This window comes from Capricornis sumatraensis, chromosome X (assembly GCF_032405125.1).
Source record: "Capricornis sumatraensis isolate serow.1 chromosome X, serow.2, whole genome shotgun sequence".
In the NCBI taxonomy this organism is placed as follows: domain Eukaryota; kingdom Metazoa; phylum Chordata; class Mammalia; order Artiodactyla; family Bovidae; genus Capricornis; species Capricornis sumatraensis.
The window spans coordinates 54,857,042-54,928,918 of NC_091092.1; the positions used below are offsets into that span (position 1 = coordinate 54,857,042).

The following is a 71,877-nucleotide window of genomic DNA, read 5'->3' on the forward strand; positions in this document are numbered from 1 at the left end:
TGCCACAATTCATCCTCAAAGTTGCTTCATGGCCAAAAGAGGGCTGATAGTTTCAACCATCGCATCCAATATTCCAGGCAGAAGGGGGAAAGGAAGGGGCAAAAAAGATCTTATAATTAAGTCATCCTTCCTTAAAGAGCTTTCCTAGAACCCCCATCCAATGATTCCTGTTTATAGGTTAGTGGCCAACCCTACTTCATGTATTTAGTTGCTATGTTGTTTCCTGCATATAGCTCTATGTTTACGTTTATTATAGCCTCGCCCCTTATAATTACATAATGTCCTTCTTTGTCCTCTTTGGTGCTCTTAATTTTAAATCTTTCCTATATTCTTTTTATTTGTGTTTGCCTAATATTTTTTGCTCATACACTTAATTTCAATCATTATCATTTTAAGTGTGTTTTCAATCTACTAGTCTCCATATTTTAAAGAGATAAAAAGTCCATTCAAATATAACATGAAGTCTGACGTGCCTAATTCTATGCTTTGCATAGAGCATCTAGCTTTATACTTATTATTTATTTTACATTGCTGTTTGCTATTTTTCTCTCTAACACACATATTTCTATACTATTTAAAATAAGATATCAAGTGTTGTTTCCATCAAAATGCTCCATTTCCTTCCCCATTTCACCCCATTCCAGGAAATTGAAACATTTAGAATACTTTCACTCTACCCTCTTCTGCCTATTCTCATAAAGGCGTTTATTTCTTCTCACCTCCCATCTTTCGATGTAGCCCTTACATTTTATGCTGGAACAATTGAATATCCATTTGAACAAAAAGTTGAAGTTCAACTCATATCTCCCACCTTACACAAAAGTTAAACTGAAGTAGATGATAAAGCTAAACCTAAAAGTTCAAAGTATAAAAATTCTAGAAGATAACACAGGAAAAAAAGTTTTGCCACCTTGGTGTAAGCAAAGATTGTTTTTTACGTAGGAAACACAAAGCACAATCTATAAAGAATAAATAAATTGGACTTGATCGCAATTAAAAATGACTGCTCTTCAAAAGACGTATTAAAAGACTGAAAAGACCAGCTACACATCTAGCAAAGGATATGTATCCAGGATAATATGAGAAATTAACAACATATTTTTAAAACAGGGAAAAGATTTCAGAGCAGTTTACACACAAAAAAGATATACAAGTGAATAATAAACATATGAACTTGATTACTTATTAGTTCAGTTCAGTTCAGTCGCTCAGTCATGTCCGACTCTTTGTGAACCCATGAATCGCAGCCCGCCAGGCCTCCCTGTCCATCACCAACTCCTGGAGTTCACTCAGACTCACATCCATCGAGTCCGTGATGCCATCCAGCCATCTCATCCTGGGTCGTCCCCTTCTCCTCCTGCCCCCAATCCCTCCCAGCATTAGAGTCTTTTCCAGTGAGTCAACTCTTTGCATGAGGTGGCCAAAGTACTGGAGTTTCAGCTTCAGCATCATTCCTTCCAAAGAAATCCCAGGGCTGATCTCCTTCAGAATGGACTGGTTGGATCTCCTTGCAGTCAAAGGGACCCTCAAGAGTCTTCTCCAACACTACAGTTCAAAAGCATCAATTCTTTGGCGCTCAGCCTTCTTCACAGTCCAACTCTCACATCCATACATGACCACAGGAAAAACCATAGCCTTGACTAGACAGACCTTAGTCGGCAAAGTAATGTCTCTTCTTTCGAATATGCTATCTAGGTTGGTCATAACTTTTCTTCCCAGGAGTAAGCGTCTTTTAATTTCATGGCTGCAATCACCATCTGCAGTGATTTTGGAGCTCAAAAAATAAAGTCTGGCACTGTTTCCACTGTTTCCCCATCTATTTCCCATGAAGTGATGGGACCGGCTGCCATGATCTTCATCTTCTGAATGCTGAGCTTTAAGCCAACTTTTTCACTCTCCTCTTTCACTTTCATCAAGAGGCTCTTTAGTTCCTCTTCACTTTCTGCCATAAGGGTGGTGTCATCTGCATATCTGAGGTTATTGATATTTCTCCCAGCAATCTTGATTCCAGCTTGTGCTTCTTCCAGCCTAGTGTTTCTCATGATGTAAAAATGGCAACCCACTCCAGTATTCTTGCCTGGAAAATCCCATGGATGGAGGAGCCTGGTGTGCTACAATTCATGGGGTTGCAAAGAGTCGGACATGACTGAGTGACTTCACTCACTCATTCACTCACTCTGCATATAAGTTAAATAAGCAGGGTGACAATATACAGCCTTGATGTACTCCTTTTCCTATTTGGAACCAGTCTGTTGTTCCATGTCCAGTTCTAACTGTTGGTTCCTGACCCATTTCTCAAGAGGCAGGTCAGGTGGTCTGGTATTCCCATCTCTTTCGAATTTTCCACAATTTATTGTGATCCAAACAGTCGAAGGCTTTGGCATAGTCAATAAAGTAGAAGTAGATGTTTTTCTGGAGCTGTCTTGCTTTTTCCATTATCCAGCGGATGTTGGCAATTTGATCTCTGGTTCCTCTGCCTTTTCTAAAACCAGCTTGAATATCAGGAAGTTCACGGTTCATGTATTGCTGAAGCCTGGCTTGAAGAATTAATACAAATTAAAACCCAAATGTGATATCACTTCACACCTATTAGAATGTCTATTTTTTTTAAGTAACAATACCAAATGCTGGCAAAAATGGCTGAGCAACATGCATTCCTGATAGAGATGCAAAATAGCACAGCCATTTTTCAAAACAGGTTGGCAATTTCTTATAGGGCACACACTTGCCTTATGATCTAGCAATCCCATTCCTTGGTATTTACTTCAGAGAAATAAAAAACTGTATGCATACAAATATCTCCATGCAAATGTTTATATCATGTTTACACACAATCTCCCAAAACAGGAAACAATTTAAATGGCCTCCAAAAAAGTGAATGGATAAACAAACTGGTACACATGCATATGGGACTTTCCTGGTGGCTTAGTGGTAGGGAATTTGCCTGCCAATGCAGGAGATGTGGGTTCAATCCCTGGGTCAGGCATGGAGAAAGAAATAACAACCCACTCCAGTATTCTTCCCTGGAAAATCCCATGGACAGAGGAGCCTGGTGGGCTATACTCCATAGGATTGCACAGAGTCAGACAACAACATGTGCATATGTGCATAATGTAATATTACTCATCAATACAAAGTTATGGACTAGTACTAATACATGCAATTTCAAATGTATTTTGCTAAGTGCAAAAATTCAGACTCAAAAGGCTACATACATATTGTATGATTCCATTAACATGACACTCTGGAAAGGGAAAAGCTTTAGGGAAAGAAAACATATCAGAGTGGTTGCCAGGGGCTGGGTGTAAGAGGCAGAGGTTACGGTTATACAACTGTAACCATTTGTCAAAATTCATAAAAAGAACCATACACTAAAAAGAGTAAGTTGTATTTTATGTAAAGTACATTCAAAACTAAAAACAATCCAAAGAAAAAAAAATAATCCAATTCTGCACTCTATGATGGCCTCATAATCAACACAGTGATAAAGCACAAAGTTTATTCTTTCCAAGTGATCTAATGAATACAACCCATAAACTCAAGTATGGGATGCGGTTTTGCCAAAACCATAGCAAGCCAACTAGGGATTGAAATTCTATTCAAACTTGGGTGGGACCAGGGCCAGTAATGTATTCTTCAGCAATTTAACTGCTTGAGATTAACTCTTTTCTAATGGAGATGGAAATGGCAACCCACTCCAGTGTTCTTGCCTGGAGAATCCCAGGGACAGGGGAGCCTGGTGAGTTGCCATCTATGGGGTCGCACAGAGTCAGACACGACTGAAGCGACTTAGCAGCAGCAGCAGCGGCAGCCTGTAATCCAGCAGTTCTCATTTTGCATGTCCAATCAGCACCTGCTGTCAGCAGCAAACTGACTTTGGGGGCAGAGCTCAGTCAAGCTTGGCTCCCCAGAGTTCAGTTTTCTGAACAGTGTTTTCCCCGAATTCTACATCTTCCCTGTGCCCAAGCTGAGTCTCTTCTCTGGGCTCTGAAACTGAGGAGCAGCTTCTCTTCCACCAGGTCTTATATGACTTCCTTGGCCTTTCTGATTCATGACATCTTTCACCATGGCTGTGCAAGTAGGAGGAGCCCATTGTGACCTGGCAGGGTGGGAAAGTGGGAGTTCTCAGATCTCCTGCGGGATTTCCTCCTCTTACTCTCCCCTCCCATGCGCCCATTGCTAGAACTCGTATGGCACCATGGACACAATAGATCTCCATCCTGTCCCATCCTGTCCATTTAACACCGCTCCCATCTTTTACAATGTGTGCTTCCCCACCTTCTATTAAAGGAATAGTCCAAATTCTCTACTCACCAGCTCAGATATCTCAGCCTCAAGTCAAGATGCTGAAACATTCGAAGAGGAAGAAAGCAAAAGAAAAGGAAACAAACTATTCTTTCCCCAAGACTGCAGCCTTAGAGAGGAACTGTTCAATAACAACTATGTGGGTTTATCTACAACAACCACCTCCTTCCTCCCAACGTCAGTTGCATGCCGCTCCAGCAGGACCATCTTCTCCCTTAAATAAAGTCATATCTGAAGTAAACTAAAGTGCTTTGTTTTAAAAGGTTATACTTATTTTAACCATTTAGATTAATTGTCTGAAAGCCAATTCAGTTCAGTATACTTAGCACAGATAATCATGTACATACTGGAACTTAGGGATCAATTGCTCAGGTCTATTAAAAGTCCAAACATTGTCTGGTCTACTTGCCCAAAATTCATGCATACACTCATTTGTCTTTGAAGAAAAATGTCAGAAACTTTTTGTTTGTACTATTAGCCAATGGAAGCTTTATGTCTTATTCAGATGTACATATTTGGGCAGGGGGTGGAGGGTCACATTCCATGAAGAAAATCATTTCTGAATTCTTGTCCTCTGACCATCGATTAAAAACAAAAGAATTCACTCACATAAATCACAGAGCTCAAAGATTCCAACTGCCTTTAAAGAATTCTTTCAAAGAAGGAATTCTAACAAACTTCTAACAAAATTTCTTTTTAACTTGAAGCTCATTTCCTCCTTAGCCACTTTTGCAGGGAAAGTCAATAAAAGCAAAAATTTTAAAGCTCTATTGATATTACTATTATTCCTTCCTATATTTAAACCTTCAGATATTGACTTAAATCCCCTTGTTTCATAATCTCTGTACTTTGCACCATTTTTACAAGAGTTAGCTCCATGAAAGTTAAAGCTTTATCATCTCTGCTGTCACCACTTTCTATTTCTAAAAGCCCTGGTCGCTATCAAACCCTGTCTGAAAAGTCAGTTTAACTGTTCATTTGTTAGGGTCTCAAGGTGGTCCTCAAGGCATCCTTCATTTCATATAGAAATTGGGGCATCCAACTGAGATACTTGTTCAGGCCTCTGCCTGAACATCAAGCTTTCCTCCCCTTCAGGGTTCCAACTCTCTTTTTGCTGTTAATAGAAATAAAATAAACCAAAACAAACAAACAAAAATAGAGGGCAGCAATGTAATTTACTATCCTGTTCCCAGAACAGGAGAGAATTCGAATTATTTGGTAAACAGCACTAACGGCTATCACAGCACAGGAGCTGATGCAGCCTAAATTGCCCTGGCTTTTCCCTGGCCTCTATGTTCCATGTGTGGGCACAGTCTACAGTGGCATTGTCCATGCAGGCAGGGTTCCCCGATCAGGAAAGTAGCTGGCTAGTTTCTCCACCACAGCCCTTCTAGTCTCAAACTCATGTCACCTTCTGGACAACTTGTATAATCTGCTTTCCTTTAAGGAAATATTGATAAACAATGAGCTCTTGTGGGTCTTGACTGGGGTTTGGGACCTGTCAGGAGCACAGTCAGTGCCCTGGTGTCCCAGGCCAATACTTCATCCTCCAGCTTTCTGGTGTCCTGGACAGCCTATCTCCCCTTGGTGACTCTTCCCATCACCCACTTGGGAGTTTGGTGACCTCTTTCAATCTATGGATTCTGGTCACCCTCTCATTTCTTTACTGTGGACTCTCATCCACCTGTTCCTTTATCTCCTCCTAGAACTTCGGTTAATTTGCACATAAAATCTCTTAAATCTCTCCTCCAACTCTGTCCTTCTTTTCTCTCATGATTTCCATCACTCTCTACTTTTGTGTGTTTCGAGTTGATGTTCTAGGCCACAAATTTGGACCTCAACAGGGACTGCTCTCTCCCATGATTCACTGGCTGTGTGATGTAGTTGGGAAATCAACTTGCAGAGCTTCAGACTTCTTTTTAATCTACTCTTGAGTCGCCTCAAATGCTCTAGTTATTTTCTATTCGAATTGTCCTGTGTCCTTCCAGCAGGTTGCTGACTGGGATGCATCCTTATGGATCTTCCTCTCTGGCTGCTAGGCCCCTGGGCTGGTAGTATTTTACTGTTGTTGTCCCCTCTTTGAGGCTGAGTTCTGGATTTTAGAGAGCATAAAGTTGAATCAGTCCTCTGGGTGAAGGCAGGTAAAAAAGACTCAGTCCCCAGGTCAAGAATTTGGAAGCAGACAGATTTCCAGTGCCCTGCAAGCAGCCACTGAAGTCTGCCTTTGGCTCAAATCACCAGCTTCTCCCAGCATGGAGAGTGTCCTCCCCCTCAGACCATAGCTTGTGCATGCTGGTCTCCAAGCATTTCTACAGCCCGTGGAGAAGAAAGTCCCATTCCAATTCTCTCCACTGGAGCTTCCAGAGTCCAAAGCTTCATTTGCACCCATTAGCTGGAGGTCTCAGCATCTGTTTGCCTCAAGAGAAGCAGAGAGACATATGATCCAGCAATCCCACTCCTGGGCATATATTGAGAGAAAAGCATAATTTGAAAAGATACATGCACCTCAATGTTCATTGCAGTGATGTTTATAATAGCCAAGACATGGAAGCAACCTAAATGTTCACAGACAGAGGAATGGATAAAGAAGGTATGGTACATATATACAATGGAATACTACTCAGCCATTAAAAAGAATGAAAAAGAAAAAAAATGAAATAATGTCATTTTCAACAATGTGGACGGACCTAGAGATTATTTTGCTAAGTAAAGTAAGTCAGACAGAGAAAGATAGATATCATATAATATCACTTATATGTGGAATATTAAAAATTATACAAATGAACTTATTTATAAAACAGAAACAGACTCACAGATTTAGAAAACAAACTGATGGTCACTGAAGGGGAAAAGGGGGTGGGGAAGGATAAATTAGGTATTTGGGATTAACATGCATACACTACTATGCATAAAAGAGATAATCAACAAGGACCAGTAATTGTACAGCACAGGTAACTCTAAAAACAGTCTGTAGTTATCTACATGAGAAAAGAAACTGGAAAAGAATGGATATATCAACATGCATATGTAAAACTGAATCACTTTGCTATGCACCTGAAACTAACACAATGTTATAAATCAGCTATGTGTGTGTTAGTCGTGTCCAACTCTTTGTAGCCCCATGGACTGTAGCCTGCCAGGCTCCTCTGTCCATGAAATTTTCCAGGCAAGAATACTGAAGTGGGTTGCCATTCCCTTCTCTGGGGGATCTCCCAACCCAGGGATCGAACTCAGGTCTCCCACATTGTAAGTGGACTCTTTACTGACTGAGCCACCAGGGAAGCCCATAAATCAACTATACTCCAATATAAAATAAAAATTAAATTTAAAAAAGAGAAGAAGAGAGATTGGAACTAGGATCTATATGTCCAAAGGCTCTCTCTCCACTCCCAGGACTTTGTAACTCCACTAGTATTAGGGAATGTATTATTTTAAGCTGCAAATTGAGTTTACATTAAAAAACTCTGCCCAATTTTCTGCTAGGTTTATTGCAAGCACTACAGAAATTCATGATAAAGAAGCCCCTGCTTTTACAAACTACAAGATTTGTAACATTTTTGGTTTTCTTCACAGTCTTATCACAAGACCTGTCAGTGATCAGATTTACACCAGCCCCAAACCCTGGTGCTGAAGAATTAATTTCTCCTGAATAATCAGTTGGTCATTTTCCATGAATAATAACAGTGTGTTTAACATGTAGCTTGTTATATTCTTTCTTACAAGGCAAGATTACCATTTATTGGGGAAAGTAACATTTTTCAAGGACACATCTTTCAAGCCAAAGTGATTTTCATTTCCTTTTTTATTATACTGTATTTGGTCAGCATCCCTAAGTCAGATTTCACACACTAAAAGAACCCAGCAAATAGCAATCAGTTCTACAGTGTTTTTATTCTATAGTGAGGCCTTACAAAATGCATTCCCACATAAACTGTGATTCTCAGGTCACATCAACCAAGGTGTCAAAAGAGAGTCCCAATGTCAGTAGTATATTAGTGTGACTCTGACCATGCTCCTGTACAATTCTGAGAAAATCTTGGCCTCTTCAGCTTCTCAAAAATACTTATGGTGAATCTCTGACTGTGCCTCATCTGATCTCTTAGAACTAGCCTTCTTGGCTCCTGCTGCTGCTACTGCTGCTAAGTCGCTTCAGTCGTGTCCGACTCTGTGCGACCCCAGAGACGGCAGCCCACCAGGCTCCCCTGTCCCTGGGATTCTTCAGGCAAGAACACTGGAGTGGGTTGCCATTTCCTTCTCCAATGCATGAAAGTGAAAAGTCAAAGTGAAGTCGCTCAGTCGTGTCTGACTCTTCGCGACCCCATGGACTGCAGCCTACCAGGCTCCTCCATCCATGGGATTTTCCAGGCAAGAAAACTGGAGTGGGGTGCCATTGCCTTCTTCTTGGCTCCTGAGGCATTTTATATTTCTTTCTCCTGTATTTAGATATCCTATCATTAAAACTATGCTACCACAGCTAACTGGAAACATGACTGCTAATACCTCTGGCCTCCCATTAGGTCACTGATGCTTGGGGCCATTTCTAAAGGTCCTGTGACCAGCAAACTGAAGATAGAAAGCCCATCACTGCTAACAGAGTCAGAGTTATGTCTATCACTTGAAAAAATCATGGGCTCAATGTAGCTGATACCTTCCATCCTCAGTAGTTCAGCTTTAAGAGCTCTTCTACTGCTTCACCTTTTTTTTTTGTAATGTATTTTTTTTTGCATTTATTATGTTTTTATTGGAATATTAGGGCTTCCATGGTGGCTCAGATGGTAAAGAATCTGCCTGTAAAGCAGGAGACCCACATTCAATCTCTGGGTAGGGAAGATCCCCTGGAGAACGAAATGGCAACCCACTCCAGTATTCCTGCCTGGAGAATCCCATGGACAGAGAAGCCTGGCAGGTTACAGTCCATGGCTTTACAAAGAGCTGGACATGACTGAGGGACTAATATTTTCACTTTTCACTTTCTTATTGGAGTATAATTGCTTTACAATGTTGCATTAGTTTCTGATGTACAACAATGTGAATCAGTTATAAGTGTGCATATATCTCTTGATCCTCCCTCCTACCATCAACCTACCCCTCTAGGTCATCACAGAGCACAAAGCTGAGCTCCCTGTGCTATATAGCAGCTTTCCACTAGCTAGCTATTTTACACACAGCAGTGTATATATGTCAATGCTACTCTCTCAATTTGTCCCATCCTCTCCTTCCCTCTCTGTGTCCACATGTCCATTCTCTGTGTCTGTGTCTCTATTCCTGACCTGCAAATAGTTGCATCAGTACCATTTTTCTTAATTCCATACTATATCTTATATCTAGAATTCTGGCATGATGCCAGGGGTTCTAGAACCAGGAAACAATCTGAATGACTAATACCACACTAACAACCAGTCCTGTCCCATGGTGGCCTCAGTTCTGGAACCACATCTGCTTGATCTCTCTACTCCAAATCTAAGTTTTTCCTAATAGGCTTTGCATCTCTCATGAAAAATAGACTAATGGCCTTCCTCCCATCCATTTTCTGGTCGTGCATCAATTCTAGCTGTGAAAAATACCTTAGGCTCATTCCAGTACATCTGAATCCCTCTCATTCTAACTACAGTGGCTACTAAGGATGTGTAAATACTTCATTTGTCATGTAACAACTTTTTCCTTCAGCATTCCCTTAATTTTTCAATGCATTTTTATTTTTTATTTTCTTAAATATAAATTTATTTATTTTAATTGGAGGTTAATTACTTTGCAATATTGTATTGGTTTTGCCATACATCACCATGAATCTGCCACAGGTATACACGTATTCCCCATCCTGAACTCCCTCCCTCCTCCCTCCCCGTACCATCCTTCTGGGTTGTCTCAGTGCTCAATGCATTTTTAATATTGAGATAATTTTCAACTCACAAAACAGTTACAAAGGTAATCTAGAGTTCCCATACATCCAGTTTCCCCTAAGGTTAACACATCACATCACCTTGAATTTGTCAACTAAGAAGCCAATTTCTGCATACCAACTTTATTCTGATTTCACTAGCTTTCCCACTACCTTCCTTTTTCTCTCCCAGGAGCCAATCCAGAATACCACATTGCGTTTTGTCAGCATATCTTTTTAATCTCCTTTTGTCTGTTAACATCCCTCAGTCTTTCCTTGTACCCTGAATTTTTAAATAGTTGAAATATTTTTATGTCAGTTCTACAAGAAGAGTCTGAGCCCTGCTCTGTCTATATACAAAAGGGTATGGAAAATATTTCTTCTTGTTAATTCTGAAAAGGCAGGTTAGTCATTAAAGAGAGGAGCGAGAAAGCTCTAGAGTGTTGCTTTATAATATAACAATCCCAGATTCTATTTCTGAAGTTGGACTTTCCTCTCAGTTCAGGTCAGTTCAGTCGCTCAGTCATGTCTGACTCTTCGTGACCCCATGAGTCGCAGCACGCCAGGCCGCCCTGTCCATCACCATCTCCTGGAGTTCACTCAGACTCACGTCCATCGAGTCCGTGATGCCATCCAGCCATCTCATCCTGGGTTGTCCCCTTCTCTTCCTGCCCCCAATCCCTCCCAGCACCAGAGTCTTTTCCAGTGAGTAAACTCTTCGCATGAGGTGGCCAAAGTACTGGAGCTTCAGCTTCAGCATCATTCCTTCCAAAGAAATCCCAGGGCTGATCTCCTTCAGAATGGACTGGTTGGATCTCCTTGCAATCCAAGGGACTCTCAAGAGTCTTCTCCAACACCACAGTTCAAACGCATCAATTTTTCGGCGCTCAGCCTTCTTCACAGTCCAACTCTCACATCCATACATGACTACTGGGAAAACCATAGCCTTGACTAGACGGACTTTAGTCGGCAAAGTAATGTCTCTGCTTTTGAATATACTATCTAGGTTGGTCATAACTTGTCTTCCAAGGAGTAAGTGTCTTTTAATTTCATGGCTGCAATCACCATCTGCAGTGATTTTGGAGCCCAAAAAAAACAAAGCCTGACACTGTTTCCACTGTTTCCCCATCTATTTGCCATGAAGTGATGGGACCAGATGCCATGATCTTTGTTTTCTGAATGTTGAGCTTTAAGCCAACTTTTTCACTCTCCTCTTTCACTTTCATCAAGAGGCTTTTGAGTTCCTCTTCACTTTCTGCCATAAGGGTGGTGTCATCTGCATATCTGAGGTTATTGATATTTCTCCCGGCAATCTTTGATTCCAGCTTGTGTTTCTTCCAGTCCAGCGTTTCTCATGATGTACTCTGCATATAAGTTAAATAAGCAGGGTGACAATATACAGCCTTGACATACTCCTTTTCCTATTTGGAACCAGTCTGTTGAATAGGCAACCTTTTCATGGAGGCCGAGAACAAAAATCTCTGCACTTTTTACCCACATCGTCTACTCTGTCAACTAGCTTGCAACTGTGAGCCACGGTTACCCCAGCTATTACTGTTCTACAGTCGACACTGCAGATGCAGAGTGTGGCACTCGCGGCTAGCTGCATACCCAATGCCACTCACAATTTTCTCTTCCAAAAGAAGGCCAGTTTTATTTAGCACAGCAATGTGTCTGGCTAAAAAATGTCAAGCTTCAGGCTTCCTTTCAGCTCTGCATGGCCAGGTAACATCATGCTGGCCAATGAGATGGAGGCAGAGGTCTACAAGGGCTTCTGAGAAAGTTATTATTTTTCTGATTTGAAAACTAGGGAGTGGGGAAACAAGCTGTTGGCATATGCCCTGTGCATTCTATTCTTCCCTCTTTTTCCTGCATAGAATGTAAGCTCAAGACCTGGAGGAGAAGCAGTCAACCCACAAGCATGGCAACATCATGGCAACATCAAGGACAGTGAGTGTGAAGCAGAAGAAGCTCCCATAGCTGCTCCACCCAACCTGTCTCCCCCCTTTTTATTACATGTGATAATGAAATAGAAATAAAATCTTTTATTTAGGTCAATATTTGTTAGGTTTAAGTGATAGATAATCAAATGTAATCATACTGATAAACAGAGTCACACTTGCAACATGCACTGACCCAGTACTGCAGTACAGTAATGGTCAGTAACTGCTGTAAATCTTCTCTGAGAAATGAAGAGGATGAGAAAAATGCCAAGAAACTGGAGACAGACAATATTCCCCATTTCAAAAAGGACACACAGACCTCCAAACTCAGTCAATTCCCAGCAGAACTCTAAATGTGATTGTAACTCAACAAACTCACACTTCTGAAGGACTTTGCTTACTGCCTTTCAGGTGAAAGTTCACTTAACTTTGGCAAGTTATCAAGTTCCAATGAATGATCAAACCAAGGTCCATCATAGCTTAGAAATACTTCTCTGCCCTGATATAAGAGCCATTCTTGGAGTACTCCGTTGATGTCAGGAGAACAAGCCATCAGATGCGCTGCTCTTCAGAGTGAGGCAGGGTTTGTAAGTCTGTGGCTGGTAATGGCAAAGCAAGCAGAGGATACACCCACAACCCAGTCCTAACACAGTTGATACAGCCCTTATTGTTTGTAGACACTGGTTAAGCTCTTCACATAGATTATCTCCTTTGATGCTCACAATGCCCCATATGAGCTGCATTCTATTTATTATCCCCATTTTACAGATAAGGGCTTCCCTAGTAGCTCAGCTGGTCAAGAATCCACCTGCAATGCAGGAGACTCCCGTTCGATTTGTGGGTTGGAAAGATCCCCTGGAGAAGGAATAGGCTACCCACTCCAGTATTCTGGCCTGGAGAATTCCATGGACTGTATAGTCCATGGGATCATAAAGAGTCAGCTATGACTGAGCAACTTTCACTTTCACTACAGATAAGGAAACTGAATACAGATCAAATAACTTGCCCAAGAAGACTGGCAAATTCAGAAAACTCTAGCAATCCATCCTTAGACTGGTTCCCTCTGTGCAGTACTGGGATACTGCTACAAGCCCCACCTCCATGAAAACTGCCTTTTTCTCATGCTTGGTCACTGGTACTCTGAACTTCACAGAATCAATATTCCCTCCATATTTCATGTAACATATGTAGATAACAAATGGCAGTCAAAGCTCTAGCCCTCATTATTTCAACATTAAGACTAATCTTTCCTTCCATTCTTTGAATGGGGTAGGTGTCAGCATCACTTCTTCATTGTAACCAAATTTACTGCTGCTTTTCCTCGTGTTTATCTATTAGATTGATTTCTTGGTTTTGCACCCCAGCTTCCAGCTAGGTTAGGTGCTCCATCAGTTAGAAGTGCATATGGCTGCAGGTTATAGAAAAGCTATCTTTGGAAAGCTTAATCAAGTAGGGGTTTATTTTTCTCACATAAAAAGTCTGGTGGTAGGTGGTTGCTGGTGACAGTCCAGTGATGCCACTGTGATTTTCTTGGCTCCCCTCTCATGGTTTTCCTAGCTTTCGGCACCTCATCCACTGCCAAGGCAGGCATTACAGAGGAAGAGGCAACATCAGCCAAATTTGTCCCCTTTTCTCAAAAAAAGCAAAAGCTTCCCCAGAAACTTCCCAGTAACTTATGTTTACATCTTCAGTTCAGTTGCTCAGTCATGTCCAATTCTTTGTGATCCCATGTAGCACTCCAGGCTTCCCTGTCCATCACCAACTCCCAGAACTTGCTCCAACTCCTGTCCATGTTTACATCTTATTTGCAAAGAAATATGTCACATGGCCATTCTAGCTGGGAAGTAGGGGGTGGAAATGTGCATATTTAGATTTTGCAGCCTCCAGGGTAGGAGAAGGAAATGGCAACCCACTCCAGTACTCTTGCCTAGAGAATCCTGTAGACAGAGGAGCCTGGCGGGCTGCTGTCCATGGGGTCGCACAGAGGTGGACACAATTGAAGCGACTTAGCATGCATCCATGCATTGGAGAAGGAAATGGCAACCCACTCTAATATTCTTGCCTGGAGAATCCCAGGGACAGAGGAGCCTGGTTGGCTGCCTTCTATGGGGTCGCACAGAGTCGGACACAACTGAAGCGACTTAGCAGCAGCAGCAGCAGGGTAGAGGCAAGCAGGAGAGAATGAGGCTGGGAATGGAAGAGGAGTTAGCCAACCCAGTGTCTGCCACAGATCAATGCTTATTTGTTCTTAAAGGATAAAGAGAAAATAATGTGATTATCTCTTTATGAAGTAGGTACTGAACTGACCTTGAGCATTAATACTTCCACCTGTGCAGGCTTATTGGTGATGTTTGGACTATGAACATGAATCCTGACACTCAAACCCCAAGTACAAAAGAAATTCCAACCAAATGTTTAATATCAAGCTCTGAAGTATAGAGCTTAGAAATTGAAGTGTAGAGTAAGAACTTAGAAATTGTCATTCCAAGCCTTAAAACAAGAAAGACATTGAGGCAACAGTAAAGCAATGACTTTTATTAGACCTAGAGAACTGACATCACCAGGCAAATGGCTTGTCCCAAATGTGGAGAGACAGGTGAATACAGATAATCACAACAGAGTTCAGGTTACCTGAGGCAGAAGCCACTGGAGCCAATTATTGGTAGGAATACTTAAATGCTGGTTTTGATGAATTGCTTGAGGCTGAGTGGGGCTAGCTTGAGAGTTGAAAACTCCTGCCGGAATCAATCTTGGGCTAAGTCCTATATTTTCATGGCTTTTGCCTCTGGAAACCAGCCTGCCCTTCCCCCCGCCCCACCCCCCCCAGTCCTCCCCACCGCCCCCGCCCCCGCCCCCGCCCCCGCTCCCGCCCCCGCTCCCGCCCCCGCCCCCGCCCCCGCTCCCGCCCCCATCCTGCCCCCACTCCAGGTTCTCAGAGTGAAGTTCAGAGAAAAATTCCCTCCATTTCCTGCAGGAGGTTGTAAAACACAATCATTTAAAAATACACACAGTGTTCTCTGTAACAAATGCCTGCTCTCTAAAGGAAATTACCTTACTCAAGCACTTCCTAACTTGGGAGAGGGGCTATTAGCCATTGCCAGTCCCCTCTAACCTTTCTGTACCACCTAAAGGGAGGAGGAAAAAAAAAAAAAAAGCTAAGACGGGCTTTTGAAGATCACAGCCCAGGGACTCAGGCCCACTAAAAATCTGGGAGTTAATCATAAGATGACAGAATGCATCCCCTCCCTAACACCTTGCCACCACATCAACAGGGCTCCAGTATAATAGTTGATTAGAACTAAAAGAGCTGAGAAACACACTATGTAAGGAGGAGTTCTTAGGGAAACTCAAAGATAACAAAGGAGACAAACAAGGTTACTAGAAGAAACTGAAACAGCTGCAGCAAACATTAAACACAGCTCAGCCCCTAGTCAGATTAACATAAGACCTCAGGTTCACATGGAACATTCACCAAGAATGGCCCATAACGAATCTGAAATAGTAGAAATCACACAGGGTCTTCTCTCAGACCACAATGAAGTTAATGAAGGTAGAAACGAAGTTTCTAACAAGTTTCTAACAATGTTTCTAACAAGTTTCTAACAATGTTTCTAACAAGTTTCTAACAATGTTTCTAACAAGTTTCTAACAATGAAGTTAGAAATCAATGACAGAAAGATAACTGGGAAATCCCCAAATATTTGGAGATTAAACAACACACTTCTAAACACATGGGTAAAAGAAGTTTCAAGAGAAACTTTTAAATATTTTGAACTAATGAAAAAAATGCAACTTATCAAAATTTATGGGATATAGCAAAAGCAGTGGTTAAAGGGAGATTCATATATTGGCAATGAACAATTGGAATTTGAAATTAAAAATAAAATATCACATCAGCACCAAAAAAAATGAGATACTAAGGTATAAATCTTACAAAATATGTATAGTATCTAAATGAGGAACACTACAAAACCTTGATGAAAGAAATCAAAGAAGATCTAAATGCAGAGACATTCCACATTCATGGATAGGAAGATTCACTACTGATAAATTGTCACTTCTTCCCAACTTGTTCTATAGATTCAAGTGTGATCTCAATCAAAATACAGCCAAGTTATTTTGTGGATATTGACTAACCGATTCTAAAGTTTATATGTAAAGGCAAAAGACTCAGAATAGCAAACTATATTGAAGAACAAAGTTGGAGGACTGACTTTAAAACGTACTTTAAATCAACAGTAAAAACTAACACAACATTGTAAAGCAACTATACGCCAATAAAAATTAATTTTAAAAAAGCAACAGTAATCAAGACAGTGGTATTAATGAAAGAATAAACACATCAGTGAAGTGAACAGAGACCAGAATTAGACCCATACAAATATAGTCAAATGATCTTTTACAAAGGAGCAAAGGTAATCAATGAAAAACTAGTCTTTTTTAAAAAAATGGTGCTAAAATCATTAGACATCCATATGCAAAAAATAAGTCTAGCCACAGACCTTATACCTTTTACAAAAAGTAACACAAATGGATCACAGACCTAAATGCAAAACACAAAACTATAGACTTCTAGAAGGTGACAAAGGCGAAGATCTAGGTGAACTTAGGTTTGTTGATGACTTTTTGGGTACAATACCAAAAGCATAATCCATGAAAGAAAGAATTGATTAAGTTGGAGTTTTCAATGAAAAACCTCTACTCTGTGAAAGACAGGTGAAAGAAAAGACAAGCCATAACTGGGAAAAATATTTGGAAAACACGATCTGATAAAAGAGCTGGTATCTAAAATATACAAAGGACTATTAATATTCACCAATAAGAAAACAACCCAATTTAAAAATGAGCGAAAGATCTGAGCTCTGGGACAACCCAGAGGGATAAGGTGGGGAGGCAGGTGGGAGGGGGCTTCAGGATGAGGGGGACACTTGTATACCTGTGGCCAATTCATGTTGATGTATGGCAAAAACCATCACAATATCGTAAAATAATTATCCTTCTATTAAAATTAATTAATTAAAAAATAAAAATGAGCAAAAGATCTGAATAGAGACCTTCTCAAAAAGATATACATATAACAACAAGAGTACAAAAAGATGCTCAACATTGTTAAGTCAAATACTGGAGTGGGTAGCCTTTCCCTTCTCCAGAGGAATTTCCCAACCCAGGGATTGAACCCAGGTCTCCCGCATTGCAGGGCGGATTCTTTACCAGCTGAGCCATAAGGGAAGCCCAAGAATACTGGAACGGGTAGCCTATCTCTTCTCCAGGGGTTCTTCCTGACCCAGGAATTGAACCAGGGTCTCAGGCATTGCAGGCGGATTCTTTACCAACTGAGCTATCAGGGAAGCCCCTATTAGGGAATTGCAAATTAAAACAAAATGAGATTCCACTGCACACCCCTTAGAATGGCCAAAATCCAGAACACTGACAGCACTAAAAGTTTGGCTGGGCTGGTGAGGATGTGGAGCAACAGGAATACTCATTCATTGCTGGTAGGAATGCAAAATGGCATAGCCACTTAGGAAGACAGTTTGGTGGTTTCTTCAAAACTAAACATCCTCTTACCATGGGATCTAGCAATCACACTTCTAGGTACTGCATTTACCCAAATGAGTTGAACACATAACCACACAAAAATGCACACATGGATGCTTATAGCAGCTCTACTCCCGTCAAAACTTGGAAGCAATCAAGATGTCTTTCAATAGGCGAATGGATAAATAAGCTGTGATACATACATACAACAGAATATTATTCAACCCTAACAAGAAATGAGCTATCAAATCATGAAAGGCATGGAGGAACCTTAAATGCTATCGCTAAGTGAAAGAAGCCAGTGTGGAAAAGCTCTGAACTGTATGATTCCCATTCTATGACATACCAGAAATGGCAAGTATATGGAGACAGTAGAAAGTTCGGTGGTTGCCTAGAGTAGGGGGTTGAGCTGATGAATACATACGTGAAGCACAGGTAATTTTTAGGATGGTGGAACTATTCTCTATGATACTATAACGGGGGATACATGACATCATTCATTTTTCAAAACCCATACACTATACAACCAATGTACATGAGTGTGTTAGTCGCTCAGTTGTGTCTGGCTCTTTGCGACCCCACGGACTGTAGCCCGCCAGGCTTCTCTGTCCATGTGATTCTCCAGGCAAGAATACTGCAGTGGACTGCCTTTCCCTTCTCCAGAGGATCTTCCCAACCCAGGGATCACATCCTGGTCTCCTGCATCGCAGGCAGATTCTTTACTGTTTGAGCTACAGGGAAGTCCATTTAAACTAATGTATGGACTTCGATTAATAAGATGAATCAATTTTGGCTCATTGGTGATAACAAATGTACCACAGTAATGCAATATGTGAATCATAGAGGAAACTGGGAGGGATGTATCAGGGAAGCAATATGGGAACTCTCTATCTGTTCAATGTTTCTGTAAATCTTAAACTATTCTAAAACATAAGGACTATGATTTAATTTTTTTCCTAATGTCTAGTTCAAAGATGTCAAAGTGAAGTGAATGAAGATGCATGTGTCAAAGAATGTGTCATGAAAAAAAGTGAGGCTTTAGGGGGATCCAAGAGAATACATAGGATTTCAAGAGTTGGAAAGCGCAAAGGGTATCTCAGTTGGGATTGAGGCAGGAAAAACATTCAAAAGGCTCAAATTTTGAAGCAGCAGGAAATAACACAGAATCAATCAATGCAAAGACAACAGGTAACAATTTAATGGAAGCTAGGGGCCAAGGCAAGCCTAGAGGTGCTGAAGCATCATTCTCATATTGAGCAAATGCACAGTAGCAGATTTGAGCCAAGCTACATCCTCAACATGGATTCATTCATTTCATAAATATTCAGTAGGCACGTGCTATGTTCCAAACACTATGGTAGGCACTGGGAACCAACAGTAAAAAAAAAAAAAAAATCTCTGTTCTCACTGAGCTTACGTTTTAATGATAGAAAACAGAACTTACCTGATGTTTTCGAGACAGCAAAGAAGCCAGTATGGCTGGAATGGAGATAAAGGAGATAAAAGGTGAGAGACAGAGGAGATAAGTGAGGCCAGTGACTGAAGGGCACTGAGGCCAGAATGAATAAGGACTTTGGCCTTATGCTGAGGCATTTAGGGTGCAGTTGGAAGGTTTTGAATAACAGAGTGACTTGATTGACACCTGAATAGGGTCAATGTCTGTGCTGAGAACAGACAGAGGCTGAGTGACTGCAGGTAGACCAGGGAAATTGTTAAAATAATCCAGGTAAAAGAGGAAAAGGACTTGAACCATGGTTTTAGCAGCACAAGTGATGAGAAGTAGGTTGTGGACTCTGAAAAGATTTGCTGGTGGATTCAATACGTGAGAGAAAGAGAGTCAGAATGACTGTTTTAGGCCTGAGCAATCACCTGGAAGAAGGGGTTGCTAGTGACAGGGAGAAAGAATATGGGAGTAAAAAGTTCATGAGTGGGACTGAGCCCATGTCTGAATTCAGCTGAGCTGTCTTGAAAGTGGGCATTTCAAGGACCTAGAGATAAGAGCAAGGCTGAGACTGAGAGTTAACTGGGAAAGACCAAGTCATAGTACATAGAGGCAGAAAGGATAGGCATGAATTCATTCATCCAAGATTTCCTAAAATCAACCACCACTCTGAATGTGCCAGGGACGTAAAGACACCTAAGACATCTCTCCTGCCCATAAGGCACTCACTGTCCAACAAAGAAAACAGAAATGTAAATAAGTGATGATAGTACATTAAGCATCATAGGTGAGCTTTCAACATCGACTGAGTCCCTTCTATATGCTGAGTAGTGCAGTGAGAAACAGGAGGCATGTACAAAGTCTTTAAAAGCACAAAAGTGGTTCTTGCAAAGGTTCATAAAGACACACACAAGGATTTTCACCACAAAGTGACATAAGGGAGTTGGCAGTAACCTAGACGCCCATCACTAGGGAAATTGCAGTAATGTGGATATAGCTCAAGAATGTAGCATTGAGTGAAAACAGTGGGAAATAAGAGATTTACAGTCCAGGACCATCTTCATAAGTGTAAAAGGCATACACGAAACCCCATGTCTTAAATGATCAAGAATCCATACCAAACATATTGCAGTTTGTGTCTAGAAGAAGAATGGGAGTGGGTATTGAGAAAGACATGGACAAATAATTTAACCAAAGTAAAACAATATAAGTAAGAAAAGGGCCTTGCAGGGACTGATGATGACAACGTGCTGAGAATTGTGGAGCAGAGTAAACTCTCTGCACCTGAGATACAAATAACAAGCTAATGGGAATCCAGCCGATAACCCTAATGAGAAGATTTCTGGGGGCCAAGACGCTGGGACACATGAAGGCATGAAAGTGCATCAGAGCTTCAGGGAACAGCACCAGGTTTAGTGTTGCTTGCAGTGGTTATGAAGAGCTGATAATATTTGAATGCCTGGAGTAAACTGAACAACATCCTACACGTGGAACTTATAATCATCCGTATCAATCTGTCCCCCTTTATTATATCGGGGTTAAGGCTGATGCTTTGCTCTGCTTCCATCCAGTCAACGGTGATAGTCTCTTTTAGCTGCACTGGAATCTTCGCATCTTGTGATGACTCCAGAAACCCTAGTTCAACAAATCACTCCTGTTTATGTGGCCTCAAGGAATGTGGCCTTGATCTGAGGCTTTCATGCTGGAGCTCCACCAGAGGCAAGGCGGCCGCTCTGGCCAGGAGTGGGCTGGGAAGGGAACTGGAGGCCCAAGGATGCCTCGCATTCTGGGGCATCTGCCTGGGGGCAGTTCAACTGCCTCCACCAACTCAGTGCTGCCAGTTAACTCTCACTGGTCACATTCCAGGTGGAGTCGTTTCCCAGCTGTGACCACCTTTCCCCCACCCCACACTGGGTCCTGCACCACTATCATAGGTGTACCTATCCTTCAGAGCCCTTATCACAGCTGCCACTCCAGATTTTCTTTTCTGATAATTTATGTTCATCTAGGTTCCAAGTTCAGTGAAGGTGGTCTTTTCTTTACTTTTTCACTTTTTCTTTCACCAATGTTTCACTAGCACTCAGCAAGCCGTCTGGCACATAGTTGTTGTTTAGTTGCTAAGTCGTGTCTGACTCTTTGAGACCCCATGGACTGCAGCCTGCCAGGCTCCCCTATCTGTGGGATTTCCCAGGCAAGAATACTGGAGCGGGTTGCCATTTCCTTCTCCACTGGCATACGGTAGAGGCTCAGTAAACTTCTCAGTGGAATACAAGCCTACAAAAGGAAACCGAGGTCGAGGTGGATACAAGCATGGTGCAGAAGTCAAAATGTGAAAAATTTAGGGTTTGTTCTACTGTGAGGGATAAGCGGGGAGAGCTGCAAAGAGGTGCACTGGCCCCTGTAGACAGGTCACCTCCGGTGCAAGGCAGGCATGCGGTAGGCGTGAAACAGTAGGGAAATTAACTGTAAAGAAATTAACGAGTGTTTAGCGCATTTTTTTAAACGTGTGTCTAAACGGTATGAAATAGAATAGAGGGAAGGGGAGCACGTGGGGCAGGGCTGGGTCTGAGGAAAGACATTTCCAGAGGTCCTGACACAATTCACTGCCCCTCCTAGCACACGGGGCGGCCCAAAATCTCCTGGGGAGGGGAGAGCGTTACTCTCACCTTCTAAGGGTCACACAAGCCCGGTCACCGCTGTTGCCACTGTTAATAGTTTAAAGTCTTCGTCAATCTAATTTTTCACCTCTATTCTTGTCTCCCACTCCACCTCCAGCTCCATTAGGCTCTGCCCCACTTAAAAACACAAAACAAAAACCACCTCCGACCCAAGCCAGTCCAGATCTGGAGAAGTGAACACACTTGTTCGCTACGGGAGGCCCTTTCACACGCCCTTGGCTTGACCCCCAGCCCCCAGTAACGGAACGGGCGCTCAGGACCGTGCCAGGCCGCGCCAAAAGGCGCGACCTCGGCCAGCGGTGCGACCTGTCGCCGCCCTTCCCGCCTTGCCGCCGGCCGCCGAGCCCGCGCACGCCGAGCCCGTGCGCCTCACGTTGCGCCCCGCCCCCCTGGCCCGTCCAGAGCAGCGCGCAGGCGCGCGCTCCTGGGCCCGCCAGGGGAAAGAGGGCGGGGCCGAGGGGCCGAACCCGCGGGGGGAGGGGCGGCGTCGGTCACATGACGCGGTTTCACTGTTTACACGCGGAGCGGCCGGATCCTTCGGCCTCAGTCAGGCGCTCGGCTCCGTTTCGGTTTCACTTCCGGTGAGGGGCTGCTTCGGAGCGGGCGGCGAGCCGAAGGCGAGCGCAGGCGGCAGCGGTGACTGCGGCGCCGCTGCCGGGGGGCGTGCGGTAGCGCGGCGGCGGCGGCGGCTGGGCCTCGAGCGCCCGCAGCCCACCTCTCGAGGGCGGGTTTCTGAAGCGAGCAGGGCGGACGAGAAGATGGAGGATCTGGTGGTGGAAGTGCGGGGCTCCAATGGCGCTTTCTACAAGGTACTTGACTCCAGGGCAGGCCCCATCTTCGCCCTGCTTTCCCTCCCTTTTCTTCCTAGCCTCGGCTGGAGGCAGGCCTGGAGCCCTCTTCGCGAGCGCCGCGCCCGGGGCCCGGGGCGCACTCGGCGGGATGTTCTTGGGGAGGGAGGGAAGGACCGGACTTCAGGCCTTTGGGAAACCCCTCGAGCCCCACTGCCTCTCCAGTGTGAGGCCCCAGCGTCTGTCGGAATGAGAAGCGAGCAAGGAAAAGAGGGTGCCCTTTTGGGAGCCGAGCCCCAGCAGGGAGCGCTGGGGGTGGGCGAGGGCCAACAGCAGGTAAGAGATCCGGGCGGGAAGCACCAGTATCCGCGCGAAGTGACGGTGAAGGCTTATTTCTGTTTTCTTAAATATCCTTTTCCAGTGGGATCCGGGCCTGACGTGTGGGTAGTTGCCGAGGAGCGGGGGGCGCTTCCGTCAAGCCGCCTTCTGCCTTGCAAAGAGGGTTTGCGTTCTCCTTTGGCTTCTCTTTTCCGGTCCAGCATTGGGACTTCGGAGAGCTCCACTGTTCTGGGCGAGCGGTGTGAAGAAAGAGTAGTAAGAAGCTGTAGTTGGTACCAAATCACAATGGCAACTGATTATTAGTGACTTCTCTTTGTGGATTTCAAAAGAGATTTTAGATTCAAAAGTTTCAGGAAGACCCTTACATATCCGAGTAATGGATTGAAGAAGTTGGTAATCTTGAATGTTTGCACCCCCCCCCCGTTATAAATGTGGGAAATTCTGGAATACAGATGCTTCAGCGTCTAAAAACACTGGCAACTCTACTTAAGAAAAAAAAAAATTAACCCTGCAAAGGCCTGGATATATGCCATGAAACTTTAGGAAATTTACTAAGCGTATATCATTCCTATGGAATTTTTTAAAAGTGAGTGGAAATGATTGTTTTGTGCTTCAAGCGCTTGACTTATATTCTCTGAACGTTAATGTTGTAGCTAACTATATTGTTGAGGTTTTAAATAGGCATGCATGGTTTTGCTACAGGCTTTTTAAAAGTTACAATGTTTCAAATCTCACTAATATGTTACATTTTCAAAAAGAGGCTTAATAATATTTTCATATGTCAGGTAGTGCCTCTTGGTTCAAGTCCTCGTACCCTCTTGAATGTCTCTCTGTAACTTCGGTGGGTGATGTCCCACCTTACTACAGTATTTTGGCAACAGAAGGTGCATATGGAAAAAAGTGTGGAAATTAAATATTGCCATTGTCCAAGCGCCGTTCTTAACTCTACATAGAAAAACATAAACGTTTCAAATGAGGTATAGGCAAATAAACACTGACTTGACTATATATGTGTTTACCTATTTCATGGAGAAATTTGAAGAGCATTATATTTCATAAGTGAGTAAAGTATGTAAACTGTTCCATGCTTTTAGCAAAATGATAAAAATCTTTTGCTGTAAAAGGAGGAAAAATTTAACCCAGCATTTCTGTTCCTAAGTCTCACCAATATAAAATTCTTCCAGTTAACTCTGCAGTTTCTGGTTGCATTTATTTCAGTGATCCATAATTATTGCTGGTTAGTTTGTGTAGATCCCTTCTGTTTCCTGCTGCTGCTGCTAAGTCGCTTCTGTCGTGTCTGACTCTGTGCGACCCCATAGACGGCAGCCCACCAGGCCCTGCTGTCCCTGGGATTCCTAGGTTGGTAGTTTTGCTCACCAGATTTGGGATGCTAAATATAATAAATATGAATAGGGGCTAAAGGTGGAGCGGTAGTCTAATAGATCTGTGATATTAGATCGGATATCACTCACTGTGGAGTTGGCTTGTTAAAGAGGGCAAGTACATCCTAGTCTTGAAGGATTTATTGTTCTCTTCCAGGAGCCTATGATTTGCTTTGTGATTTTACTTGCAAACTGACTGGAATATAAGAAACTCCCTCTATCTCTCCTCTTTATCACCCCCTCTTTTTTGTTCTTTAACAAAAGTTGCTTAATATGAAGGTGAATAGAAGGAATGGGTTGTCTGTTAGTTCCTTGAGGGGAAATGTTAAATGGTGAACAAACACATGAAGAAAAATTGCCGAGATGCTTATTTAATTAGGTTTTGTTTTTAAGAAAACCTCAAATGGTCTGTGTTGATAGAAAAATAGTTTCTAGAATGAAAAATGTTTAAATTCTTATAGGACTCAATACTGATTTGAGTTATGACAGAAAAGATGGGAAATAAAGACAAAAAATGAACTATTACGGAGAAATGTTAAATTTACGAAAAATTAGAAACCTAGGTTCACCAGATTGAAAAGGCTTAAGGAACTAAACAACTCGAACTACTTCAGTATAATTTAATTCAGACTTTGATTTGCCTACCAGAACCGCCATACTGGAAGGTGCAGTTCTCTGTCTTCTGAGCACATGGTCCAAATTTGCAGTATAAACTGGATAGAATGTATGCTGGTAACAGATAGGGTTTTTTTCCTAAAAAAATTAACTTAAACTTCAGATTCAGAATTAACAGAACCATGAAATCTAAACCTAAGATCATAACAGCTCATTTCTGTTTTACCCTCTGGAGTTTATTCTTAAAAACTTGAAAGTTAAATTTAGTAACTGTCAGAGCCACTATTTTTGTGCTTAGGTATTTCTTTGACTTTGGAAAAGTCATGAGTACACCATATAGAGGCTAGGTTACTTAGGACATGAGAACACTTGAATTATACCTCACAGAATTTTTTACAAAACATCTCCTAAACAAAGAATGTTGAAAAAGGTCTTTATCATCAGGACATCTGCCTAAAAATGTATGATCAAGAGGAAATTTTTTAAATGAACATTGTCTGCATATTTTCTCTGAAGTCTTCTGTATTTCAAGGAAGTACAGCTTTAGGTCAACTGCATTTTTTTTCTTCCCAGTCTAAACACCCTTTTTAGTGTTTTAGAAGCAGCATTATTACCCTTTTGAATTGAGCATTTTCCAACTTCATACTCCTGCACTCTGAAAATCTCCACAGATTATTAATTAAATGTAAAATTCAGTATTATAATAGTTAGATTTCTGATTCCTGACCACTGTGAGAATGCGGTTCCTGACAAAACTACAAGTTAACAGATACTGAGAGCTTTCTAGGTGCCAGGCACTGTTCTAGGTGCTTTACCTCTTTTAAACTTGTTTAATCACCTCCCACAACCATGAGGTACTATTGTTACTCCCATTTTAGGTAATAGATTAAGGACATAGATGTACAAAGAGATGAGGTAGATGACTTATTACTTAAGTGTCAGAGCTAGTAAGGGTCAGATTGGGGCTTTGAGATGAGGTACTCTGACTTCCTGAAGCAATGAAATTTAACGTAAAGAAATGAATTGGATTTCCTGGTAGCTCAGATGGTAAAGAATCAGCCTGCAATGCAGGAGACCCAGGTTCGATCCCTGGGTCGGATCCCCTGGAGGAGGGCATGGCAACCCACTCCAGTATTCTTGCCTGGAGAATTCTGTGGACAGAGGAGCCTAGCAGGCTACAGTCCATGGGGGTCCCAAAGAGTCAGACGTGACTGAGCGACTAACAATTTCACTTTCAAATTTTCATTGTACTTTTTAAAATTTAATTTTTTTAAATTTTTTATTTTGGTTTTGCCATACATCAGCATGAATCCGCCATGGGTGTACATGAGTTCCCAATCCTGAACCCCCCATCCCACCCCATACCATCTCTCTGGGTCATCCCAGTGCACCAGCCCCAAGCATCCTGTATCCTTTTTTTGTACTTTTTTAAAGTTGTAATTGTTCCTGTAATACTGTCTTAACATTATTCTGGGCTTCACAGGTGGCACTAGTGGTAAAGAACCTGAATGCCAACGCAGGAGGTATAAGATATGTGGGTTCAGCATTATTCTATAAGTTCATACAATGACATCATGAAATACTCTGTTTATGTGTAGGCTTCCTTTTTAGTAACTCCTGCACACTGTAATTTTTCATGTGAATGCCTATTAAAGGAAGATAAAGTTTGAAATCTTTGATTTTCTTACAGTATTTGCTTTTGTTACGTTAGGAGCAGGTAAGAAGTGATGCATTCAAAAGAATACATAGGCACAGGAAAATTAAGAATTCACTTCATACTATTCTTTCTGTACCTGTGTGTTGTCTTTGGGTCAAAGAGAGCCAGAAAGAATGCATTTTCCTCAGAATTTGTGGTAAATGCCCAAATGAAGTCAAGTATTCCTAGTCATGCACTGTGGTTGGAAGAATTGTTGATGAGTTTTATTGTACTTTGCCCTCTCCGTTGTTCATTCTCATATGTTGTTCATTCTCATATGTTGTTCATTCTCATATGTTGTTAGCGCCCACATTCAAAGGGTGGCAAAGTAATAACTCACTTTGTATGTGAAGCCTTGGCTTTGAATCATATTTTATCAGATTTCATATGTCCTTGTCATCTTCTCTCCTACAGATGATCTTGAGGGATATTTTGCGATGCTTTTAAGTTTTCTCTAATGAGAATCATCATTGCACTACATGAGCTGTCTTCAGTGATAATGTAATAGCTGTTCATTGCTGGTCAGTGGCTTACACTGAAATTTCTCTACACAGTCACCTCTCTCATGTTTGTGAGAAGAGTTTGCCAAGGTGTGAGGTGTAGTGGGAGAGTAAAAGTTCAGTGAAATGGGGACAGACTTTCTTTTGGTTTCATCAGTCTGGGTGATGTGATGTTGGAATTAGATAACTCTAGTCATGATACACTTTGGCTAGTATCATGTTATGATTGCCTCTTTGGCGCAGTTGCCAGTAAGGTGGATGGGATCCGATAATGATTTTTTGTGTGTGTGTGTGTTTATTCCCCCCAATAAGAAGTCTGTGTCTGTCTTTTTTGGTTTTTGTTTTTGAAGTATAGTTGCTTTGGGTGTCTTGTCTTTAACTGCACTTTTAGCAGTTTCTCAAACCCCAAAGGTTTTCGTCACTTTTTTTTCTTTTGAAAGTCTAAACTACATGTTAGTACTTAGTATCTTTGAGGAAATACCCTTTTCTTTTTCTGTCCTAAGTTTTAATATCTTTTTTAAAAGTATGATTTTTTGAGATGTAACTTTCTCAAGTGCAAGAGTGTTTATGGCTCTGCATCTTTTATAAAATATGCCCTTCTCTGCTTTACCTGTAACTTACTTAGTGCCAACTAGTGTTAGGCCTCATGCTAAGCACTAGACATGTGTGATTTCTTTATTCACACAGCAGACAGCAAGTCCAGTTCTGTATCCATTCCTTACTTACGCAGACAAGGCATACAAGGCCCAGAGACCACTTCTTGGAGAGTCCCGCGGCTATTATGTCATAGAATCAAGATTTTGAACTTATCTCTCATTCACAGCAAAACTCATTTTTGTTTTGTTTTTCCTCAAAGGCTCTTTTCTTGGTGGTTGTTTGCGTTTTTTATTTGTTTTGGCCATAGACGAGTGTGGGATCTTAGTGCTGCATCCAGGACTTGAATGTGGGCCCCCTGCTATAGAAGCATGTTAACCCCTGGACCTCCAGGAAAGTCCCCACAGCAGAACAGTTAACCACCAAGTTTACTGACTCCTGTAAGAGCCCTAGTTCTCATCCAGTTCCATGCAACTCTCTTCCTGTATTCAAACCCTTTCAGTTGCCTTCTTTGGTAACCAACCCCACAGAAATTCCCTCAACCTATTGTCTCATCAGCTTTGATGTGTGGATAGGTAGAGAGTGCAACCAACCTTAGTTTTCCACGTTGGTGGGTGGGGTGATAGTGCTCTGCGGGCGGCCAGGGAAGGAAAGGACATGATTATTGGGATAAGGGAGGAGCAGGGCCAAAAAGGAGAGTTATTGGAGAAAATATGATGAGAAACAGAAAATTGGGACCTTTGTTGGAATTTTAGCAAAAGGCCTCTGAAGTCACAGGAGACCTTTGTGCTTGGCGAGTGTGTGAAGCAGAGGTAACCTATGAATTTATTTTATTCCACTAAAAATGACTGGTTTTGAAACAATCATGCAAACATCCATATATAGATAAGCCTCATTAACTCGAAGGCAGTGGCCCTGGTAGGCTGTGATGATTGCTTAAGCCATTTTTGACACTGTATATCCGGAATTGTTTTTAAAATCTTTGAGAGCTGTTTTTGTTTTTTTTTAATAGTCACAACCATTGCAGATCTTCCTCCTTTGAAGGAATGTTTAATTTTAGGAAATAGGCAAATGCGGTGAATGAGTGTGATTAAACTGTACAAAAATCTTTTTGCAAATAGAAAAAAAAATTAAAATGTAGTGGTGAAATAATGAGACGAACTTTTAGAGTGCTTTCAACGTGGATTTGAAATCATTCCCCCAAATTTCTAAGTGGGGAAATCAGTGCTGTCCACAGATCCGTCCATCTGTGATGATGTAGTGTGCTCTGCCTGTGCTGTCCTCTGCAGTAGGTACTAAGCCATGTGTGGCTTTTGAGCACTTGAAATGTGGCAAGTATAACTCAGAGACTGATTTTTAATTTTATTTACTTGTACTTTATTAAATAGAAATATTTATATATAACCAGCAGCTTTTGTGGTGAACAGTAGCACAGTTTAGACAAGAGCAGTAGTATTGGAAAGATACCTGATTTAGTGAGAACAAATCTTCACCCAGCTGTAACAAGGTTCTCTTAGCTGACTAAAGGACTTAACATTTTCAGCATTTAATATACAGTGCGTGCATGCTCAGTCACTTCAATTATGTCTGACTCTTCCCAACACTATAGACTGTAGCCCACCAGGCTCCTCTGTCCGTGGAATTCTCCAAGCAAGAATAGTGAAGTGGGTTGCCATGCCCTCCTCCAGGGGGTCTTCTCAACCCAGGAATGGAACTTGCGTCTCCTGCATTGGCAGGCAGGTTCTGTACCACTAGAGCCACCTGGAAAGCCCCATAATATACAGGAAGGAACTAATATTTGTTACTGCCGTGACATGCAAACATAAAGCTTTAGACAAGCTTGAAGACAGAGGCCATGACATTTTTTGGTAAATAAGGGATTAGCTCCTAATAGAAGTCCCACCCTCAAAAAGCAAATTGTTAATTTGGTATTAGCCATCATTGTCAAGACGGGAGAAATTGAGGGCAGGGGGGCCCTGTTCTCCCTTTCTTTGTAATTTGTGGAAAACTAATTACTAAAACTAAAAAGCTTATTTTACTTTAGAAAACTAAATCTCCAGTTCCTCCAACTTTACTCAAAATCAAGCCTTTCTGTTGCTATAGTAATAGTGAGGCAAACCCAGAGCAGTGGGGGCATGCGCCCTTATGAAATCTCGAGTATATTCTAAGATATCATGGTCAGTATTTAACTAGAGTTCTCAACACTCTGTTGAAAATGTGTGTGATTTAAATAAAGCTGAGGGAAAATAAGCAATATCAAAATGATAGGAAGAAAATGTGAATTCCCCCCACTTGAAATGAAGAACTGTAAAAATACAGACATATGTTTAATTTAGAAATAATTATTTAGGCATCTTGGATATAGCAGAACACCTAGGTTCCATTACAGTCCACCTTGATCTTACAAGGAAACTTTCTTTTAGCATAGCTTTGCTTTATTCGTTACAGCATAATTACAGGAGTTTGGTGTCTCTGTTTAGGTTCAGTGTACAGTCAACCCTTGGACACTGGGACTAGGGTAGCAAAAGCAGTTGATAAATGACTCACCCAAAGGCAGGAAGGTGAAACAGCTTGGACAGAATCAGGACTCAAACCCAAGTTCTTTTGATTCTACATATTGTGACCTCTAATTGAACCTAAACCCTGCCCCCGCCTTTAGATAATTTAAATGTCTATGAAGTGAAAATATGGGTACTATACTTACTGGAAAAAAGTCCATGTGTAAGTGGATCCTCACAGTTCAAACCTGTGTTGTTCAAGGGTCAACTGTAAATGGTTTCCAGAGCCCTGTCTTACTTGCCATTGTTTTTCTTAGGAGCAGCTATTTAATAGAAAAGGAAATGGCATCCCACTCCTGTATTCTTGCCTGGAGAATCCCATGGACAGAGGAGCCTGGTGGGCTACAGCCCATGGGGTGGCATAGAGTTGGACAAGACTGAAGTGACTTCTCACAGCTATTTAATACTTGACTGATAATGTTTTAATTTGATATTTTGGAAAGTTTTAGTTTTTAAACAATGCTTTAATTTCTGGCTTTTGATGATGTATTTGTTTACCAAGATATTTGCTTTGAATCATTTGTTTAACTCATCTATTGGGCACCTACTGTATACCAGAAATTGTGCCAATTACTGATGATACATAGAGAAGTTAAAGAAGGGTCTTACTCCAAGCTAGCTATCTTCCCAATATCTGAAGTCAGGGGGATTTACTACTATATTTTCTTCTAAGAGTTGTATAGTTCTAGCTCTAACCTTTAAGTCTTTGATTTTTGTATATGGTATAAGGTTAGGCCAAAATTTATTCTTTTGCAAGGGGATAATCCAATTGTCCCAGCACCATTTGTTGAAAGCACTGTTCTTCCCCTCCCCCCCCCCCCGCCCCCCCATTGAATTGTCTTGACTTCCTTTCCACAGAGGATTTATTTCTACCACACCCCTAGCTGTTTCTCCAGGTCTGAGCCTTTGTTCCCACTGCCCATTTAGGCCTGCTGCATAGGAACCTCAGCCTCTTCTATTTGTCTTCCCTGATCAGCATCCCCACCCCACCCCTTCCACCCTCCACCCCCACCCAGCTCCACCCCCTCAAACCACACAAATACCTTTTCTCCTGGAGGCTAGGATAAGAACCCTTTAGGCAGTGATCCATGATAATAACTATTCAGTGAACCCTTAATAGTTACTTTGAAGTTCAACCGTAAATAAAAGACACCCTCAGGAAGCTTACCTTTGGTACGAAAACGGGCAAAATACTCTAGTAGGGTAGTTTATAGGGGGGGGATACTGGTAAAATGCTTTAAGAAGTTAGAAGGTGAAATTGAACTTAGTCTTCTGTGTTTTCCCATAGGAGGTGACATCTGAACTGAAATAAAACCCATAGGATATAGCTCAGTGAAAAGAGGGGAAGGACAGCAGGCAGGCAGGAAGAGAGGCCCAAGTTGTTTAGCATTTCTGGGTTACAGCCTTCAAAAATGCTCACCTCCGGTCACCACAGGCCTTCTACAGCCGGAGGAGTTTGACCATAATCCTGTAGACAGGGAGAAACCACAAAAGTACAGAGACATGCCCAGAACACACTGGAGTAAGAAGCTGAAATCTCTAAAACCATTTTGAAATGAATTAAGATATAAAAAGCCCCTTGGGTTTCTTTATCCTTTATCTTACTCCTCTAATTGTCAAAACAAAAAACAAAGCCTCCTTTTCTGCACCTATTAAAAACTTAATTTTATAGAATTAAAGACAGCATGCTGATTAAAGAATTCTTGATAATTAGCTATTTTGTTATGTCATTTATAGAATTACAGACAGCATGCTGATTAAAGATTTCTTGATAATTAGCTATTACTTTTGTTATGTCTTTTTGCAGATTATTAGCAATTGCGTCATCAGATTTAAAAGATTTAAACTTCTGTACTTTATATTACTATTTTTTCCACCAAGTGCCTGTGAGATTGAGAATTTAATTAAACTCTGGTAATTGGACTTTTTAGTGGTATTAGCAGCATATTGTTAAAGAGAACTTAGTGTACTTGTGTTCACAGAGATTTGAGATTATATTTAGTTACTTACTATTGTATTCTCCTAAAATTGTATTAAGGAGAAGAAGATACGTTATAACAGATCCATACTGACTGGTATATAGTTCTGTAACAAGTTTCTTAGTTTCTAATACTTTTAATCTAAAGTATACCTTCAGCTTTGCATTGTAATTTTCAGTTTACTTATCTGTCTTTCTCCTATTAGATGCTGAACTCTAGAGCAATTCTTTTTCCTCTATTTTAAATAATCAGTATTCCTAGGGCCTAGCACGTTGTAGGTATGTAAATACAGATGTGATTCATGAATGAGTGAGCCTCGCAAACTAACAAACTTTTACTTGAAGCTTCATTCTGTTGTTAAAATATTTGTGTTGCTGTAAAGTGTAACTAAAAACAAAAATGATATTTAAGCTTAGAAGTTAATTTAACTGTGTTTTTTTAATAGGCATTTGTAAAAGATGTTCATGAAGATTCAATAACAGTGGCATTTGAAAACAAGTAAGTGTCTTGATATAATTTTAATATTTAGGTTCTTTAACATTCTATGCTAATTTTTCCTTTTACTCCTCATTTAAAAAAATTCAAGTCTAGTTTGAGTGTTTTTCAGGAATGGATCTTCATGTTACTGACCAGGAAGTTCGTGAACAATTCAGTATTAAACCAATGGAATGACTGTTCCTGCTAATGACCTCGGAGATCCCTTTTGTATAATCTTGACCCTTACATCTCAGTTCCTTTGAATGTGAACGAAGAAACCAGATTGTTCTGTGCTAGTAACTGAGAGTTTGAATAGAGATATTTGTAAATATTTAAAGATGGAAGTGAATGGATTCATGGGAATCCATTGGGAAAGTTGATGTGAATTTTGTAATGTTAAATCTAAAACTGATAGTTTTAGTCCTTTGGTATATTTTATTGGAAATAATTACATTTGCCTATTAACATTTTTTATCTATTTCATATATTTAAAATCATCAATAGCAGTAACTGATCTTTTCTGTTTACTGTTAAATGAGTACATAAAAATACTTAGAGGCCTAGGCACATTAGCTGTATGTACAAAGGCATCAATAGTAGAGATAGATGTTAACATTTTATTGGGGAGACAGGTCTCTTGACTAAATTTTTTGAATGCTGTTAATAAGCTATTTTCAGAGTAGCTATTCAAGATTCTCAAGTACGTATAAACTCCTCTGCCAAACCCATAGATGTGATCATGATCTTAGGATTTTACTGAACTCTCAAGGATGGTCAACAGTTACAGTGTTTTTTATTTAACAAGAGAAATTAATTGTTGTTGTTCAGTTGCTTAGTCATGTCCGACTCTTCGGACTAGCAGCATGCTAGGTTTCCCTGCCCTTCACTGTCTCCCAGAGTTTGCTCAGACTCATGTCGAGCAAACATTGAGTCGATGATGCCATCCAGCCATCTTATCCTCTGTCGCCCCCTTCTCCTCCTGCCCTCAATCTTTTCCAGCATCAAGGTCTTTTCTGATAAGTCGGCTCTTCGCATCAGGTTGCCAAAGTATTGGAGCTTCAGCATCAGTCCTTCCATTGAATATTCAGGACTGATTTCCTTTAGGATTGACTGGTTTGATCTCCTTGCTGTCTGAGGGACTCTCAAGCGTCTTCTCCAGCACCACAGTTCAAAAGCATCAGTTCTTTGGCATTTAGAGAAATTAGTAGTGTATCAAAAACAGATTACAAATCTATAGAGAAAATATATAAATAAGTGGTTGCTTGGGGCTGGTGGGAGTGGAGAGCCATAGCCAAAGAGTATGGGATTTCTTTTTGAAGTGATGAAAATGTTCTAAAATTCACTGGTAATGGTGGTGGTTTAGTTGCTAAGTTGTGTCTGACTCTTTGCAACCCCATGGACTGTAGCCTCCCAAGCTCCTTTGTCCGTGGAATTTTCCAGGCAAGAATACTGGAGTGCGTTAACCATGTCCTTCTCCAGGGGATCATCCCCACCCAGGAATCGAACCTGGGTCTCCTGCACTATAGGTGTATTCTTTACCAACTGAGCTACCAGGGAAGTCCCTGGTAATGGTGGCACATATCTATGAATCTACTTAAAGTCATCGACTTGTATATACACTTCAGTGGATGGCTTATAGGGTTATGTGAATTATATCTCAATAAATCTGTTAAAATACAGTATCTGACCAAGACATGGTGTAAATAGAATGTTAGCAGGATCTTTTAGCTACCAATAGGACAAAGTACAGTTGACCCTTGACCAAGGGTCATGAGTTTGAACTGTGTAGGACCAGTTGTATGTGGATTTTTTTCAGTAGTAAATCCTACAGTAGTACATGAATCAGAGTCATTTGAATCCATGATACAAACCACAAATTCAGAGGAACTCTGGATATGGAAAGTTGACTATAAGTTATCCATGGATTTTGACTGCATAGAGAGTGAGTTAGTGGCCCTAACCTCCAAGTTATTCAAGGGTCAACTGTAGTAGTCTCGGATGCCTAAAATTTAAGGGGACAGAGATAAAAGGATCTAGAGTATCCAATCATATTTTCAGTTCTAGACAAATGGTCTTGGTCCAAAATACAAGTTTGGGTAATAGAATACCTTTCTTTGAATACATAGAGTCAAAAGTTTCAGAATCTGCTTCATTACATGATTATCCATGCATTATAGACTGGATAACAGCATCATGCCTCTAACAGAGGAATCTTTAATAACTTGGAGAGGAATTTTTTTCTTTACACCCTTTATCTGCTTGCTTCCATCATGAGGTAAACACTATTTTCCATAAAAGGAGAGTTTTCTTTATTTGCTACTGTTTTAAGTTACTAAGCAAATACTCTTACTTCCTCTATGTGTTTAAGAATGTGTCTGGTTTCTAGTTTTTACAGTGATCAGTTCTCATATGTTTTCAATCATATTTCTACTATAAACTTAAAATTATTTTGTCTTTGGACCTTCTAGTTCTCTCCTGTACCATAGTTGTATACAAGTTTCTCTTACTGTCATGCTGGGAATTTGAAATAGATCAACTTTTTCCTTGTGTTTGTGTACTATGTATGCGATTCAACACTGGGTTTGAGCATGTCACCAGGATTTGATAGGTCCCTACCAAAGTAGTGTCTTTGTACTCCCTTGCATTTCCTTTTTGTTTTCTGATTTTTGTAAAGCAAGCATATAAAAATGAACTTGATGTTTTATAAAACGTCAGCTTATATCCTTTCTTATCAGTCATAAACTCCTATAATACCACATTAACTTAGATGTCTTCTTTTTGTCTTCTATGTTTCACATTTAAAAAAAAGAATTTGAATTTTAATCTCTGTATCCTTAAAATCTTCCTTCTTTGGAATGAAGAAAATTATGTATCACTACATGCTTTACAAATAAAGTTTAGCAATGAATCTGTGATATATATGTTTATCTGTAACATTGGTCACTAATTTCAGTAAGTATATTAAAAAAGTTTTTCTGCAGTAAAGACACTTTTTTGTTGTTGTTTTTGGCCACACTGCATGGCTTGTGGGATCTTAGTTCCTCAACCAGAGATCAAACCTAGGCTCCCAGCAGTGAGAGAGATGAGTGCTAACCACTGCACCGCCAGGGAATTCCCTGAAGATATTTTCTTTTAAGTTGCAGAGTTTTCAAGGGTTTATAATAATGCAGAAAATAGGTGCAATGTAACATAGGCCTGAATCAGATTTCCACAAATTCAGACTTCTTTACCTTGCTATCTTATATAATAGAATATAAAAAAAAAAAATCCCCCAAAACAAATAGCACATTTCTCGATAGGATTTTACTAAGAAAGCCCTTTAACAGAAAACCCAGAAATGACTGCTCTAGCAGTTGAATCTGCTAGCGTTTTGCAGAGTTTATCTTTTAATATTTCATATCATCGTGATTTAAAAGAATAATTTGGTGTTTTCAAAATTGTTCCATATAACTTTAAATGAAAAAACATAGGCAACTTACTGAACTCCTGTAGGCTGTCTCCATTGGGTTTCTGTGGTTTAGGAGACCCCACCCGTCCAGTGCATGCTGGTACATCATACTGATCAGCAGCCAGCTATCCATGGCAAGAGTTGACCACCTCGCGGGATCTAAAATTTAAAGGGGGAAAAGTGAGTTGTGAATTGCTAATGTGCTGACCGCCCCGTTTTGCTTGGAAATTAGAGGGCATTAAGACCAGTTTCTGTGGTTGTTGGAATGTGGTTAAAATTCCTTTGCAAGTAGAAGTATGGTGATGACATTACTAACATACTGATACTAACGTATTTAAGCACCAAAGGAAATTGCTGTCGTGGCCTGAATTTTAGAATTCTTAGAAGTTGAAATTATTGGAAGAAAGACTTGTTAAATTGTAATGTTGATCTATTGTGTTTAGAGAAATACTCCAAATAGAACTACAAGGCTGCTGTGTTGCATGCAGACTTTGTTGAAATGTCTCTATATTACCATTATGCCCCCACTCAGTGAAACACTGACAGTTTTAAAGCATTTGCTTCTTTAAACTAGAAAAACAAAGGGTCACACTTAACCAAAGGTTGATGGCAGCATAGTCATCCCTTCCATTAAACCAGAAAACATGTTAAATAATTGTGTTTGCTTATTTGCAGCTGGCAGCCAGACAGGCAGATTCCATTCCATGATGTGAGATTCCCACCACCTGTGGGTTATAATAAAGATATAAATGAAAGCGATGAAGTAGAGGTAAGTCTTCCCACCATCAAGTTATTAAGCACTGAAGAACTGGGAACATTTAACTTGTTTGCACCTTTTGTATCCCTTGTCTTTAATGCTTTTCAGTCTACCTTGAGAATTATAGCTCTTACGCAAATAGGCTTTTGACTGCACCATCCTAGTAATGATTTGACATAATACATTATTGATGCTTAAATGTGGCTGCCTGAACAGCATTCAAAGCACAGCTTGGAAAGTCACCACTGATTTCCCTTGTCCACTAGGATTTCTTTTCCCCATTTCCTCAATTTCTGAATCTTGTTTGAATAATATATTGTTAGTTTACAACCATGTCCCCATTTTAAGCAAAATGGGTTGGGAAAAGAACCATGCCTTTCGATAAAGCAGCATCCTGGGATTTCTTTAAGTAGCAATAAAGCCTTCTGGGATATTTTTAAAAACTCATCTACGAGTTTTAGTATATACACCTGTAGGTAAAATATCTTTTCACAGGAGATGCTATGAACCATCTGCTTATGTGCCAGTAATGTCTGACCAAAAGGTACTATGGAGATGTAACACATTGACAAAAAGATTGTGATTTCTCTAGCCACTGAAAATTTTTGTGAGACTTCAGGCACTTGGAGTCGGCTTTATGTTGTAGTTGGTCTGTGTAGTATCTTCTTCTTCATCCCCCTGCACATACTCCATTTTAAGGTACTTCTCTTCTCCACAATGCCTTGTTAATGGTAGCAGTTTTATTTTCAGTATGATGGAAGCAGCTAAGAATCCATTTGTGCAGGTCAGGTGAGGTGTGCTAGGTCCTTGAATTCTTATTTTCTGTGCTGGGTACAGATGGTGCAGTGAAACAGAAGAGGCCCCAGCCTTTAACAGGTTCCTGTTCTAGTGAGGAGAGTTAATATTAGGGCCATTGTGAATAAGGCTGAGAAAGAAGACCAAGGATGGAAGGTGATGTATGGGCAAGAGTGCCGTTTTAGGGAGTGCTCAAGGTAGGTCTCAATGTCCAGCCTGTGTTCTTTTCTGAAGTGCTATTTATTTACCCAAGATGTACTCAGTACTTAAACTAGGTGTAAGGAACTGGGTTTGGTTTTGTCAGGACTCAAGTAGAGAGTACAAACACTGTCTGAACTTGAGGACCTTTAGTTGTTCACTTCCCCAGGAGACTACATGTGTCCTGAAGTCAAGGACCAGGACTTTTGGTCTGTGTGTATCAGAAGGCCTCATAGTAGTGTTTGGGTTGATAAAAGGGACTGTTTTTTCTTTATAGTGCTCAGCTGAGTCACGTGACAGGTGGTAGCCAATGAGATCCTGTTTCCATAGTGACCCCACTAACAGTGATACATAACTGAGCTTATCACTAGCTAGAGCAGAGATGAAAGGAATTGATGGTTACAAGAAAATGTGGATTAAATCAAGTTATATTTAGTCACTGTATTGTATAACCATTAACTTAGGTCTTTTGGTCTGTCTACACCAGGAATGCTCATAATAGTAATGGATAGAGGGGACTTTTTGCGCACCTTAGTCACATGACCAATGGGAACCAATGAAAAGCTGTTGTCAGGATGACAAAACAGTTAACAAATAACTGACATTATTTCTCTGACTAGAGCAGAGGTGAAAGGAAGTAATGGGGGCAAGAGGGAAAGGTAGGTTGAGTTAAGTTGTGTTTCATCACTGTGTTTTGTCTCTATGAACTTCAGTAGTAAAAGGGGGACCAGAGTTGGAGCCCTGAGTTGTTTGTCTTCTGTCCTTTCCTCCCCATCCCCTTGTCCTCCTGTGTCTTCTTTCTACTTTTGAGTATTTCTGTCATTCACCATGTGTCTTTTCCTATTAACCTTGATTTGCTAGTGTCTTCACAAAAGGTTCTATGCTGTACATCATAAGTGAACTTTGAAGTGGTCACCAGAGAGATCAGTTTAGAAGAACTGATCAACAGTATGTGAGAGGAGAAAGGTGGTATCCAGAGGATTGCCAGCGTGGAGTTGTCCATTTTAGTGGAGAAGGGGACAGGAGACCAGAGTGACCCAGTTGCTGTCCATTTAGTCCCAGGAGACATGAATACCAGGTGGTATCCTTAGTGGGTTGAATAGTCAGTGGCCTTACCCATTTAGTGACCATGAGCCCGGCAGTAGGCCAGGATCACTAACTTTCAACTTGTTATTTGCTTATTAAAGTAAAACAAAAACACGTCCATCTTTACATGTTTAGATATATTTTCATAGCTCACAGAGTACCCAAAGAAAGCATGCCCAGCTTTATAAGTGGTCAAGCTTTCGTATTCAGAATACTGATGATTACTGAGGCAGCACAGAGACAGCACAGAGAAATAGGGAAGCATATTTTACAGTACTCTTCCTGGTAACCAGGTAGTTTCTGAATGTCTCTGTCTAGAAGCAGGGGTACAGTTTGGTTAAAAGTCTACAACCTAACAGATTTGCAAGATACCAAAGGTCATTTTAAGAAATTTTTCTTGATGTCTGATAATTTACAGATTTCTGAATGATTTTAATCGTGAAATATTCTATGTTGTAATTTTTGTGTAGGTTTATTCCAGAGCAAATGAAAAAGAGCCTTGCTGTTGGTGGTTAGCTAAAGTGAGGATGATAAAGGGTGAGGTAGGAAAATGCCTATTTCAATTATTTTTCTTATGCTCTTCCCCTTTTCTAAATCCAGGTATATACATTTCTGTTTGGATTTCTATTTGAAAGTAATAGCTTGATTACTTTATTTAAATGTTTATATGTTCAGTATGTTTTATGTGTTTCAGTTAGTTGATCAAATAGCTTTTTTTCCCTTTAAAGAATTTTAAAAGAACTGAATAGGTATAGCTTCTTGTTCTTAATGTAAACACTATGATCAGGAATGACTTTGATTTATTTCTCACAGTTTTACGTGATAGAATATGCAGCTTGTGATGCTACATACAATGAAATTGTCACAATTGAACGTTTGCGATCGGTTAATCCCAACAAACCTGCCACAAAAGAGACTTTTCATAAAATCAAACTGGATGTTCCAGAAGACTTAAGACAAATGTGAGTTGATTTGCAAGAAAAGCTGAGAACTTAAGAGGTGCTGTGCAATTAATTTAAAATAATACATTTTCAAATAATAGGAAACAATTTTTAACCTCAGTGAACTTTGACATAAATGGCTTGCAAAAGCAGTGGGAAAAAAATTTAGCTTTTTCTGGTTATGTAATCAAGCCAAGGCAGGAAGAGAAGGGAATGACAGAGGATGAGGTGGTTGGATGGGATCACTGACTCAACGGACATGAGTTTGAGCAAACTCGGGGAGTTGGTGATGGACAGGGAGGCCTGGTGTGCTGCAGTCCATGGGGTCACATAGAGTCAGACACAAATGAGTGACTGCACTGAACTGAATCAAGCCAACATTCCAGTTGTTTAAACTTACTTGGCCACATAGATAGCTAATGTACATTTTTTTTTCTAACATAAACATTCATCATAGAATTTTAAGATTTTTGAAACTGATTAATACAGTTCTGTCATAAGTTACAAACCAATTTTTAGGCAATGTTGATTTCTCCAGGTTTTTTTCCCTTTTAGCTAATATTCTGAGATACATATGTAACAACTATAGCTTAAAGAAGCTTCCAAAGGTCTTCTCTCTTACCATCCTTGATATGAAGTAATGCTTAAATAAGACTCTTTAGAGTAAGAGCATATATTAAATTTGATTTAGACATCACACTTTAGATAAACATTAACTTCTATTAATAGTTCAAAATGCATAGAAATCCTACTTGTTAATTATAAAGATTGCATATGTATGTTTGTGCCTTCTGATTCATACATGTTTTCTTCTCACCCTATAATTGATCAGCACTTTTTCTTTAGAAAAGAAACAGCAGAACAAAATTGAACACCTGGGAGCTATCCCCAAAAGTTTTTAACAATTGACTCAAGAAAATTAGTGACCTACCATATGTAACTAGGGCTTCCCAGGTGGGTCAGTGGTAAAATAATTTCCCTACCAATACAGGAGACACAGGAGATGTGAGTTGGATCTCTGGGTTAGGAAGATCCTCTGGAGGAGGAAATGGGAACTCACTACAGTATTCTTGCCTGGAAAATCCCATGAACAGTAGTCCTTGGGTCACAAAGAGTAAGACTACTGACCATGGATGCATCATGTATAACTGAAGTCAGGAAGCCTGCAGAGGAGAGTGGTGGTCAGTCGCTCAGTTGTGTACAAACTCTTTGTGACCCCATGGACTGTAGCCCACCAGGCTCCTCTATCCATGGGATTTTCTAAGCAAGAATACTGGAGTGGGGTGCCGTTTCTTCCTCCAGGGGGTCTTTCCAACCCAGGGATCAAACTCTGATCTCCTGCATCTCTTGCATTGCAGGCGGATTCTTTACTGCTGAGCCACCAGGGAAGTAAGTTCCCCTAAAGATGTCATCTTTGATAATCTAGGACCACCAATAATTTCCTATGAGCATAACTGGTTTTTTCCTTTCTCTATAATCTCAAATTGGCCTGAGAAGCCCAGCAAAGAAACTGAATTTACAGATGGATATAGCATATTTTGCATAAATCAAGTTTAATATGAATCTACAATTCTACTAAGTGCAAATATCTCTGCATATATTTATCCCAGTAGTTGGTAATCATTCATCTTAACTTCACAATGGTTATTCTTTTTTTTTTTTTTTAGGTGTGCCAAGGAATCTGCACACAAAGACTTTAAAAAGGCAGTTGGTGCCTTTTCTGTAACTTATGATCCAGAAAGTTATCAGCTCGTCGTTTTGGTGAGTGTTTCTGAGTTGTCTATTTTGGTGTGTTTCATTTAGGGCATTTGCTTTGATCATAACGGTTTTTTTTTTTTAATATCCTTCAGTCCATCAGTGAGGTCACCTCAAAGCGAGCACACATGCTGATTGACATGCACTTTCGGAGTCTGCGCACTAAGCTGTCTCTGATACTGAGAAATGAAGAAGCCAGTAAGCAGCTGGAGGTATGTGGCTTTCCCTAGCAATGCTTGTAAGGCTTATCTAGAAATGATAACTGTGTGGTTACAAAACATGACTTTGGGCAGCTTGTCCTTTGTTTATTGTTCTTAGCAATTCCTTATATTCTATATTTTGAAAAATTAAATTGTACAATGCATAATCATACTAAAATTTTTATACCTGAGGTTTCAGAATTAAGCAGCAGTTTATGTATATTAAGAAACTTCTGGCCAACTCACTTTCTGCTAGAAGTTCATCAAAGCTGCTAATAAAGTGAAGCAATGATTCTCCCATATAACATGTTATCATTAAAGTACTAGAGAGTATTTAAATATCTAATCACATTCCTTTCATTATGTATGTTTATCTCTGTTTAAAAGGGTATAGAACTTCTTCATTCTAATTGGTTGTTACTCTTTAAAACTCCTGTCTTCAGATTCCTGCCAGAGGCTCTTTCCCTAACTTACTATTTCGTCTCTTAAGGTGCATTTTATCTACTTTTATTAATCTTCCAATAATTTTCATCACCATACATTTATTTTCATTGATAACTATTTAGTACTTCCATCCATTACCATAGAAACTAAATGGATTTTAGTTTAGTGTGCCAACTCCAGTATGTAATTGCCAGATTCCAGACTTCCTCATCATTATTCATTTCATTAGAGGGAAAACACCATGCAGTTGAAATAGTAAATAAAAAAAGGAGTTCCAGACTGCATTTGAAGAGAAAAGGTGACCACTACTAAAGGCTATATTCTTGTAAAAGTCTGTGAAACTTGCCACCTTCCAACTTAATTGAGATTGCTGAACACCTAGCAGGAGAGGAGACATTTATATCTCCTTTTGCTCCTTTATTTTCTTTTTGGCCGTGGAGGTCTATTTAATTACTTTTTACTCTCATTCTTTCTTGATGTCCCTGTGTTCACAAGTTTGTGGTTTCTTTAGTGATTCTCTCGTAGCTTTTAGGCCAGAACAGCCTCCTTACTTTCATTGTAATACGGAAATATACTCTTTTACCTCTTCTTAAACATCTAATTCTTCTTAAATGATCTGTTGTCATAACTTTGGCTTATCATTTATCAGTGAATTATCAGTGAAAAGAATGAACCAGGTGAATGAACCAGGAGTCAAAAAACATGACCTCTTGAAAAGTCCTAGGAATATTTGATTCACTTTTTAACTCTAATCTACAAAAAGGATTTTATACTTTTAAAATTGTTTATAGTAGTTAACACTCATTCATTCAGATTATCAGGTATGTTTGAATAATGAGAAACTAGTGTGCATGCCTATCTTTCCTCACTACTAATATTAAAGAGATCCACATATTCAGATAAGAAATTTCCATTTTTTCAACATGAGCCACTAATATGTTTGGTTTTCATTAATGGCATGCTAGAACTAAACATTAAATTTTGATAATACTGATGATACTATCTAAAGAGAGTGATTATCCACAAGTTTTGGGGTGTCAGTATAATCTAGTTCAGTCATCACTGAATATAAAGAATTTATCATACTTGTGGATCCAGATCACAAGGTCTTACAGACTCTGATCTTATTTTAGGTTGCAGACACATAAGTAAGATAAGTTGTAAATCTCTGACTTTGTAATCATTCAGTTTAATGTACCAACAATTTTTATGATTCCTTTACTCAGATTTGGGGGTGGTGGAGGGAGGGTGTCCCTTTAATGTCCATCAGAGAGGTATCTAAACTCACAATATCTAGTGATGTTACATAAATGGCACCATTTCTAGAAAAATATACACACCAATATCCTTTAATAAAATGAAATGAATACAGTGTTCTGTGAAGATGGTATTTAAAATTTTTCTTTACTTAATATTGAGTCTGTCAGACCCAGTGAGCTGGTTTTTATTTGGGAACAGTTGATCTCCTTCTTAATTATTACATTGATGTCACTGGTTAACTAAGGCAGCCTTGCAAATAGGTTTTCAAAGGTTACCTTGGAAAATTGTCAACAAGCCCTTTCCTATTAACAAAAATATATCAAATGACATAGACCTTTAGTAACCTGAAAAGTACTTAAGCTGTGCAAAATATTTTCTTAAACCTGTTAGTTTCAGATAGAAACTGATACACAGGGTCAAGATAATTTACATGGCTGACCTAATTACAATTGTCTTAATATTGATAAAGCATACTAATCAGATGTGCATTTCTCTTCAGAGTTCAAGGCAGCTTGCCTCAAGGTTTCATGAACAGTTTATCGTACGAGAAGATCTAATGGGTCTAGCTATTGGTACTCATGGTGCTAATATTCAGCAAGCTAGAAAGGTACCTGGGGTCACTGCTATTGATCTAGATGAAGATACCTGCACATTTCATATTTATGGGGAGGTAAATATTATACTAAATAGTTTTTTCTAAAATAAAACGGTATTTCAGATGGCTCATCTTCTGTTGATTTAAACCTTTTTCCCATTTTGATTAGGATCAGGATGCAGTGAAAAAGGCTCGAAGCTTTCTTGAATTTGCTGAAGATGTCATACAAGTTCCAAGGAACTTAGTAGGTGAGTCACAAATTGCTTTTGACACACACTACAAAAACAAGTTAGGTAAATAACTTATTTATGCTCATAGAATTCCATTTTCACTCATTGTGGAGTCATTTAGCTGAAGCTTAGTCTTTGAAATAGAGTCTATTGCTGCAGTATACAAAAAATATTCGGTAAATACACTCAAAGATTACATTTTCAGAAGGCATACAAAAGGTACTGCTTTTGCTAGTTCAGACCTACTGGTTCCTGGAAGGATAAGTTTTGCACAGCCTTTTTGCTGTATATATTTCTATGTTAAATAATGTTTTTTCAAAATGAATGACATTTGGGGCCTTTTTATAATTAAGAGTAGATTGGTATTTTGTCTCTCTAACGGGGCTATAAAATATCAGTTATCTCAGCGTTGAAGTTCTGAATATAGGTTATTTAAATCTAATAAATTCCAAAGCTAGAAGTAATTCTGAAAGTCTCTTGGGCTTTCTGCAACATCAGCTGTAATTCTTCATTTTGACTTGAGTTGTTTCATGACCATCACAATCATGTGTAAATAAAATAGGAACTCTCCACCAGTGCTCTTCAATGGTGCAGTTAACTTTAGTAAAATCTATCAGCAAAGTGCAGTTTTATCAGAATACTGCATATGTTTTAAATTTATCAATAAAATTGGGACATACTACATTTAAAAAATATTTTTAACTTTGGCTAATTACAAAAAGTAATACATGTCCTTTGGAAGGTTTAAAGGAGAAAATAAGGGCTCTTTGTGCATTTTCTTCACAAACTTTCACTTCTACTTAGCTTGCTGTTTTTGTCAGCATAGAATTGTAAACATCTTCCTATGCCATTATAAAAACACTTAGAATAGTATTTTTCGCCCAAAGAAAATCTGTTTGAAGATAAAGTGTAAATACTAGTGAAATAATGCGGAATTATTTTCTCAACTATATACTACATACAGTCAACTAAAGAGCATGATGATGTAATGTCATTGCCAGTTGTGTGTATGGGAAATGTATCATTAGCACTCCTGATTACCTCAGGAGAAGTGGGGTTGTGAATGTATTTTTCCCTCTTATTTACAGTTTGTCAAGCAGTTGCATACATTTTATAGTTAGAATGAAAGTAAGTGAAAGTGTTAGTCACTCAGTCATGTCCTACTGCTTGTGACCCCATGGACTGTAGCCCACCAGGCTCCTCTGTCCATGGGATTTTCCAGGCAAGAATACTGGAGTGGATTGCCATTTCCTTTTCCAGGGGATCTTCCCAACCCAGGGATTGAACCCGGGTTTCCTGCATTGCAGGCAGTCTTTACTGTCCGAGCCAACAGGGAAGCCTTGGGGTCACAAAGAGTCAGAAGCGACTGAGTGACTAACACAACAATAACAATGGAACTGAAATTAATTATATTTTGCTCCTTTTATTCAGTAGTGTTTCCTAAAAACCTATCACTTAAAGTGCTAAAAAATCAGATTTCAAACAAGGTATCTCTTATTTCCCACAAACTTTTCTAATAATTTGCTTGTTCTTCACCCACTTTGACACTGAATTTGTTTAATTGTTCAGTCGTAGTTAATACACAGTATGTGTATATATATATATATTTATATATAATAGTATATATCCTATCTATATATAGGATTGTTAAGATACTAGTAGAAACATGGGCCAAAATCTCCTTTTTCTTTTTGCTAACTCATTTAAAAGACCTTTATTAAAATCAGCATCAGTTCATGAAAATGTGCTACAGATTTAAAGAAAAAAAAATAGGAAGACTCCATGTAACTTCCCTCCTCCTTCTATCCCTTTTCATTTGAAGGGAAGGACAACAGAAATAATTGCAGAAACACCTAGGTCAGGAGTCCTGATTTAGTGTGTCAGTTCTTTTCCCTGACCACTGACCAGTCAGAAGAGGTTGTGGGGGGTAAGTGAGACTGGCACACACAGCAGGAATACCAAGGCTATTCTGATTGGAAGAACCACAAGGTCTGGCTTTGAGAAGGCTTTCCCTGCATTTTTGTCTAGGATTGGCTCAACAAATTTTCATTCCTGTTTTTTTCCTTTATTGTAGTTCAGTGGCTAAGGCGTGTTTTAACTCTTTCTGAGCCCATGGACTGCAGCACACCAGGTTTCCCTGTCCTTCCACGATGGACATGAGTTTGAACAAGCTCTGGGAGATAGTAAAGGACAGGGAAGCCTGGCATGCTGCAGTCCATGGGCTCAGAAAGAGTCGGACACAACTGAACGACTAAACAACATGTCAACTGAGTCAGTGATGTCATCCAACCATCTCATCCTCTGTTGCCCCCTTCTTCTCGGCCTTGATCTTTCCCAGAATCAGGATATCTTCCAGTGAGTGGGTTCTTGGCATCAGGTGGCCAAAGTATTGGAACTTCAGCATCAGTCCTTCCAATGGATATTCAGGGTTGATTTCCTTGAGGATTTCATTTAGGAATTCTTCAGGATCCCCATCCCTACCTTAGATGAAGTGGTAGGGCAAGCCCATATATGGGCATGGCCAGCTCAGCTTGCTTTAAGTACCTGGGAGTGTGCCCTTGGAATTGGATGTAATTTGTATGTACATTCCTACAATGAGTTGTTTTTAGTACTTGGAATGTCTTGTTTTGCTGGCTCTGAAAGCAGTCATTTCCCAGCTAAGTACATGATTAAATTTTTTAAAGTGAGAGAGATTTGAGTGCCTATCCATTGCTGGTATTTGAAGTCTTCAGAGTTTTAACAGGTGATACGATAAAACTTAATCTTGAACTGGTTTTAAACTTTTTCATTGTGGTTTTAAGCTAAACTGTGATTTCTTAATCTTTTATTCTGTAACCAATCACTTCACCTTCTAACATATTAGTTTAATTTGTGAGTCACGCACAAGAGTAGTAGTCCACTAACACATTGGCCTGAAAAATGTGTACTTCTAGATGAATGTATGGCTGCTTATGGGCTTCCCTGGTGGCTCAGATGGTAAAGAATCTGCCTGCAATGCAGGACACCAGGGTTCGATCCTTGGGTTGGGAAGATCCCCTGGAGGAGGGATGGCTACCCCCTCCAGTACTCTTGCCTGGAGAATCCCATCGATCGAGGAGCCTGGTGGGCTACAGTCCATGGGGTCACAAAGAGTCGGATACAACTGAGTGACTAAGCAGCAGCATAGCTGCTTATGCCGTTTTTAGAGTGTCTTATAAATGTGCCGTATAAAATTCTAAAAATATTTGCCATGGGCAAAGAAGCAGGTGTAAATCAGATGCAGATAGGATTGAAATTGTCAAATAAGCAATTGTATTTTCTATTATTTATCCTTTTCGTTAATTCTTTTCATAGAGCTTTGCAGAAAGGATACACACCACTCTACCTGAACATTTAAAGTGTGCCCTTGTATGCCAAATAAGAGCCTATTTTGAACTGCCTTAAAATGCAAAATTATCCTGTCAGTTCACAAGTTATTACTCAGTTCGTACCGGACCAAAGGAGTTTGAACTGTGATGACTTCATAGAATGAAAAGCCAGTTTCACTGGTTTTTTTTTTTTTTTTTGAAAAAAGTCTCTGTTTTGGTTTTGAGATAGAATTAAAATTATATGAAATTTTATACATAAAAAATGTTATAGTTTACAGTAGAGGGTGTGCTTACTGGTTTGAGGTGTGCGATTTTAAAACCAAACATGAATTATTCATTTTTTAACTTAGGCAAAGTAATAGGAAAAAATGGAAAACTGATTCAAGAGATTGTGGACAAGTCAGGAGTTGTGAGGGTGAGAATTGAGGCTGAAAATGAGAAAAATGTTCCACAAGAAGAGGTATGTTTCTAGTGCATGTTTCTGGTTTGTCTAATAAAGTCTTTTATTTGACACAGTAACTTAGAGGCCTCTAATATGCACATAATGTGAATGTAAAACCTCTTGTCAGGCTTGCCAGTTAATTGAAGTTATAGATGATGGCCTCTTTCTAGTCTCTGATGCTGTGATTATGTATTAGTCCCTTTAACTCCTTAAGTCTTGTTTCTAGATCTTTAGCATGGGCCATCACAAATGTAAAAACAAAATCTGAAGCACACTTCAAATATCATTTAAGTTACTGGCAGAGACAAAATTGGGACACTAATTAGGTTTTTGGCTTTCATCTTTGGCTTTTTTAGTTTGTATGTTTGTGTTTGTGTGCCTTACATTTTTTCAAGTATTTGGGATGGAGAAGGTGAGGGCGTGCTCTTCTGTACAATGGTACTGTTTAAAATAAAATCCTTCCAAATTGCCATAATTTTCATATGTTGTCTAGTCTTTGCTTTTGTGAAAGGTTCTTTTAACTGAAGTTCAATCTGTGTGCATTTTTATTGCACAATTTTTGCATTCTGTAAGTTTGTTTACCGAAACTGTCTGTAAGTTTCTGTTCTTAAAGATGATCATTGATACGATAATGGTGCTAAGTAAAATCTTAAAAATGGACCCTTTTTTCTCTTTTGTGTTTTTCACCCAGGAAATGATGCCACCAAATTCCCTACCTTCCAGTAACTCAAGAGTTGGACCTATTCCCTCAGAAGAAAAAAAACATACAGATATAAAGGAAAACAGCACTCACTTTTCACAACCTAACAGCACAAAAGTCCAGAGGGTAAGAAATAATTTTCACTTTGAATTATACTGAAAGTAATTTCTTTGCCCCAAATGTCACAGTTGTTGTTTTGGATGTGTTATCTGGTTAGGCTTATAGGCTATTCATGCTGTATCTGTTTCAGATCTGATTGCCAGCTTATGAGATATTACAGACCAATGGGATAACTACTTTTCAGTTTATTCACAGTGACAAAACTTATGCTGTAAACATAAAATATGGGGTTGCATTTAGTGGTCACATTTTTCTTTTGAGGGTGGACTTTTATTTTTTCATGCTCTAGCTCTTGAAATTTTGCAGGTTGTAATATATCCAAACGTACCTTCTGTTAGATGCATAAATTGTTACTTAAAGCCATATTTTTTAAACTGACTTTCAATATTTGAACTAACCGAATTGTTTAGAAACGGATTTAGAAGTCCTGCAGTGAAAGTCCTGCGTTCAGGCTTCTGTGTATCATTTGTTATAGTTAATGACATCACTTGCATTCCTTATACTGCTTTAGGTGTTAGTGGTTTCATCCATTGTAGCAGGGGAATCCCAGAAACCTGAACTCAAGGCTTGGCAGGTAGGAAACCATTCCTTGAAAAATACATTTTAATTTTATATTTTAATGTTTATTCCCCTTGTTAAGAAAGACTTCAAATGATCATCAGAGTTGGGGCATGGTGGAGGTGTATCTGTGGGGTTTTTGGCTCCATTGCCCTGGGGAGAAAGCTGATACTCCTTCCTGTTGCTTACAAGGCCTTTTTTTCATAGCCACCTGACCAATATCATCTCTTTCCACTCCTCTTCCTTGCACTGGAGAGAGGCTTGAGCCATACTTAGAGTTGTCCAAACATTGCTGTCTACTCCTTGTTGCTTCTAGAGATATGCATATGTTTCCTCTGCCAGAAGCCCTCTGTTTTCTCCAGCTTGCCACCTTGCTGTGGGCTTACTTCATGTGCCTCTTTCCTCGTGTACTTGCCATCGGTCCCTCCCCATGATGAGCTCAAGAGCCTTTCTCCCCTTTGATGCTCTGATGTGGTCATCCCTGTCTGTAGCACTTACCACATAGATGTTTACTTGTTATATCCTTACATTGTTAGTTTCTTGAGGGCACACCCCCCCACCTGGCCTGTAAGAACTGTTGATGGGAAAAAATGTTATGAGTAACAAGGGATTAAAAGCGAAAATACCATTTTATAAAGAGAAATGTAACTGCAAGTGGATTGGTCATTCCTCTGTGCAGGGGAGTCCAGTTCTCATCCCAGATCGGGGAACCACTTTTTCCTGGTATCTACATTGAAGGTCACTGCTCTGCTCTTGCCTTTCTTTGTCTTAACTATTCTGGTCCACTAGTGCTGTGCTTAATAGAGTGGCACTTGGGTACATCATCAGTTTGGAAATGTTGAAAGATAATTTTGTTTTTCACTATTTGCTTCAAAGTTGATCAGCTAAATCTATGGCATTAAAGCTTATTTTGATAGTATGTGATCCAAGGAGAAGGGCATAGCATTTCATCATAGGGCATTTTGAAAAATAATATGGTTAACTGCTTTGTAAGAAAGTCAGTTGGGGAAAAAAAACTCAACAGTCAAAAATATTTTTGAGAAAAAGAGATCTGGGTCATAGGCCTGATTAATTCCATAGTTCATTCAGTCAAAAAAAAAAAAAGCCCATGTGTTTTCAGTGGCACCTGATTCTTCAGGTGGTTCTTGTTACTAGGAAGCAATGCCTTGCCTACCAGACAGATGCCAGTTTGCAAGCAATATTTCCCAATTATTCAGTCTTGTACCCTGTCAACAGCCATGTTCATGTGGAAGGAAAAAGAAAATAACCTATTCCAACCCCACATATGTTTAAGATGCTATATACTGAGTGCAAGCAGACAAAAGCAGCCTAGCAGTACCAATACCTATCGAATAAATGCTCTTTTTAAAAGAGTGATTGATACTTGCTAAGTTTCTTGGCTGCTTTCACCTAGAAAATTCTAATATATATACATCAAAACTACTGTGTACTTTTCTTTAGTCACTTGTGACTATCAGTAACCATGAGAATTTCATCAGTAGTGAAATACTGAATTATTTTCAGCTTTGAAGGTCATAATTGCCAGCTGTTAGCTTATAGAACTGGCCTGCTGCTGCTGCTAAGTCACTTCAGTCGTGTCCAACTCTGTGCGACCCCATAGATGGCAGCTCACCAGGCTCCGCCATCCCTGGAATTCTCTAGGCAAGAACGCTGGAGTGGGTTGCCATTTCCTTCTCCAGTGCATGAAAATGAAAAGTGAAAGTGAAGTCACTCAGTCATGTCTGACTCTGTGCGACCCCATAGATGGCAACCCACCAGGCTGCCTCGTCCCTGGGATTCTCCAAGCAAGAACACTGGAGTGGGTTGCCATTTCCTTCTCCAATGCATGAAAGTGAAAAGTGAAAGTGAAGTTGCTCAGTCGTGTCCGACTCTTCACGACCCCATGGACTGCAGCTTCCCAGGCTCCTCTGTCCATGGGATTTTCCAGGCAAGAGTACTGGAGTACTGGTGCCATTGCCTTCTCCGACAGAACTGGCCTAGGCTTCCCTATAACTTGTGACAAGAAACAATTTTTTTTTCCCTCATTTCTGCTGATGATTTAGAAGTATACATTTTGAGCTAGAAGTATGCATTTTTAGTATACTTGTTTTTAAAAAAATTTATCCTTAAAGTTGTATCATAGGGAGATCAAACTGTCCTAATGATTCAATCCTTTACAGTGTTCAGAGTACATTATTGAAATATATTGAAATGTTAAATTTTATGTTCATGAATATGCCCAGTTTCCCCCCTTCACGTAATAAGTACTAAGTGCACATTAATTTATCCTAACTCTTGTTTGTGTCTTGTTTGTACTCTGATGACTTGGTTAGCAAAGTTGATTCAGCTTTTATTTTTGTGCCCTAGTATCTAATTTTAATTTTTTAAAGAATTTTATCTAGATAAAACCTGTAGTAAATTAATGAGTATTTTAAAGTACTCATTTTGTTTATGTGTCTCATTTTAAAACTTGTATAATTTTGAGTTACATAATTTACAAGCTTGCCAACATTTAACAGTGTTTAAATCATAGTAACCCTGATACATTTAATGGTTGCTATGTTGATCTGTCCTTATACACAGGAGATGTGTAAAATATACTAACTACTCTTGTTTTTATGTATTTCATATTTTCAACAAACTTTGCTGTACCTACCATTTGTCAGATTCTGTGCTAGGGATTTAGTCATTATTTGCATATTTCATATTGTAATTCATCATTAATTTTATAAGATTGTTTTTGTCATTTCTTTTTTAGGGTATGGTACCGTTTGTTTTTGTGGGAACAAAAGACAGCATTGCTAATGCCACTGTTCTTTTGGATTATCACCTAAACTATTTAAAGGTGAGAACAGGAAGAACTTTAACTTTGAATCTTTTTGCACTAAAATAGAAAAACTCCATAGTAAATCTTAACACAATTAAGATTTCTTCTAGCCTGTACATGATAATGAAAGACCTATAAAAGATAATAGAAAAAAACCTCATTTTGTTTAGCTTATTGTATTCCTTCTGAAAACATAAGTCAATTTTCCATCATTTTAAATTTAAGACTCAGTATCCCTATTCTGAAGAAATTCCCCTATTTCCCATTTTTTTTTCTGTTAAACCCTCATACCACTTTAGACAATCCTGTCTGAAATCTTTTTCATCTCATTGATCCTTCCTAACCCTTGAGAGTTTTTTCCAGGCCAAATTTTATGTCTGTAACACTTACTTTGTTGTCCCCTTTATGTCATTTATCAGGAATAGCTGAGAGTTTCATGAAGTCCTCTGTTTAAATGTGTACCCTTCATAATTTTCTCTATACTCCGTTTTACAAACTAGAAGCAATTTATGTCTCCTTGTAGAAATGCTCATTTTAGTTGGTATTTGTACCACTGTGCCTACTCCAGCTTAGAATCTGGAAAGCAGGAACCAGGAGACTGCAAGGCATAGCAGAGAAAGCAGTGGATTGGCAGTCCAGCACTTGATTGTAATCTTCTGCCATGACCAGCTCTGTGTTTGTAGCCAAATCACCTCCCTAGACTAGGTGTTTTTTAAAATTTATTTTGGCCAACTGTTCTGTAATTCAAAAAAATAGAATTTTACCAATGTCACTTTTATAATTCCATCTTTTGTATCCACATGTATCAAAAACATACTGTAACAGGTACTAAATGTTATTTTTAAAGTAATCCAACTTTCTGTTGTATTTATGAGGCTATCCTGTTAAGAATTTTTCTGCTGACTTCTTAAATAAAATGAAGCAATTTATAGTTACATGTAAATAAGGAAGAAAAACATAGTAGCTAGGCACTTCTTATCCTTCTTATGGTGGTCAATTAATAATTGAAAATGGAGAGGTTTCATCCAGCAAGGTTTATGTGGGTAGGATACCCCATTGATTTGCTTATTCACTTTTGTTTTAAAGTGTGTCTTATGTGTAATCTGTTGTATGTGTTTTTCTTCCTATTCTTAGCTTAAATAATGTGGAAGACCTGGGAATTTAAGGTTGCATTGCATCAGTCCCTTGTTCTTTTAACCAGTGTTCTTCTTTAGATCTTTTGATTTATTCTTCACATTGAATATCTTTTTGGATTATTAGCAGCTGTCCTGTTGCCATGCTTCCCATCACCAGATCTTCCCTTGAGTGGGCTTCGCATCTCTCACCGAGTGGTGACTGCTTTGCCCCCATGGGATAACCTGGACTACCATTCTGTTTTGCAAGATCCACCCATTCCATGAGCTATAACTGTACTTTTGGAGTAAGCCACTCAGCGGCAGTCTCTCCTTTAATTAAGTCCTTTGTAAAACAATGTCTGGTTCAGAGCACAGATGACACTCATCTAGATCCTTACCTGCCCTTTTCCTGAAACTGCTGTACTAAGATTTTAAGAACTTAGCTTTACAGGGGCTTCCCCAGTGACTGTTCATGTGGACAGTCCCTATGATTGCCTCTGCTTGACTGAGACACCCAACCACTACTCTAGTTGTGGACCCAGTTCCCTGCAGCTAGTAAATCGATGTTTATGAATAGATTGGAAGGAGAAGGGTTAGAAGTGAGACATCATCTGGTTTTGACAGAACCTAGCATATTGGAAGCATTGTGTGTGAGGGTCTGTTAGTGGACCCCAGGTGTATATTTTGATCAATTGACTTTATACTGTTCATCATACTTGTCTTAGCAGAGTTGTAGTCTTTAAGAGGTTTTCAAGGCATGATATCCAACTTTTTGGGTTAACTATTAGATAGTTCCTGTTCTTTGAAAGTAGAAGATGGCCCAAATTCAGTGTTTGATTAATTAAGATTATTTACAATGTGTGATTTTTAAGCTTAGCTGGTTAAGTCTTAAATGTCATTTATCTGTATTCATACATTTTAGAGTTGTTTTATTCAATAACCTATTATCAAGAAGTCCCAAAACTACCATATTTGTGCCTTAGCAGATCTATTGGATAATATTGCCAAATTAAATAACTTTAAATTCTTTCAGTATAATTTTAATGCTGAGTATTTTTGTTCTGTCTCTTAATTCTGGACATCAATAATATGTTACCTATAGTAATTTTCTTTTTAAGGAGACCATTCAATTTCCTGATAATTCTGTGTAACAGTGTTTACTATAAACTTAGAGCTGAAATTGAAATATTTCCAGTATACTTTTTTTATCTGATGAAAAGGAGAAAGGTTTTATTAAGTAAAATGTCAAATTATTTTTACTGTTATCTTGTATATTTTAAATAGGAAGTAGACCAGTTGCGTTTGGAGAGATTACAAATTGATGAGCAGTTGCGACAGATTGGAGCTAGTTCTAGACCACCACCAAATCGTACAGATAAGGAAAAAGGCTATGTGACTGATGATGGTCAAGGACTGGGTCGAGGTAGTAGACCTTACAGAAATAGGGGGCACGGCAGACGCGGTCCTGGATATACTTCAGGTACAAACTAAGCATTTTACTCAGTAACTTTATCTGTTCCTAGACTTAATAGCTGCTAATCTCTAATATTCATTAGAACCCCATTATAACAATTTCTCACTACATGGTTTCCAATTCACAGTGGGTCAAATTGTGTTGCAAGACACATAGAGTGAAAAACCTGATAATAACCCATAGAGTTCACAGGGCAGGTGTGAGTTCTGTCCACAGTCTGACTGGGGATAAATCTGCTTAAGCCCTTGTATGCTAATGCCTTTCCTAAGGCCTTTCCTTATTTTATTACTATATAGCCAAAAGTTTTTTCATTTGTGTACTGTGGCTCATGTTTTGTCAGGCATGTGCTGGTCATACTTGCTGGATGGACTGTGTAAATCAGGGGTCTGCATCCTGTGGCTCATAAGGTGATTTTGAGTGGCATGGCCAAAGTCAGCCCTAGGCAAAGTCAAGAAGTAGGCGAAGTCTCTCTTTGCCTCCCCAGCTCTTCTCAGTGCTTCTTTCTTCTCTCCCAGTACCTTTCACTGAATGCTATCCCACTGCCCGTGCCTACTGTCTTGCTCAACTGTGTATCTACTATGTAACTTGCTAATGATGGTATAAGGTATAATCCATCTCACAAATATTTGCGTTTCAAAAAGGAACTCTGTAAGATGGAAAAGCCTTCAAGATCCACAGGAATGAAGCTATAATGGTGAAGCTATAATTGCTCATTAGCTCCAACAGAGGAAAAGAGAGGTAGTAGAGTTGCTCTTCTGGAGTGGGGGAGAGAGCTACCTACTCCTAAGGCCAACCTTGAACCTGAGCCCTCATCCCTTTCCCAACAGTCTGTTCTTGATGCTGTGGAAGGGTCCCCCTCACCAAGAAGTTATTTTCCCATCTCCCATCCCCTGTGTTATTAACCCACCCCCTCAGGCATAATAAGTTCACTACAGTAAATCCTTTCTAATAATCAGTTATTCCTGCGGGAGTGGGAGGGACGGTTGTGGACCAAGCATCAGACAAGCATATCCCCATTCAACGAGGTCCAGTCCCTGATCTAACAAGAGACCATTCCCTGAGATAGTAGCCACGATGGCCACCTTTGCCACCCCCTCTAAGATGACCAAAATGTGTGCATTCCCCTTTGTCCCTGGCCAAACCTTGTTAAAAGGAACTCTCTTTCTAGAAGTTTTGTTTATCAAGGTATTGCATTTAATTGTTGTAGGCAACTTTTCCTCCAGAGAGCACAGATGTTTAAAGGAGCACAGCTGTTAAATGATGTGGCATACTCAGGTTTGAACTTAGATGGCTAATAGAATTCCTTTTTTTTTTTTTAATGAGAACCAAAAATGTTTGAAACAAAAATGACCTCAAATATCGTGAAAACCTTCATTTTGAACTTAAGATCATTTGTTTTACAAAATGGAAGGTGATATATACTCTTTGGTGGGCTTATAAATTGGGAAGTGTAATGGATTACCCCCAGAAACATCTCTGGAAGTTTCTGTTAACCTAACGTTTTTTTAAGTCGGACAATGGTATATAACTTTTAACTCTCGATAGGAACTAATTCTGAAGCATCAAATGCTTCTGAAACAGAATCTGACCACAGAGATGAACTCAGTGATTGGTCATTAGCTCCAACAGAGGAAGAGAGGGAGAACTTCCTGCGCAGAGGAGACGGGCGGCGGCGTGGCGGCGGAGGAAGAGGACAAGGAGGAAGAGGACGTGGTGGCAGCTTCAAAGGTACAGAGAGTTTTTCGTTCAAGAAATGAAGCTGAATTGTAACAACTGTCTGAAATTCTATGAAAAAGCTAGGTGATTCAATGACATACTATCAAGCCCCCATTTCTCCCATTTTGTACTGGTCACCATAAGAAAGGCTCATGTAATTAGCAATATCAGACAGGCTTCCTTACAGTTTACAAACATATGAATAACCCCTGATAACTAGTTCAGCTTCTTTGGGTACTCTAAACATCACATCTAATCACTAGTTCAGATTGACCTATCACACAGTTGATGTAGAACTGTGATGGCTTAGGAATGTTTTCTGTAACATGTGCTGTGCACTAAGCCGCTTCAGTCATGTCCAGCTCTTTGCAGCCCTGTGGACTGTAGCCCACCAGGCTCCTCTGTCCATGGGATTCTCCAGGCAAGAGTACTAGAGTGGGTAGCCATTTCCTTATCCAGGGGATCTTCCGGACACAGGGATCGAACTCAGGTCTCATGTCCCTTGCATTGGCAGGCAGGTTCTTTGCCACTAGTGCCACCTGGATGCTAGATTATTAGACAGTGTGTAACTGAAATTGCTAGGTTGTTGATTATATTTTAGATTCTGTGGTTGGTCTAAATAAATTGAGGATGTGGGAACAAAGAACTCTCCAACAGGCGTGTCAGAATCAGTGACCACTGAACCTTTTAAAAATGTCCCTATAGGAAACGACGATCACTCCCGAACAGATAATCGTCCACGTAATCCAAGAGAGGCTAAAGGAAGAACAGCAGATGGATCCCTCCAGGTAAACCTATGAGCCTCTTTTCATCCAAATTGTCCCAGTTACATAAGTTTGAGATTTATGTGAATTTGCTATATTATATAGGTATTTGTGAAATACTTTCCTTTCAACATTACATTTGTGGTCAATTTTTGTCCTTTATGACAAGTATACAAAGAAGATTTATCTAAAGAATGTGCAGTCTCAGTATTTGTAAAGATTTCGACAACCACATAGGTAATCCTCCCTACCCCCATTCTCCAAGGAAAGAAACATCCAGGAATGTACTGAGAGAGACTTGTATAAGCTCTGAGGAACCCGCATCCCTTCTCACCAGAGTTGCAAGGATAGGGTGTCCTCTTTGACTGGAAAGTAAGAAAAAGAAGGTATCTAGCTCACAATAGACAGGGCTGATGACACTTGGCTAGTACATACTGAATCAGTCAGCTGCCTATTTAGAGCCAGCCTCTACCCTGAGAACGCATCTCATGTGGCCAGCACCTGTGCTGAACACATTGTTAACATAATTTTAAAATGAGCTCCCAAGCACAGCCGGGTACCTTGGCTGGCTGTATTGTATCTCACTTAATGTTTCAACAGTACCCTGAGGTAAGAAGTTTTATTATTCTGTTTTATAGGTGAGTAAACTGAAGTTTAGAAAGACTGAGTCACATAGTTAGCATACACTAGAGTGATATTTCGGAGAAGGCGATGGCACCCCACTCCGGTACTCTTGCCTGGAAAATCCCATGGACGGAGGAGCCTGGTAGGCTGCAGTCCATAGTGTTGCTAAGAGTCGGACACGACTGAGCGACTTCACTTTCACTTTTCACTTTCATGCACTGGAGAAGGAAATGGCAACCCACTCCAGTGTTCTTGCCTGGAGAATCCCAGGGATGGCAGAGCCTGGTGGGCTGCCGCCTGTGGGGTCGCACAGAGTCAGACACGACTGAAGTGACTTAGCAGCAGCAGCAGAGTAATATTTGAACCCTGGTACCTCATTCCCAGAACGCATGATCTCTTCGGCTGCTGCTTTAACTCTGAAGACTTAATCCAAGTAGTTGGGGGTCCCTTCATGACTATGGATTGGTTTGGGACCAGTACCTAGAATTAGTGAGACATAAATTTTAAGAGCAGAAACTTCATGACAGAATATTCCTTAGAATTCATAGCATTTGTAGAAAGAAAGAAAGAAAATGAAGTCGCTCAGGTGTGCCTGACTCTTTGCGACCCCGTGGATAGTAGCCTGCACCAAGCTCCTCCGTCCATGGGATTTTCAAGGCAAGAAGTACTGGAGTGGGTTGCCATTTCCTTCTCCAGGGAATCTTCCAACCCAGGGATCGAACCTAGGTCTCTGGCATTGTAGACAGGTGCTTTACCGTCTGAGCCACCAGGGAAGTCCTAGCATTTATAAGTAGGTGTTAACTTTTAGCTGGTGCTTAAGGATCATCACAGAAAATATCTTAGACCTAGAGATTGATGAAATTATAAGGCATTTATGTACCAGTTTCATAATTCCCCTGTTGACAACCAAACAGTTAAAACACTCACCCAGGACCAACAATTAAACACACTTTGAAATTCGAGTGCACCATTTTGGGACTATAGGTAGTCCCATTTGTACTTGAAGCATATCAGTACTTTTATTAATTGTTTTAGGCCTGTGTGTAAACATTATCTTTCTTTTGTACAGCATCTACAATTGCATTAGCAGTGTTAAGTGTTCAGTGCTGGCACTTAAAATATTATATAAATCTCAGAATATTATTTTTTAAATCATATCCATCTCTATCCTCTTCCTGGGATTCCAGTTCTCCCACACATGAGTGTCTTCAAATTTCCCTGTACTATTCTTATTCTTCAGAGTTTAAGTTGTATGATCTTCTGACTTTCCTTACGGTAATACAAGCTACTAGAAACCAGTGCTCATATGAGTATATATAGTGTGTGTGTATATATATATATATATGAATATATACAGTATGTGTGTATATTTATATACACACACATGTTGTAAGACAAAGGGAGCCCTCAGTGTAGAAAAAGTTAATCATACTGAAGATAGAAATGAAGATGTCAACTAAAGACTAGTTAATAAGTGAGTTAAGTTATTGCTCTGGTAACGTCAGAATAGGAAGACAATAATTTGTCTCTCTCCTCCTGGGTTTCATATCTTTGAAGAATAAACCATTTTTTTGAACAGACCTGTATATTTTGCATATATATTTTGCAACCCATAATAGGAGTTCATTTTAACTATTTGTTTCTCATTGTTTTGTTCTACTTAGAAGAAGACACAGTAGGATTGTGAGTTTTTATCTAACTTTGGATGCAGTGAGATGACCAAGGTGTTCCAGTTACAGAAGAAGAGTGTTTTAGAATCATAAACCAAATAAAGCTCCTACCTGACCTTAATTTCTCACACTTCTTCTATTCAAATCCCTTTTAACATGTGGAATATACACTTTGGGCTTAAATTTCTTGTCAGGCCAATTGCAGATTACAACAGAATATGGTCTGTGTATATAACAACTATAACTTGTTTTAGATCAGAGTTGACTGCAATAATGAAAGGAGTGTCCACACTAAAACATTACAGAATACCTCCAGTGAAGGTAATCGGCTGCGCACGGGTAAAGATCGTAACCAGAGGAAGGAAAAGCCAGACACCATGGATGGCCAGCAACCACTTGTTAATGGAGTACCCTAAACTGCATAATTCTGGAGTGATATATCCCCTATACCATTTCCATAATTCTTATTCCATATTAGAAAACTTTGTTAGGCCAAAGACAAATAGTAGGCAAGGTGGCACAGGGCATGAAATGTACAATTCCGTTAAGAATTTTGCTTTTTTCACATTGGCCATAAGCAGCAATTTTCAAATTTGCACACAATGAGGTCTTAAAATTTTTGAAACATTACTTTTAAATAATTAAGTATACTTAGCACTTCAGGACAGGATTTTCATTTGGTTTATTTTTTAAATACCGCGCAGTGATATTCTTTGTTAATTTGGACCGTTTACCCTGCATTGGGTGATAACTCACTGGTATATTTCAGTTTTTCTGAATAATAGCATTTATGGTAATCATATTAGACTTCTATTTTCAATCTCATATAGAAGTCCATAAAATACTAAGGCATTTCATGTCCTGTGTCAGTTTATGTTTTGGTCCACTTTTCCAGTATTTTAGTGGACCCTGAGATGTGTGTGATGTGACGTTTGTCATTTTCATTAGCAAAAAAAAAATAAAAAAAAGTTGTATGATCTGTGCCTTTTTTATATCTTGGCAGGTAGGAATATTATATTTGGATGCAGAGTTCAGGGAAGATAAGTTGGAAACACTAAATGTTAAAAGATGTAGCAAACCCTGTCAAACATTAGTACTTTATAGAAGAATGCATGCTTTCCATATTTTTTTTCTTACATAAACATCAGGTTAGGCAGTATAAAGAATAAGACTTTTGTTTTTGTTCTGTTGCACTGAAGTTTGACAAATAGTGTTATTGAGAGGGATGTGTAATTTTTCTGTATAGACCGGAAAAGTAGTAACGGTCTTTTCATTTGCAAGAGGCTCAAATGTTTTCAGCTAGGAACAAATCTTCCTGGTTGAAAGTTAGTAGGATACGCCTGCTCTTTGGCCTGATGACCAGTTTTAACTTAGAGCTGTCTTTTATTTTGTCCTCCCCGAGTTTTGTGAAGTTTCTCATTTTCATTTCAAGCTTATTTGGGGGAGGTAGAAAGGTCATTTGTGTGCATAATAATCCTGTGAAGTACAGGTACTTTGTCTGAGAAACATTGGAAGCAGGTTAAATGTTTTGTAGACTTTGAAATATTAGGTCTAATGTATAAGCAGAATTGGAAAGCAGACTAGGATGGTTAACACATGAAACTTTTTTCTTTAGTTTTTTTTTCCTTTTGTTTTTTTGACATATTGGGTTTCAGTTTTGAGGGTTTTTTTGTGTGTGTTTTTTTTTTTTTACGAGATTTACTGAGGAAAATATGTGAAGGACCTTCACTCTAAGATGTTATATTTTTCTTAAAAAATAACTCCAAGTAGGGGTACCACTGAACCTGTACAGTGCCGTACAAACCGAAGTTCTGCCTCTGATGTCTGTTGTGAGTTTGTTTCTTTGAATTTTCATATTACGGTTACTTTTCCTTGCATACAAATAAGCATATAAAAATGGCAACAAACTGCACATGATTTCAAGAATATTAAAAAGTCTTTTAAAAGTATTGCCAAACATTAATGTTGATTTCTAGTTATTTATTCTGGGAATGTATAGTATTTGAAAACAGAAATTGGTACCTTGCACACATCATCTGTAAGCTGTTTGGTTTAAAATACTGTAGATAATTAACCAAGGTAGAATGACCTTGTAATGTAACTGCTCTTGGGCAATATTCTCTGTACATATTAGCGACAACAGATTGGATTTTATGTTGACATTTGTTTGGTTATAGTGCAATATATTTTGTATGCAAGCAGTTTCAATAAAGTTTGATCTTCCTCTGCTACATTGATGTTGATGCAATCCTTACAAATGATTGCTTTTAAAATTTTAAGATAGGAAAAGTCTATAGAAAGTGTTCTGTTACAAAATGTATCTGTTACCATTGGAAATTTCACATGTCATAGGAAGTTAGCTGATACCTACCAACTTTCAAGAACTTGATCTTGTTTAATAAGGTGAAAAATACCAACAAAATGGTACAAAAGCACATTGTGCCATTACAATATGCACTAAGTCTCTTTTTTACCACGGCTGAATTCAGCAAGGCGCTAACTTGCTTAAATGTGAATTACTAACTTCTAAAACTGTAATTTGAGTCACATGTTTTCATGTGGAGTTGGAGTTGGTTCATATTATATTTGTGTGCTAAACATGTATGTTTTTCAGTTCAAAGTCATGTTTTTAAAATCTTATTAAAGTTTCAAAAATCTGAAGATTGTTTATCTAGATGTAAATTTTTATTAAAAAGTTGCACTTATGAAAAAGCAAAAATTTAGTCTGACAGATGTTTGCTCCTGGTCTTAAATTTCTAAATGTAATGAAACCTAAAGATGGGGGGAGATATTAATCATGCAAAGCATATATTATGCCTTGCAAATAATTTTTATGTGCTTCTAAAAGGCAGAAAGAAATGTAGATAATTGAAAAATAATTTTATATATTCCCAGTTAGAGGATTTGAACACATTAATTACATAGGATGCTACTAAACCATGTTAAAGACATGCTCCTGTCAGTGCACACATAAACATACTTGCCATTTGGAAACTATTAAATATGTCTATGAATCTTAAAAAAAACTGTTGATGTCAGTAATAGAGAACATGACAGTCTGTAGGTAGAATATGTCTGAATTGATTATTGTGATAACTTGATGGAAACTCTGGCACAACTTAGAAGAGTAGATAGAAATAGATGACAGTGTCAAAGTTCTTCCCCGTGTTAGAATCCAAAATGATCCAGTGATAAGCGGGAGAGTCTCTATATATAAACGTGTTTTTTTTTTTTTTCCTGGAGAAAAATCCATGTTTATTTTCTGGCTTTCTAGTTTTCATTCTGGTACTTTTTTGAATTTCTGTTACCTCGTCTAGATTGCACAATCCATTAGAGGTGATAAGTAGCAACCATCCTCAAGTAACTTTTGGGTTTTCGTGGTTTCATGTTTCAGTGCTTGCTACATGTGAATACCCTATTGGTGGCAGCAGGCTTGAGACTCAAGCCTGTCTTGTGTCAATTGGCTCACTTGGAGGCATTTCTCTCATCTGACCATGAACTTCCGGTTCCTGGTGGTTAGGAGTATAGTACCTTTTAGAGTCAATATACTGATTAGATCATTTTTGACCAGTTTGCTTCATGGCCATAAATAGTGTCTTTGTATCATGACACTTTGAACCTCTGATAAGTAGTTATTCTAAAATAGCCATTACAAGATACTAGTCTTGATTGCTGAGAAGGCTTAAATAGGTAGCAGTAGTTAAATTTTGACCATCTTTCCCTCTGTTTATCTGAGGCTGTTTGAAGGTTTTTTTGGGGAGAGGGTTGCTATTTAAAATTTTTCTTTCCATTTCTCTCAGAACTTTCCACGAAGAAACAGGGAAACATGTTTTATGCTAATGAGTTTCATGTTAATGGGAGACACATTAAAAGTCTTTGCAAGTTGCACTTGCTAAGTGATTCAAGAGTAAGCTTCAAACTAAGTGCCAAAAGGTTTCCCCACCAATTTCTAATACCATACACTTAATTACAGGGGTAGGTCAAAATTAGAAGGAAAATTGTCAACAGAAAATGGTTACATGGAATCCTGAGAACTAGAGTATATTATTCAGTATCAGAGAGAACATAGATGGCTTATGGTAAGAGAAGAAAAAAAATCCATTATTATTTTTGATAAATAGTAAGGCATCTTTGTCAGATTTTTCTGGAGATTGAAGCCTGTAAGGTATTGCATCAAAGAATATTAGTGCTCAAGGAATAAATACCATTAAAAGTTGCAAGTGTGGCCTGGATATTACCTGATAAAAAGGTACCTAAAGAGTTAGGCTGTGAGGAGGGAGGAATCAGGAGGTAGATTCTACACTTGACCTGGTTGCACACTAGCTCTGGTTCCTGGAAGAGTCATTTCACCTCTTCATGTTCCAGTTTATTCATTGGGTTAAATAAGTGGTTGCTAAGGTGTCATAGGGGCTTCCCTGGTGGCTCAGTGGCAAAGAACCCACCTGCCAATGCAAGAGATGGCAGGTTTGATCCCCAGGTTGGGAAGATCCCCTGGAGGAGGGTATGGCAGCCCAGTCTAGTATTCTTGCCTAGAGAATCCCATGGACAGAGGAACCTGGCGGGCCACAGTCCATGGGATGCAAAAGAGTCGGATGCAACTTAACAATTAAGCAGCAGCATGTTTTACATGGAGAAAGCTAGTAATTGTTATTGAGCCACTCACCTCATTTCATCTGGTTCTCATTAAATATTCAGTGAACATTCACTGTATATCAGGCACTTCACAGGTGGCTTGGGGATAGAGAGAGACTGTTTCAGATTTTCAAGAAGTTCAGTGTCAAGTGGGCAAACTCAGTAAGTCAGTGGGCAGTTCCAACACATGGTACAGTCAGCGCTCAGATGCACAGGGTGAGGTGTGTGCACACAGAAATAACCCAAATCAGGGTGGTGTGGAGTCAGTAAAGGACTTCTCAGTGAAATGAAATTTACCGAAATCGGAGGACAGGTTGGAAGGTTTAGCTAGGAGAAAAGGGTCCCGGGTCATTGATCTGGGCATGAAAAAGTCAATTGGGAGAGCTTCCTGAAGTTTCATTGTGGCTGGAACAGAATTTGAGGCAGAGAGTGAGAGGTGACACAAGCAATACGGCCAGGGTAGGCCTATGGCGCCGTGTTAGAGGTTTGACTTGAAGGAGCCTCTGAAGGGTGTTAAATGAGGTCAGATTTATGCTTGAAGTGTGGAGGGACAGGATTGCCCACGACTTCAGGAGCCTCTGTCAAGTAGCCTGGTAACCAACGAGCAGGAGGGACTGGGCCCACATCCAACTTTGCGGAGGCTCTGCTGCCCATAGTCCAAATCCGGCTTCCCACAAGGTCACAGGTGGTAGCAGCCTGTGTTCTCAGACAGCTCCCCTGACAGCCAGCATTTAAGCCTTGGTTTGAACTTCAGCCTGCAAGGCCACCAGCGTCAATGCTGCCCTGCAAAACTAACTTCCAGGGAAGACCTTTCCCTGGAGCCCAGCCGCAAGGATGCAGGCTACAGGGCCCCAGCCTTTGTCTGTGGCTCTCCTGGGAGCCTGGGGATCCTTGAGCCTCTTCTTCCTGAGCCTTGCTGGTAATTTTCCCTCATTAAAACCTTTTCCTTTTGCATGCTGGTATGCCATTTACCTTTGCCCACTGGGGCACAGATCGTGTCCCACGGGAGGCAAGCTCCTCTTCTTCTAGCTCTGGCTTTTGGGAAACCGCAAAAGGGCTCAACTAAGTCATACCAGGGCTGCGTGACACCCTCCTAGGTAGGGCTGGTGGTAGGAGACCTGGCTGAGCTGAAATCACTGGTGAAGTGCAGTTTCAGGGCTTGTCTGGGCCCACACCAGTTGCTACAAAGACCGTGGAAAGCCCTTCATGGAGGGCAAACTGAGACCGATTCCTTGGCACTCCCTACAAGTCAGCCAGCCCTGTGAGCCCTAAGGAAAAAGAAGTTGAGAGAAAAGAGCCCTTGGTCTAAATTGCTGTTGGAGGTGTAGATGCAACCTATCCTCGGATTTGAGACCTATTGTGCAGTGTACCACCCAGGAGCTTGCGGAGAGGGTCGGGGGTTGAGGTCCAGAGAGAGGCTTCATCGCACAGGGAATTAAACTCCCTGTAGTAGTCACAGAAGTCCACTGAGACTTGAACTGCTTACACATGATGAAGAAGCTACACCCAGGAGGTAAGTGGCAACGGATGGCCAGCGCTGGAGCTTTACCACCAGATTCCCTTTTGCCAAGTGAATTGGCTGGTTCAGCCAAGCACGTGTGCCTTCCCTGGGCTTATAATCAGATGCTCGCAGGGAAGTCAGATTCACATACCACAAAGAGGAGACTTCCCTACTGAGGTCGCAGGTGCTTCAATGCACCTGGGCTTTATAGATGGATTGTATGAAAACCCTGGGCCTCAGTGTTAACTCGTGAGCAAAGGACCGTAATTCAGAGAAGGCTGTAGAAGTGGATGGGATCTTACACAAGAAGGAAAGTGAAAGTGAAGTCTCAGTTGTGTCCGACCCTCAGCGACCTCATAGACTGCAGCCTACCAGGCTCCTCCTTCCATGGGATTTTCCAGGTAAGAGTGCTGGAGTGGGTTTGCCATGGGGGACATCCCTCTAATTTTGCTCCTTCTACCAGGAGTAAGGGATGGGATGATCCCTTGGTGCTGATTTAGGCCCCACCCAAAAGAGTAAGAGGAAATAAAGGGGGCTGTAAATTGTCCCATGTCTCAGCAAAAGTGAGAAGGCCCAGACCAACACTTCAGGCTTACTGCAGTGCTCTTAGAGCTCTAGTCCTCAAAGGGATCCCTAAGGAAGGAGGTGGATGGGGAAAGCCAAGAGCAGGGATCGACAACCCAAATCACCCTAAAGAGGATGTAGAGAGAGGATAGGGGTGTAGGAAACAAAAATGACTGATAATTGAGCGGGCATTAAGAGGAGCCCTGCGGAGAGCTGACACAAGGAGGTGGTGGATGTTGAAGGCCACGAGTGCTTCCCACTGCCTGGCCAGGAAGTCTTCACAGCCTGTTGTGTACTTGCAGAAGTGTGAAGAGGAGGAAGCTGAGTACTTAGCCACATATTCATGCTGCTAGAATGAGACTCCCCAGGCCCACAGGCCTCTGTGATCCAGGAGACTTGATTTTTCTGGCCCGACTGCTAGAGGGCCGTTCAGTCCAGATTTGAGTCCCTTCCAAAGCAAACTTGGCCCTGGGCCCAGTCCTCTGCCCTCTTCAGAGAGATGGCTGACTTTTGCCCTTGTCCATACGGCCTGGAAAATAGGTGCAGGGAGAATTCTACAGACCTACCAGGCACTGGTGCCCCAGTAATTGTTATTCTTGGACCTGATGGGTCCACAGTAAGTTTCCCTGACAGGATTTGGGACTGGTTTTACTTAGATCCAAGACACTTGGCACCATTGCTGCAGAGGCCTTTGGCCCCTTTGAAGGGACCATGCTTGGGGTCCCTTCAGCCGACTGCAGGACTAGTACAGACATGCTGGGTTCCCTCAGTCCATCAGAGTACACTCATGTGCTGGGTGGGTATGGGCACTGCCATCCCTCCTGGTGATTTCAGGGCCTCTTGAATTTCCAAAGCCTGCCAGGATTGCGCCATTGAAACAAGTATCAAATACCAGTTGGTGACAAGACTGAGAAGGCTTATTCTGTTGCCAGGAGGGAGTGGTAATGCGTACTATCTGCCAGCTCCCAGCCTGGGTAGGCAGTCAGTTAAATCCAGTGTCTGATTACAGATCACTGTGGCTTAAATAGTGGTCACCCAGTCACTCAAAGCACCTGATATACCAGCAGGTGACTCAAATGACTGCCTCCATTACTGGCACTCTGTGTGTGGCCGGCAGCTGCACTGTCCAGGTCCTCAGCCACCAGCTGCATGTGGCTGCTGACCGCTAAAAGGCTGCTCTGAACTGAAATGTGTAATTTTCAGTGTAGAATGCACAATGGATTTTGAAGACTTAGTTTGAATAAAGAATGAAAAATACCTGTTTTTTATATTTAAATGCTGGAATGTTACTATTTTGGATCTATTTTGGGTTAACTGAACCATGTTACTAAAATTAATTAGACCTGTCTCTTTTTACTTTTTTTTTTTTTTAATATATAGTGACTACTAGGAAATGTAAAATTACATGTGGGGCTCACATTATATGACTCTTGGACAGAATTGCCCTAGACATTGCTCATGTTCCCTGTTCTTGTTTTCTCCAGGAATTAAAAAATTGTTTTCTCTTGGCAGAGCATGAACCTCACCTTAAAAACTATCCTCCCTCAGGCATATTGAACTTCCCCAGCAATACTTAATAACTGCAATAATCCATTGTTTATTAATATATTATGAAGATCAATAATTCATCGGGAAAGCCCATTGTCTTCCACTGATGGCAGCTTTGACAGCGGCCCCCAGAGAAAAGTTTTCTCCCTAATGCAAGCTCTCTAAGCGCAGCTGTCCATGGGTGGCAGGGCCTTGAATGAGGATAGAGGTCAGAGCGAGACCACTGGAGTACGTATGAGATATTCCAGAACCTCATAAGGAAAGCAGCAAGGAACTTCCCTGGTGGGCCGGTGGTTAAGACTCCGCACTTCCAATGCAAGGGGCCCAGGTTTGATCCCTAGTCAGGCACTAAGATTCCACATGCCTTGGGGAGCTGCTAAAAAGCAGGGTGGGTAGGAAAACCTACAACCTTACAGACACTACACAGAAGGAGCCCTCTGGGTATTAGAGGCAGCACTTCCTGCACATAGGAATGCTATTCAGGAATATATAAGTCACCAGTTGTTGTGTGGTCACTAAACCATGTCCAACTCTTTTGCAACCCCATGAACTGTAATCTGCCATGAGATTTCCTGGGTAAGAATAATGGAGTGGGTTGCCATTCCCTTCTCCAGGGGATCTTCCCAACCCAGGGATTGAACCCGGGTCTCCTGCATCTCCTGCATAGGCAGGTGATCCTTTACCACTGAGTCACCTGGGAAGCAGCTAAATTCAACCATGGGCCACAACAGTAAGAAGCCACAGAAGCAATACCTGCCTCTCCCCACCCCCAACTCATTCTGATCCCATGGGATTTTCATTATCTGTGACAAGCCTCACATCTAATGTCTCTGACAACAAGACTTTGCCAATATTGGAAGTGGGTCGTCTCACTGCTACTGAACGGTGCAGGCACTTTGAATGACAATTATTGGCCCTGGCGAATGGGAAAAATGTGACTCTCAAATCCAACATTCCCGTCCTACAGTGGGTTGTTACCAAACTGAATTTCATCACATGGGTGGATCCCTGATGGTCCAGTTGGGAAAACAGAAATCACATGCCAGTGATTTTAACAGAGAATTTAATGTAGAGATTGGTTAGTCCAATCTTAAAGGACTGAAAATGCAGAACTGGAGCATTAAGATGTCACAGAGTTGAGTTCTGCAAGAAACATTGACCATCTGAGGCCTGGACGAACAATGGGACGAGGCCAGGATGATGAGCAGCCAAAAGCTCAAAAGCAAGACCCGCAGAGGTAAAAACCCAGACCTCTAGGAAAGGAGCACTATTGGTCAGTAGTGATACCCAAGTAACGTGGGAAATTAGACCACTGAGGACAGGGTGCCAGCCAACACTCTGGTGCTGGCTTGTCTGAGGAGACATGATGATGCTGGTTCTGAGAGGGGTGGGGAGTCAGAGGGTGAAACCTGGAAACTGGATTCAGCAGCTGCTACTAGACCCAACTATTCCTGCCAGAATGAAGAACCACAGTCTTCCAGTCTCCCTCTAGAGCCTCTTATCAGCAGAATCTAATAGGCAGCACTGGCATAGGAGAAATGGGGTGTGCAGAATGCCAGTCCCAGCCTCACAAAGCAAAGTGTAGAAGGATGGTTTGGAACTGAGATAAATAATTGACATAGTGCAGCAAGCTGGAAAAATTGCAAAATGGAAATGGTACATCCAAATGGTCAACCCAACTGCAAGAATAGGTGACTACCCACACATTAGGTACCGAGATGGCCCTGTTGCCTGCCTTGCCTTAGCTACTGGCTTAATGTGGGCTTCAAGTTTGAGACTTGGTAGCAAACACAGAAGCCTGTTTCACTGATGGGTTAGCAATTTTCAGTGGGATACTGCTAAGCCATTTGTTATATGATGATAAATGCTGACAACCCCTGGCATTGACTAATCTGCACAATGGGTGGAAGTACAGTGATTTTTGGGTAATAAAGCATTGAAATATCCCTTTACATAGACTCATGGGCTGCTGTCTCACTCTTTAGTCAGGAGTCAGGTCATTGAGTCACCCAAAACTATTTAAAGTTATATCCTGTAGAAACAAATACAACTCACTAACAAGCCCAGTTAATAAGTCACATATATATTTGTCTCCTAGAAAAGACCACATCCTGAGAAAAGCAAAGCATCTGCAATGAGAAAATCAACTGGACCTCTGAGCCCTCTTATCCATAGTGCTTACTGGATCTATATCCCACTGTGCTTGGTTATTAACTGGAAGTAGTCTACAGGAAATATGACCTTGGAACAGACTCAGTGGAGGATTGTAAAGACAGTGCCTGGGACTGTAAGGCAGTCATGCGCTAGACAACAGATTGAAGTGGCATGCTTGTGTGGCTGCCACACTGCACAGTAATCGTTTCCCTCCTTTTTTGGACCCACACTGACCATGGCGAGTAGCTGGGAAGATCTTACCGCATGGATCACAGAAATGTGGATGAACACAAATGTGGAATGGCCTCTTGTGTCCTTTCCCACAGGGCAGACAACTCATGTTGGGTTAGCCACTCATTTCCTCTGAAAGTTGAGGGATACTTCTGTTAAACAAAGTCACCTTTGTCCTCTGAAAGTTGAGGGATACTTCTGTTAAACAAAGTCACCTTTGTCCTGAAGCCCTCTTCCTTAATCTGAAGAGATTGCTTTGGGTAAAAGAACTGTTAACCCTGGGTCTCTGTGCAGTTTTTCATTCCAAGGTGTAAAATTAGGTCTGGTTAATTCTTGCCTGGAGAATCCACAGACAGAGGAGCCTGGTGGGCTATGGTCCATAGGATCACAGAGAGTCAGACACAACTGAAGTGACTTAGCATGCACACACGATGGACCATAGCCCACCAGGCTCCTCTGTCCATGGGATTCTCCAGGCAAGAATACTGGAGTGGGTTGCCATGCCCTCCTCCAGGGGATCTTCCCAACCCAGGAATCAAAATCATGTCTCTGATGTCTCATGCATTGGCAGGCGGGTTCTTTCCCACTAGTGCCACCTGGGAAGCCCTACAGCCTACAGTCCATGGAGTTGAAAAAAAAAAAAATATATATATATATAAATAAATTTATTTATTTGACTGCACCTGGTCTTAGTTGTGGCATGTGGGGTCTTTGCTGTATCATGCAGCATCTTTCATTGTGGCACATGGACTCTCTAGTTGTGGCACACCAACTCAGTAGTTGTGGCACATGGCACATGGGTTGCCCCATGGTACATGGGATCTTAGTTTCCCAACCCGGAACTGAACCCACGTCCCCTGCATTGTATGGCGGATTCTTAAACTCTGGGCCACCAGGGAAGTCCAGTTCATTCTTGAGGGTAGCTCAAGAGCTCCACATGGACAAATTCAAACCTGTGAAGCCAGTAGAGCACTAAAGAGGACATAACTTTTCCGTTTTCCTAATCCAGCTATGGATAGACTGTACCAGTCTGGGGCAGTGACCATAGTACCAACTATCACAAAGCTAGATCTGTCACCCCCTATTTCATTTGTCTATAAGGGATCTTACCAGCATTCCACTATCAGACAATGTCTCAAGTGTCACTTCTCCCAGGCAGTGGCCTCAGCCACCATTTTCCTTCACCTTCTGCACTCATGCATCCACACCCCATGATGCCCATGCTAAATAGATGCAGAGGGTCACCTTGGAACCAACTCGAAGCAACATTATGTGCTTCCCACCCACTTCCAGGACTAGATTTTCTGGGTGCTAAGACAGCCTCCCTTGCCTCCCTTGCCTCCACTGCCTTCCACTTGGAGACAGGGTGACCCACTTCGTGCAGGTAGCACACAGTTCAGTTCAGCTGCTCAGTCGTGTCCAACTCTGTGACCTCATGGGCTTCAGCATGCCAGGTTTCCCTGTCCATCA

At 40.4% G+C, this 71,877-nt stretch overlaps 1 protein-coding gene across 9 annotated transcripts; it reads left to right on the forward strand.

The window, feature by feature from the left end:
• Window positions 1-22,471: 22,471 nt before the first annotated feature.
• FMR1 (fragile X messenger ribonucleoprotein 1) lies at window positions 22,472-60,314 on the forward strand. 9 transcript variants are annotated; one of them, XM_068962624.1, is made up of 17 exons: window positions 22,472-22,592; window positions 32,680-32,732; window positions 36,835-36,928; window positions 39,466-39,537; window positions 39,809-39,957; window positions 41,604-41,697; window positions 41,787-41,903; window positions 44,095-44,265; window positions 44,360-44,438; window positions 48,118-48,227; window positions 48,901-49,035; window positions 49,541-49,603; window positions 52,346-52,432; window positions 54,814-55,009; window positions 56,549-56,731; window positions 57,425-57,507; window positions 60,032-60,314. In XM_068962624.1, the coding sequence occupies exons 1-17, from the start codon at window positions 22,542-22,544 to the stop codon at window positions 60,191-60,193; spliced, it is 1,899 nt and encodes a 632-aa protein (XP_068818725.1). In that variant the 5' UTR covers window positions 22,472-22,541; the 3' UTR covers window positions 60,194-60,314. The 9 variants fall into 9 exon arrangements, with proteins under 9 accessions (XP_068818725.1, XP_068818727.1, XP_068818726.1 ...); XM_068962626.1 differs by having other exon boundaries at window positions 60,083-60,314; XM_068962625.1 differs by having other exon boundaries at window positions 56,585-56,731.
• Window positions 60,315-71,877: the final 11,563 nt, after the last annotated feature.

What these genes read in the sequence shown, in the direction of transcription:
- FMR1 (XM_068962624.1), top strand. Translation starts at nt 22,542, where the DNA reads ATGGAGGATCTGGTGGTGGAAGTGCGGGGCTCCAATGGCGCTTTCTAC. An exon ending in ACAGTGGCATTTGAAAACAA is followed by an intron (nt 32,733 to 36,834) that starts GTAAGTGTCTTG and finishes GCTTATTTGCAG; the next exon opens with CTGGCAGCCAGACAGGCAGA. An exon ending in ATGAAAGCGATGAAGTAGAG is followed by an intron (nt 36,929 to 39,465) that starts GTAAGTCTTCCC and finishes ATTTTTGTGTAG; the next exon opens with GTTTATTCCAGAGCAAATGA.